This window comes from Quercus suber, unplaced genomic scaffold (assembly GCF_002906115.3).
Source record: "Quercus suber isolate HL8 unplaced genomic scaffold, Cork oak 2.0 scaffold_310, whole genome shotgun sequence".
NCBI classification, from domain to species: Eukaryota; Viridiplantae; Streptophyta; class Magnoliopsida; order Fagales; family Fagaceae; genus Quercus; species Quercus suber.
In genome coordinates this window covers 405,188-461,235 of record NW_027069766.1, presented here as the reverse complement: position 1 = coordinate 461,235, position 56,048 = coordinate 405,188, and the positions used below count along the sequence as shown (strand labels likewise).

Here is a 56,048-nt window from a genome sequence, read left to right as displayed (position 1 = left end):
GACTCGACCTGTGGTGGTTGCTGGTCACCTCGAGTCTTCACTTCTTCCACTTGACCTAGCGGGTCGAGTGGCAATTTGATCTCAAACTCAATCAGCTGACTAGTGGACAGCCCTAGTCCATATTATGACATTCCAAACAATGGGGTAGACAGGGAATTAGTTTCTTACATACCAATCACCTCTCCCAAATATCAACTTCAATACTTATTAATTTTTAGTTTTCTCCAATATTTCAAGTAAAGTTAATAGTAGAGGCAAAAAAAAGTACAATTTCTATTGCTAACTAATAAAGACATTATGAAAAAATCTTGTATACACAATGCCCCCTCATTTAATTGTTCACATAATTTGAAATGACACACAACTCATTCTTACCTAAACATAACATAAGAATTTTTCTCATTAGGTAAATTGTATTTCCTGACATGAGGTGAGTTGTTATTCTCCTCTTTGTTCTTTAATTATTATTAGCATTAATTTTGGGTAACTTTTAATTGGGAACATTATTTAAATTACTAAGACTCGTTTTGGTAAGATTTTGACAAATTATAACTTAGAAAAAAGATAAATTTCAAAAAGTTGTACATAAATAAGTTGGGCAAAATAAGCTAGCTAATAAGTGATTGGCCCGGTGTACTACATCTTTTCTTCTTTTTTAAATTTCATTTATGTAAAACTCTTTTACCAGAAAATTTCAAACTCTTTGTAGATCGTAAGCTTGGTTATTTTTTTACCATGATTGTTTTAAACTCAATTTTTTGATAGTGAGTTTACAATTTTTTTTTTTTTTTGGAGTTTGAATTTCTAATCAAGTGAAGGCCTAACAATTTGGATATTCTAACCATCTTCAATTAGATCAAATGACAACATTAGTTGAGTTGCATACCTCTAATAATAGTGAATTATGAAAGTTAGTAGAGATTTACAGTTGGTATTAAGAGAGTTAATTTCATAATGGATATTGTTTTGGTTTAGTTTTTAGTAGTGATTGATATTTGTGTATTGTTTTTGGCATTACCACTATTTATATACTTAATATACACATATGTGTTATTATTATTTATGTATATATATGTATTTATTTATTTTTATGTTGGGTATATTGCAAACTACATCTTTAAATTTAGGAGTGTTTAGATTTTACACTTTAAAGTTTTACAATTTGGATTTTCCCCTCTAAAGTTTGGAGGTGTTTGGATTTTATACCCTAATATTTCAAAATTTGGATTTTATACCTTAAAGTTTAGAGGTACTTGGATTTTTACAACCCTAAAATCTGAAATTTCAGGGGTAAAATTCAAACGCCCCTAAACTTTGGAGAGTAAATCCAAACACCCGTAAAACTTAGGGGTAAAATCTAAATTCTAAAATATCAGGGTATAAAATCCAAACACCTCAAAACTTCAAGGGTAAAATCCAAAATCTAAACACTTCCAAACTTTAGGAGTGTAATTTGCAATTTATCCTTTTATGTTTATTAACATATAATTCAAAATCCATATATTTTATAAGCACAAATATTTGCTAAAATACAATAGTCCAATATATTAGTTTAAATATAATGTAATATATATAGTTAAACTGTTGGTATTAGGTGCCTCCAATCAATAATTTTAAACTTAGCTGAAGTAGTTTTATTAGGAACATAACTACAGCAGAAAATCAAATATTTCTTCTTTTGGGCAAGATACAGAGATGTGACATGTAAGCTTAAATTTGATTGTATTATTACTCCTTTAAAAAAAGAACTACTTTGAATTGTATAATAGTCAAAGTACAGCAAGAAATCATGTGAGTTTCTCATTCGTCTCCTTAATTTTGTTAGAGAGCAAGACGTAAAAATCATCAAGGTAAAAAAGAAAAAGAAAGGACAATATCCCCATAAAAAAAAAAATAAAGAATAATAACAACCAAGCTTAGCCTCAAATTTTAGGATTGGTTATACATCCTCAACAAACTAGTTAAATTGGCTCCATTTATTCAAAAAAAAAAAAAAAAAAAAAAAAAAAAGTAAAAAAAAAAAAAAAAAAATTACAATACCAGCAAAACTGTGGAAATATTTAATTTTTTTATTTATTTTATCTTATGCTTTAATTTTTTTTTTTTTTTTGATTGCATCTTATGCTTTAATTAATTACTTATCCACGTAGCTGATTTAATATAAAAACTAACTCTATAAAAAAATATATAAAAAATTAATTTTCAAAATGATTATAAAAAAATAGCCGTTGGCTCACCGCCTTTGCGCCGACTATTATAAGGCATCATCGTCATTCTTTCCATCAAAATTCTCATTCTCACTCTCTCTCTCCTCTCTGAATTCACTCTCTCTCTCTCTCTCTCTCCCTCCCTCAGATACCAAGCATACTTGAAGATGAGTTTTCTCCGGCGGAGGCTACCTTTGCCTCTGCCGTTAGGGGCGAGGTTTGAGCCCTCCGATGCAGTGCTTATTTCGAGTTACCTTTCTCCGAAGATTCGAAAGGAGGTTTTGGCTTGGGACGTCATCGGCTTTTCTGATGAAGTATACGATAAACCCCCATGGGAATTCTGTACGGACTCGACGGCGGTGTTGGATGATGAGAAGCATTACTTCTTCACACTGTTAAAGAGGGGGAAGAATCGCGTGCTTCGTTCTGTTGGTTCCTATGGGACTTGGCATGAGAGTTCCACCAAGAAAATCTATGATTCTGGGTCTGGCTCTGGGAAGACGATTATTGGGTTCAACAAATTGTTGAATTTCAGGGTGAAGGGTGAGGGTAAGGAGATGATGAACACTGATTGGTTAATGCATGAGTTTAGTGTTGCTGAAAAGGGCTCCGACTTGGTTCTCTGTGTAATTTACAAAAAGATTAAGAAGAAGGAGGAGAGGAGTTTGGCTTTGGCTTTGGAAAGACCACCCTCTGTTGTTGTTGATTCTGGTATTTTGGGTTCTCCAAAGAGTGTTTTTGATCAGGTGGATTTCTTTGACAGAATTGATGACACGGACATTGGGGGTCAAGACCCATATGATGATCAAGACCCAGTTTTTTATTCTGGTATTTTGGGTTCTCCAAAGAGTGTTTTTGATCAGTTGGATTTCTTTGATGACACGGGCATGGGGGGTCAAGACCCGTATGATGATCAAGACCCATTTGATGAAAGTCCCAGATTTGCTGCCATTGATGGTCATTCACAATTCCAAGTCTTGGATTCACGAGAAGATGGGTTAACCAAGAACATGGGTTCTGAAGTTGAAGGATTTGATGGATTTGATGAAGCTGAGGTGGAGGCTCTTTTACTCGACCTTGCTGATGATACAGATCCTGATTTTGACCCCTTGAGTTTTCTGGATCTTCAGGATTTAGAAGAGGGTGCCCAGCCAAGCAAGAAGATGCGCTGTGACTTTTCGGATAGAGTACTTTTTTGATTTACTTACTTGTACTGGAGAGCAGAACTCCTGCCAACTCCAAGTCCAAGCATTAGAATAGGATAGTATCTTGTACTTACATTTTTTGTTCATTTTAATGCAATTCTCTTTATTTCTTTTATTTTGAAACAAAGTTACTGTTTACTGTTACTCTGATTGTGTATGTTATGATTTGAGTTTCAACAGAAAAACAAATACATTGTGCGACTACTTTGATTCTAAGTTTGTAACACTACACTGTTGACTGTACTGTGGCCATCTGTTATGTTATGATTTGAGCTCCCTTCTTCTTCTTCTTCAGTTTGAGTTTCAACAGAAAAACAAATACATCTTGCGACTACTTTGATTCTAAGTTTGTAACACTACACTGTTGACTGTACTGTGGCCATCTGTTAAGTGAAAGCACAAGCTTACGAGAGATAGAGGGGAAAATCTTTGGCCACTCTCTGACTGCTTGGCAAGAACAGAATTTCGTTATGTGGTGCCTTTGGCAAGAACAGAATTTTAGAAGTTTTCAGTGATGTAAACGGACTATCCTTGAAATTAAAGCCTTCTTCCTTCATACATTGCTGGATTGGAGTGCTGCTTTTCTTTCTCTGCCTTGTTTCTTGCTCTTAGAATTGTTTGAGCATTGTATTTTGAATTGATAGTACTTCTCCTCTAGTACACCGCCGGTGTACTGGGTTTGTTTTTCATTCTAATAAAATTTTGTGTTATAAAAAAAAAAGTTATCAATTCAAACTTTGGGGACTAACAATTGCTCATGAGTGAAACTTAAATTGTGATAGTTTACTGATTAGTTACGAACCTTGTTGTACTTCCTCTAATGTATATGGAATGCAACCAGTTATGACTTTTGCTTTGTCCTTTCAATCCTTAAATTCATAGTGGTACTCTACAGGCTCAAAAGAGAAAGTTGGGGTTACCAGAGGATGATGATAGCTCTAAATTGGCTACATCCGCTTCTCCTGGAGAACTGAATGTTAAAGATATTTCCACTGGAGTTGGGAAAAACCGGGGTATGTTGATTCTTTTTTTTATTATGTGTTGTTGGTGGAAGTTTTTTTTCATTGGATCTACTGTCTATGTCAACTTATCTTTGTGCTAATTTTAACATCTCTTATCTTCATTGGATCTACTGAAGAATACTTTTTATTTATACATCAGGTTTTAGATGCTAATTAATACAAGGCTTTAGTCTTTAATTAATACATCAGGTTTTACATCAGATTTGTGCCTAAAGTTAGGTTTAAAGCCACTATGATTTTCAATCCGTTTCTGCCTTTTCCTTTTTTTAGATTTAAGCATTTTAATTAGATTTTATATCCTAATGAATCCCCCCTTACCAAAAAAGAAGAAGAAGAAGCTTATTTCATGTAATTATAGGGTTGAAGTTGATATTCAATTTGAGTATAAACTCAATAAATAAACGTCTGTAGTCTATCTGTGGGGAAGGGAGGAGCAAAAAAAAGTTGGGTTGGGGGTTGTGCGTGAATTGATGACACGGACATTGGGGGTCAAGACCCATATGATGATCAAGACCCAGTTTTTTATTCTGGTATTTTGGGTTCTCCAAAGAGTGTTTTTGATCAGTTGGATTTCTTTGATGACACGGGCATGGGGGGTCAAGACCCGTATGATGATCAAGACCCATTTGATGAAAGTCCCAAATTTGCTGCCATTGTTGGTCATTCACAATTCCAAGTCTTGGATTCACGAGAAGATGGGTTAACCAAGAACATGGGTTCTGAAGTTGAACGATTTGATGGATTTGATGAAGCTGAGGTGGAGGCTCTTTTAGTCGACCTTGTTGATGATACAGATCCTGATTTTGACCCCTTGAGTTTTCTGGATCTTCAGGATTTAGAAGAGGATGCCCGGCCAAGCAAGAAGATGCGCTGTGACTTTTCGGATAGAGTACTTTTTTGATTTACTTACTTGTACTGGAGAGCAGAACTCCTGCCAACTCCAAGTCCAAGCATTAGAATAGGATAGTATCTTGTACTTGTATTGTTTGTTCATTTTAATGTAATTCTCTTTATTTCTTTTATTTTGAAACAAAGTTACTGTTTACTGTTACTCTGATTGTGTATGTTATGATTTGAGTTTCAACAGAAAAACAAATACATCTTGTACTGGGTTTGTTTTTCATTCTAATAAAACTTTGTGTTATAAAAAAAAAGTTATCAGTTCAAACTTTGGGGACTAACAATTGCTCATGAGTGAAACTTAAATTGTGATAGTTTACTGATTTATGTATATGGAATGCAACCAGTTATCACTTTTGCTTCGTCCTTTCAATCCTTAAATTCATAGTGGTACTCTACAGGCTCAAAAGAGAAAGTTGGGGTTACTAGAGGATGATGATAGCTCTAAATTGGCTACATCAGCTTCTCCTGGAGAACTGAATGTTAAAGATATTTCCACTGGAGTTGGGAAAAACCGGGGTATGTTGATTCTTTTTTTTATTATGTGTTCTTGGCAGAAGTTTTTTTCCATTGGATCTACTGTCTATGTCAACTTATCTTTGTGCTAATTTTAACATCTCTTATTTTCATACCGATAACTCAGATAGGGCTTTTTACAAGGAGTTGGTGAAGGTCATTGAAGCATCAGATGTCATTTTGGAAGTTCTTGATGCTCGTGATCCTCTAGGTACTCATTGTGTTGATATGGAGAATTTGGTGATGAAAGCAGGCCCTAATAAGTATCTAGTATTGCTTCTGAATAAAATTGGTAATCTTTTGCTCTCTCTCTCTCTCTCTCTCTCTCTCTCTCACATGCATGTTTAAGGTGTTTAGTTTTTGTGTAATGACTCTTATGTTCATATAAATTTGGATAAGTTAGAAAATGAAAACAGTTAAGAAGCACATTATGATTAGATTTGTAATGGAATGGCATGACCAAAATATCAGAGGACCATCATTCTATTAATAGACAGAAATAACTCTGAGTCTGCTCTGTATGTTCACAATCAAACAGCAATTAATCATATAATGGCTGCCATTTAAGTTCATAGACTATGCTACATGCAATGACTGAGAGTTGTCTTGCCTATTTTCCTTGTCCATATGCTTTCATCTTGTTTTATTTACCTTTGTCACTTGTGTCTCAGATCTTGTTCCTCGAAAAGCTGTTGAGAAGTGGCTTAAGTATCTTAGGGAAGAATTACCAGTTGTTGCATTTAAGTGCAGTACACAAGAGCAAAGATGAAACTTAGGGTGGAAATCAAGCTCAAAGGCAGCAAAACCAAGCAATCTTCTACAAACTAGTGATTGTCTAGGAGCTGAAACGCTTATTAAATTGTTGAAGAATTACTCAAGAAGCCATGATGTAAGTCTACCAAGCAATGACCATATTTTTAATTCACAATGACTTACATGTGTCCCATTGGTGATATAGCATTATGCTTTTTATTGTACATGTGCTTGTGTTGTCTTATCTGCATGCATACAACATTGAATTTTTTTGAACAAATTAGTTTATATGATAGCATGTGGAGTTTGCTTGACTTGCTATATCTCACTCTACTTGGTTGGATGTTAGTTATTGTTACAAAGAGTCTTTGTGCAGTTTTTTGGAAAGTAAATATTATGGATGGGGTGAAATAGGTTTGAAAAGTTGATGATTATTCAGTTGATATGAGTCAGTTAGATCATCGTTTATGCAATACTTATTTCTTTCGTTCTAGTGGACATCAGGCAAATATTTGCTTAGTTGACCAAAACCAAATGTTCTCTTTAGGGAAGTTTTGTTCTGAAAGTGGGTCTCAAAGTATGGCCTTCAAAACATGTGTTAATGGTGTTTTTATTCCACATATTAAAGCTTCTCAATTAGGAACCATGGTGAAGATTATTTTACCCTTTTTTTTTACTATTGAATGGTACTTGTTATGCTGTATTTTTGAATTTGGGTTTTAGAGTTTGAATAATAGTGCCAGCCATATTAACAATTGTGCTCTGTTATTTATGGCAGATCAAGAAATCAATTACAGTTGGTGTTATTGACCTGCCTAATGTTGGTAAGCGTAGTCTCATTAATAGCTTAAAGAGATCCCATGTTGTCACTTGTCAATGTTGGTTCTACTCCTGGCTTAACAAGATCTATGCAGGAGATTCAGTTAGACAAGAATGTAAAATTGTTAGACTGCCCTGGTGTTGTGATGATTAGATCTGGAGCAAATGATGCATCTAAAACTCTTCTTAATTGCAAAAGAATCGAGAAGTTGGATGACCCGACTGGTCCAGGTGAGTGAACTCATCCTTCGTCCTTGTGCTAATTTATTTTCTATTCTGCTAGAGTACCTTTTCATGTGGCAAAGGAAATACAGCATTCTATTCCTTTATTAATTCACATTCTCCCTCCAACTGCCTTTGTATGTAAGGAGATTGCATATATAGAATCAAGGACAATAAATGTTAATTAAAGGAGCTACAGTGACATCAAATTCTATTAATATGTATTCTCCACTATCTACTAAGCTCAATTGGCATCTCCTGGTGTTTCTAACATAGACACCCAGGTTCAAATACCCCCACCCCCAACTATTGAATTATCAAACAAAATTATTTACAAATCAATAAAAAAGAAAAATTATCTATTTAGAAATTCTGGTGCATATTTCTTTAGAAAGAAGTCCTTTGGATAGTAAAATTTTTGTGAATTCTGTGTTATTATATTAAGTCATATTAGCAGGCTTTGATATTATACTGTCCCTGCCCCATCTGTGCAGTGAAGGAGATTCTAAGGCGTTGCCCACCCAGCATGTTGGTAACTTTGTACAAGCTCCCTAGCTTTGACTCGGTCGATGACTTCCTTCAAAAAGTGGCTACTGTTAGGGGTAAGCTGAAAAAGGGTGGTGTTATGGATGTGGAAGCTGCTGAAAGAACTGGCTTGCATGACTGGAATCAGGGTATGTGTTAGGCATTTATGGTTTATGTGCACTGGGAATATGCAAACAAACAAAGGGATAACAAGAAAAGCAAATCGTATTATATAAAGATGCAAAGTGATGTTAATAATTTGGGTGTTAGAGGTGTTGAGTTTGATTATCAGAATGCCCCTAATTATCTATTGTTTTACTTATAAAAAAAAGTAAGTTAATAATTTGATCTTTTTGTAGGTAAGATTCCATATAACGCTATGCCCCCAATTAGGAATCAAGGAGAGCCTTTAGAGGCCAAGATTGTTTTTGAGCTTGGGAAAGAATTTGACATTGATGAGGTTTATGACGCTAAATCTTCGTTCATTCGAAGCCTCAAGTCTGTTGATGATCTCAACCCTATGGAAGTTCCTCCTGAGTTGCCCAATCAATTTTGATGAGGATTTACTAGAGGTTTGTGATCTCTCTTAGTTTTAAGCATTTATTTATGTTATTAGGCTGTGAAGTGACTTTGGGTGCTCCAAATCTCCATCCCCGAGAGGAGCACACCTCCTCATTATTTTCATTATACATTGTTTTCTAAATGAATAAAATTAATACGTTAATGTACAACTCTTTTTTGCATTTTCATGCATTAGAATGATGAACCAAAACATTCAATCCAAAGTGGTGAAGGCCCCAAAGACACGGATAATGATGGTGACGATGTGTCCATGGCATTTGAAGAAGATGAAGAAGGCAGGAACAAAGGAAAAACTGCTACTAGCAGGCAGAATGAGAAGTTATATGCGGTTGAAGGTATGCTTAATACAAAGACGAAGAAAGCAGAGAAGAAGAGAAGGAAAAAAAGCTGAAAAATCAATCCCAGAAGATGCCATGGACGATGACTATGACTTCAATGTAGATTATGTCAAAAAAAGATCTGCCATGGATGTTGGTGACGAGGATGATGGTAATCAAATAATTGGTAAGGTGCCTATGTCTGGTATTGAGTTCATTGATGAGTGATGGAAGACTAAAAATGGCATGCCTTATCTCTCTCTCTCTCTCTCTCTCTCTCAAATGCATTGGTACGTACACACAAACATGAGTGGCAAATTTTACATCTCCCTATTTTTTCAAGGAAATTTTAATTATACTTCTTTTCCCACAATTACCAAATGTAGAGTTCCCCTACCTTGTGATCAAAATGCCGGATTAACCAAAAAATGTTCGTCTAAATCCAAAATCCTAAATTTTGGATCTTTTAATCCACAATCTTTGGTGAACTGAGGCTTTTTGTTGATCCATTAAGTTTGAAATCGAAGTCATCTCTTCCATGATCCTAGTAACTCTTTGGGGGCTAAATTTTGGTTTAACATTTATACGTATTGTGTTCTTGAATAATTCTTTTGAAAATGAAAACAAATTATGAAATTAATTGTCAAAGACCAAGCCATAAATGAAAACAAAATTCAAATCTTAAAATTTATGACATGAGTTTTAAATATCTTATGACCAATTAGCTTTGACAGAATTATAAAAAAAGGATACATATTTTTTTTGGTAAAATAGGAATATGCATAGAAATTAAATAGTCACAAGTCTATTACAAGATCTGCCCTCTTCTCAGGGGTACCAAATTCTCCACCACAAGCAGTGGGTCATCGGATAAAACATAAGTACTAATTACAGAAATTCCAAGTTTAGTAAGAGCATCCACACAGTAGTTTGCTTTGCATAATGTGTGCTTAATTTGACTTTTTTTTACTAGCAACTTTGCATATCTCAACTCTTCATTGGCTGGTCTCACTTGTATATTCAACACAGACACAGGCATTAGCAGATTTAAGACGCCTTTTCCGGTAACACTCTGTGATTCCATTTCTTGGTTTAGTTTTTACAACTCTTAAAATGGTCAAAATTCCACCTGGCTGTCATGGTAGTCAATTTCATCAAAACAATCATAAGCATTAAAAAGTAAAAAAACAACTCACCATTTAAATCAAGATATCATGCAGTTCATGCATTGCACTAGTGATTGATATGAGGAGCTTAACATGAGCAATGTTAAGCTCAATGAATTATTAAAATCTTGTCATTTTCAGCTCCACAAAAATAAGGGAAGCTGCTCTTATAAGAATAGAGAGGAGCAGTATGTTGTGGATTCAAAATTCATTGGGTGATGGGTATGATGTAGCACAAATAACATCAAGACCCTTGGTCCAGACGTGGTAAGACCCTTAGAATGCATAACTTTAAGAAGGTTTTTGTGGAAAACAATTAGAAAATTAAAACAAAATTAGGAATCAGCACCTAGGGTTGCTTTGAGTTAACACCGAACAGGATTGAAAACCTAGGAATTAGCACCAAGTCATTGGAAAAATTCCAATAGAAAATGTATTCATCAATTGTAAACTTATCTTTGTTGGAATACAATAGTGCGCTTAAACTCTAATCCAAATTTACTTGGGGCCAAAGCCCAATTATTGAATTGTGAAAATAACCTTGACTCTAGGAAATTACATATTATAATTGACTTCTACTTATCCAAATATATAAAATTCACTTCTAAAATTAAATTAAACTAGATTAAAATATAACTATCTTCATGCTCCATACATTAGGGCAATGTATCAATCAAAAGAAAAAGAGGAAAGAGAAAAACCTAATGAGAAATTTAGATGAGTGAAAGTTCATTGCAAAATGGCAAAAACTTATGAGAAATTGTGGTTTTTATGAGTTTTGAGGTGAGTAAAGGGATAATTAATTTTGAAAATTCCTTAAGAAACATCCTTGTTTCTCTTAGACTAACCTTTTGATTTTTGTCCTTTTGCTTTCTTTGTTCCTTTGTGTTCATTATTGTGAACTCAATGTTTTAAATATTTTTAATCTATATAACTACTCTTATTACTTATCAAAAAAAAAAAAAATCATTAAGAAACAATTAGAGATATTGGTTCATTGAGTGATTCTTCCTGGTGTTGCTGATAGTGTAAGAATCATTGCAGTTTCTTAAATATCTGAGTTGACTTGTCCGAAATCCTATAAGTTCTATATTGCCTTTTTTCCCGTCACTGTGATAAGTAACTTCATAAGCATCCCTGGAGGTCAAGGAAAACACAAAATCAGTATATGGGACCTTCCTGAGAGTGGGGGAAAGGGGGAAATGATAATAAATAAATAAAAAAGAAAAAAGAAAAAGAAGAAGCAATGCAAAGAAGAATGAGAGATGGGAGCTAAAATACATGATAAGAAGGGCTTGGGCTATTCTTTTTGATTGGCCCATGGCTTGGGGTTCTTCACAATGTTCTGACATTTCTGAGTTTTTAGATTCTCTTAGATCTTGAATTTTATTTCTTTGTATTCTTATTATCCTTTGTGTTCATTATCTTGGGCACAAGGTTTTGTTTCTTGTTCAATAAAATTGAATTCTTGCCAATAAATATTAAAAAAAAAAAAAACATAATAAAGAGGAGAAAATAAGAGATATGTGTGTTTTTATATATGATTTTTTGGTAGATATGATTTGTCCTCGGCATGTTTAACTCTTTGTGTGGCCTTTTGGATTGCTAGATAATGGTCTTTGGATCAACTGAAAACTTCATCTTTTATGTGTTTTTGAACATCTGTTGCTATCGTTATCTATCTGTTTCAATTGAGTTCTGATTCATAGTTTCTCTCTAGGGTGATGTTGAAATGAATCTTAATATGTAAGATTTAGAATTCTTAACTTTAAATTCACTGCTTATGGACTTTGTAAACTTATACCCACCTTGTTGTTCTTTATCTGTTTCAATCAAGATATGAGAGGTCATGGTGATAATTGATTTCCTTCATTGATGTTGGTTCTGCTAATAATTAAAAAAAAAAATGATTTTGGTTCTTATCTGGTTGATGCTATTCTGAGTGCTTTTTTCTTCTGAAGGGTATCAATCCCTGAGCTAAAAGACATGTTAAATATGTTAGGATGCTAAAGAAGAGGAAAAAATGGGGATAAGAAATTAATTTCCATTTTACTTGTGAGCTTGTACATTGGTCAAACTTGCCTGTCTTTCTTCCATGATTCAATAATGCTTGTTACCCATTCATGTATTCTAAAATACCTTGAACATCTTTGATTGTTCACATTTTAACATGAGTGCTAATTTGAATTGGTAATATCCTCCCAAATTATGTAATTTTTGGTCCCCATATCACTTGAGTGGTTGGCAGACTGTGGATGTCCAGGTGCTCCTTAGAGATATGTGGCTCTAGTTGCTTTTGTGGCTAGGGCCCTTCTTTGCCATATTTCTGGAGAGATGCTTTTACCGTGATCTTTTAATGGAAGAACGATATTCTTATATCTTAGAAAGTTAAAAGTGTTACTTTTGAAGGACTAATTTTAAATTTTGGGAGGCTTCTTATGCAAAATAAGTTAGTTTTTTGTTGACATTTATGAAGAATTCCTCTTTATTTGGTTGATGAGAAATTCTATTCTCTAAAAGAGATCAGCTTGTGCACTTTGCTACATTCAATATTCTTTGCAAGACAGAACTTCAAGGTGTAAAATATCTTTTTCCTTCCTTCATTGATAATATCATGTCTTATTTCAGAGTTCATATCTTTTCTTTCCCTGTTTCAAGCTATTCATGTAATTGCTGATTCTTTGGCAGTGGTCGAAAATGGAATCCTATTCGTCAGAGATTAGATAGCTACGACTACACTGTGAAGCAACATGTCGTTGGATCTCTTCTGTTTACACCACTCTCACTTCTCCTACCAACTACTTCGATTTTCTATACCTTCTTTAGCATTGTGAACACAACCATTAGCCTTATATGTATACTGATTGAACTCGCTATCTCTGTTATTTGTAGTCATGATAAAACCTTATTCTCTACTTTTGGTAGTGGACTGAACAGTATACCTACAGATCTTCATATTTTTAGCAGATATCTCTGTGAGCATTCTCCTCGACACAACAACATCAACCCCAAGGGCCTGGTTGGTTGGTGTTCGTTTTTAAAAAAAAAAATTGTTCTGAGTTTCAAAAAGAAATAATGATAATAATAATAAAACAGTTAGTTTATCTTGACAGTTTTCTTTGACAAATTCCACCCTTTTCATTGATATAACAGTATAATTTCAATAAATATTGAATCTTATGCAAATGGGATTCAAAACTTGAGCTTATGTAGTTGATGTTAGATTAGTGAACCATCTCCCACTGACGAGCACTCAACCAACTGATCTAGCAAGACTTACTCAACCATACTATTCATCATGATAATTCAATTTCAAGTTGCAAGGAACTTCAGAAGTGAATTGTCTTGGATCAGCTCCATGACGCTATACTGCTTTTTGGTCGCAACCTTTGTCATTTTATGAAGAATGGCATTACAAAAACTAAAACTAACAATTGAAGATCCATCAACCAGTCAGTTATACAAGATTTCAAGTGATAACCAATAGAAGAAATGCTGCTTGCAATAGAGGAAAATTCTGTCTCCTGGGAATACATGTGGAAATTTTCCTGTATACCCCAGATCAAAGCTTGCTCAAAGGTGAACCAAAGCATTAAAATGGACTTACACTGTCCCTTTTTCACTCAAAGAAGGGGAATGTGATCTTAGGAAATCTTGTAACCTAAAGCATATGACAGCTGCAATCAAGATGCTCAAGGCTTCAAGCATACCAATTATACTAGTACTGATCGATGAATGAATCCTTTTTGCCTACTTGTAGAAACATTCTTATAATGTAACATTCATCTAATCAATCTCAATAATTCTAGTGTGGTCTGCAGGTATGATAACCATCAAAACCAATGAATACACAATTGAAATCTTAATCATAGATTATTCTGAAAAGCGGTTTTTAAATAAAACACATTAGTGCATAGGTAATGTAAAGAGATGGATTAAGAATTTATGAATGTAGCAAAAGGAAACTTGTTTAGTAGAAAAAGTGAAAACAGAATGGTTAGGTGCAATGCCCAAACTTTGGCCAAGAGATACATAATTAAAGTCAGTCAATAACATTAGAACTTGTAAAAACAAGATATAAGGGGAAAACTCTTATTCTACAAGCCCTAAATTATAGAAACACCTAACAAAAAAACTGCTTCTAGAGTCATATCACATACAAAAAATGAAGAAATAAAATATATGGCCAGAAAGATGAACCTGAAATCACAATTTGAACTCACAAAAGCAGTCAGGCAAAGCAGAACCTCTCCCCATGACATAATCATCTAGATGAGCCTTCCATAGGCCTTGCATCATATCTTTCCCACTAAAACCTTGTGAAGTGAACTCTGCAAAAGCTCTTCTGCTTAAGAAAAGGGTTTTGTACAAGCCCTTAAAAGCTCGCATTGCTGCAACCATCTTATCCATATTTCCAAAATATGTAGCCACATAAGAATCACTATTAATAGACACATAATAATCCAATGCAGCTTTTGTGTTCCCGTGCATACTTGTGAAATCCTCATCACTTAGGAGGCTAGACTTGGTAACTACATTGGTGTAGACAGATGTTAAGCCTTCAATTTCCATCAGACCATCCCCAGCTGCCAAATATATATTTGTGTCTGTTGGAATGGAAAGTGATTGGAGTATGAAGGCCGTCTCATTAGGGGTAAGAGGACATTTTCCCCGTTTTCTCCACACGTGGGCTAACTCTCCAGTCCATGGTTTTCTATCTCCTCGTGCTGCTTCAATGGCTTTGACAGAAGATGGAGAAAGACCTGAGTATTCACATTGGCTGTATGCTACCATGTCAGGTTCAAATCGAAGGTGAAGTGAGAGAAAGGGTTTGGGTATGGCTTTTAAGAGCTCAGAAGCCTTGTTCTCCAAGGATCTAGTGAGGCGCAACGCACTGTAACAAGCTTGACAAAGGGAAGCTTTTGCATACAGAGGATACCTACAAGAAAAAGAAAGTAGTCAGCAATAAACCATTAATATCAAAGATATGGTGGATTTTTTTTTAATTACTATTTTTTTTTTAAAGCACATAAATATGGAAGTTAAACCAATCTTGTTAGACATCAAAACTCATATGAGAATAAAAAAGATGTTCAGTCAACTTTCAATTTATCTTTTTTTTTTTAAGTGAATAATTAACAACGCAAATCAAGTACAAGGGTGCATATGGGAAAAAAAATCGAACAAACAACATAGGCTAAAACATAGAACAGCTATAAGCCCAGGGAGTCCATAAAATCTAGGAGCCCCTCAATTGAAGAGGACATTCGGCGCAATATCCACTCATATAAACTTCAAAAACACATACTTCAATTCATCTGAGCTTCTGGCCCTCAAAGCACCTTATCATTCTCAGCACTAAATGAAAGTTTCCTAAAATAAGAAACAGGTATATCCACAAGACCCAATCTTAAGATATGTGGCCAGCACCTCACATTAACATGTTGAAACCAGACCACATGTTGCATTTGACAGTTCAACTCTATATCAAAAAACTAATGGCCATTATACATCTCATTAATCATCTCCGAGTGGGATGAATTTCTCAGTCACAAGTCACAACAATACGGTTCCAATGCCATCACTAAGCGGGAAATATAGAACTACAAGGTAATACCTATCTCTTCTTTGGCTCATTGCTGGTGTAATTGAAATATAATGATGTTCCAGCAAGGATGGAAGAACACTTTCAATGTAATCAAATTGGACTTTGCGTTTGCTACAGTCTACTCGAAAAGGTTCTTTTGATGCAATTTCTGGTGGCAACTCTTTGACAACCTTAATAAACCCATTCATCTGTTGAATAAAGTATTCAACATCAAATACATCTGCAAAACCACTGAGGTGAAACCAAATGGTTATGAAAGGATACTGCCTTAGTAAAAAGAAGATAAATTTTAAAGGATTATGAAAAATGAAAGAAGAACAACATTACTGTTGTTGCTTGAGGAAACCTTTTAGCCATTGACACATAATATCATACAAATAGAAGCATTTTATAAGATCAAATCATAGATAAAAGAAGGCTTATTCTATACAGTTCATCAGACTAAACTGCTGAAATGAGAGAATGATCAGAATATAGATGAGAAAAACACTTATCAAACCATCTTGTTAGCCTTTGAGAGTTAATTAAAAATTAAAATTGAAGCCCAATTGATATGATTATGAAGGTCAAAGTAGAAGTAAAATTATTTAGGACCAAAATCCAAATAATTTTAAATGTAAAGCCCATCTCTTACTTCACTGTCCTATTACGTTTTAAAATTTTGAGTGACCAAAATCCAACTTAAGCCAAATTTTAAGAACCAAAAGTATAATTTACCCTAAATTCATTCTATCAACTGTACAAAACAAAACAAAAGGAAAACTATAAATTATTTATTATATAATTATATAAAACAATACATTTTATTCATATACAGTCAATTCACAGCGAACAAATTCTTGAAACGTAAATAATAATTCTATCAGATTTCATAGCTATCTCGTCAACCTTGATAAATATAACCATAAATTACCTTGATTCATTCCAATATGCAGCCACTTCAAACTTTGGCAAAACCAAGGTTGCATTTAACAAACGGGCAATACCAACACCATCACATAACTGCAGTCATTATAAATAATAAACATTCTTTTATCAAAGAAATAAAATTAAGAATTTTCAAATTAGATCTCAAAGTTGCAAATACGAAATTCTCTTAAGCACTCACATCTCTTCGCATCTGATTGAGCCCACCGTAGCAATCAACTCGGATATATCCATTATTCTCAAGTGGCAAAGCTGCAGCATTTCAACAAAAAACCAATGCAATTGTCTGCAATGAACGTCAATTAAGATTGACTCAGAATATCACAAACCAAATGGAAACCCTATACCAACCATAATTCTCTTTCCATCCCAAACATAATTAAAGAGTTCAAAATTCTTGATTTTGCAAATCATTCCTTGGTGACTTTCCAAACTCAAAGATATACATGACAAAACAATTATAGAAGGCCCAAGAACCCTTATTAAGTTCTCCATGTAAACTGCTTTCCTTCCTCTTCAATTTTAAATGACTACGCTCCATATTTGGCAAACAATTATTATACCCCAAAAAATTCATTTGTAGGCTATCTGCCAAATCCTTTATGTATCCCATAGATCCACAAATATTTGTCAAAGACACAGAAATTCAAACTTGAAGCTCCACTTACCACTTAGGCGTCCTTGTAGCCACCACTTGCAAGGCCTCCACTCCACCACCCTCCGGACACTCCATATGTCCAATTTCCCTCTACATCCATAAATTCATATATCAGATGAAAAAAAAAAAAAAAAAAAAAAAATCCAATTTCCCTCTGCATCCATAAATTCATATATCAGATGAAAAAAAAAAAAAAAAACCAATAACAATAAAACTGTGGAAATATTTAAATTTTTTTTATTTTATCTTATGCCCTACCCATGCTTATCAATTTCTAAACATTGACAACCTCCCTCGCCTAATAGGGAAATGTTAGGATCCTAGTACTCCGATTTCTTTTCTTTCCCCATATTTTCTCAAGAGATGAACCAAAAAAAAAAAAAAAAGGAAAAGGAATTGACAATATTCTGTTACTGACAAACAAGAGAAGAATTATGTCCATTCAATTAACTGACTTAGCATAAAGTTACTTATTAAACATTAAAAAATAAATAAATAACTGAAACTTAGACACAAAGTTGTGGAGTAATTATTTCCTAAACAACCCAAGCATAATAAAAAACGTTTACAACAAAAATTTATAAATCTGCGTTGAAAATCTTCTTTTCCTCCATTTTCCCTCACTTTCTAGCAAACCAATCACAGCAGAAAAAAAACCAAAAACAAAATAACATCCCCAAACCTGACACTTACACTGTTGAATTGGAAGAAAGCACGGTCTGGGAAAATGGAGAAGGAGGCAAAAGCAAAACTATGCCAAGGACGAGAGAGAGAGACACCACTAGGATGATAAACAAGGGTTTCACTGACAAAACCATCATTTGATTTTTCTTCCTGAATTTCGAACTTGCATTAGACCTGCATTAGATATAAAAAAAATATGGACTTACTATAAAGAAAAGACAGAAAATTAAATTGTCCCGGTGAACACAGAGAACATAGAGGCTATCAAGTGTGAAAGTTCCTACAAAATTATGCTGGTTGTAAACTTTGCTACAGAAGATAATGCTAGTTTTAAGCCTACCGATGCTTCATTCAATGAGACCACAATCAAATTGGCATGATACAAAGCATAACAAAACCAAATTGCACTAAAAACTAAAGTATCCATTTGGATTAGCTTTGTAGTTTATTTTCTTATGTCAAACTTTTTAAAGCCTTTTTTCTCTAAGTAAAACTGTACTTTTGCCCACTTTCAGAAATTAGCATAAAGCTAATCCGAACACACAAATAGTCCCTTCTATAGGGTCAGCTTATAAACAACACAATCCATACACAGGAAATTTATGCCCATCTCGTATTATTCCAATAACTTACCCGAAGACTTACTACTCCAACTCTTTTGCTTTTTTATTTTTGATAATGTAGGGAACCTTTCTAAATAAGAGCCCTTTGGACTTGCCTCTAGCTAGTAAAATTTACTGGCAACTGACCCCACCTGCCAAAACCAGTTGCCAGGTAATCCAATGGCATTAGCCCCTAACGGGCTATGCAATTTATGCACATGATCAGGAGCAAGGGCTAAGTAGTCCAACTCCAAATGATATTAAGTATTAATAACATTCATTAAATTTTCAGTACTACTTCAACTTAAGATAAATACCATCCATTAGAAGTTACCCCAAAAAAAAAAAATTGAAGATTAGTGCTTAAGTGAGGAGCACCATTGAATGTGTGAAATGGGTCTCTTTATATATTTTTTTAATTTCTAATACAGAATTCAGAATTTACTCTCTCTTTTTTCTTATACTAAATTCATTGGTTTTTGTTGAATTACTTACATCAGATCTGCACCAAAATCACTTGTGTGACCTTTGTGGAAATTCAAAAACATTAAAGAAAGAAATCAAAGATATATATCATTGAATTGATTTAGCTCTCAAATGCGAGTATATGAAATTGAAAGCACAGGAATTTCAATAGCTTAAATCTGATGAGAGATCTAATGAGTATCAAAATAATGTGGATTTCAAGTACCTTATGGAAGCAGATCTAAGTGAATCTCCAACGAATCTGAGAAAAGCTCCAATTTTTGCGATTGAATCGAAAGTTTCAGAAACCCTAACCCCCAAATTATAAGTCCCTCCCAAATGGAAGAGAAAGAAAACTTTTATGTTTGTTTTCAAAAGGTACCCGCGTTGGGTAAAACCCGGGTCAGTATCAACCCGTTTGGATCTGTGTCAAGTCAGACCCGATCCTAAACAGATTATTTATAATAATAATAAAAAAATATGACACAGCTTTATTTATTTTTTTGGTTTTTTCAAATATCTTTGGAATACTATATTATCGATGAAACACTTGAAGTACTTTACAGTTTACATAGAAAATTTGAACTATATAAATATATATATATATATATATAAATACTTATATTTTAAACATGATTTTTTACATAGAAGAATGTGCTTTTTATTTTTAAAAAAGCATTTAATATATTTATAGAAAATTTGAACTATATAAATATATATATATATATATATAAATACTTATATTTTAAACATGATTTTTTACATAGAAGAATGTGCTTTTTATTTTTAAAAAAGCATTTAATATATTTTTTTATAAAATAGTTTACACAGATTTTTTTTTCAAAATGATTTTTGTTAATTTAACTTTTTTTTTAAAAATAAAATACTTGAAATATTTGATATGAAATACCCAGTGCTTTAAACATATTTTTTCCCCCACTTTTAAGTATATTCTCTGACAATATCTTTTTTTAGATAGAGTATGGTATGATAATATTTAAGCATGTAATGTATTATACTAATACGTAGTATAAACTAGGACAACTTTAATCAAAGGATGGAAGTGGCATTCATTCATCTAAAACATGTATCTAAAGTTATGAAAAATCCATTCTATGATTAAAGTTGTAAATTTGTAATACTTATATTTAGTAATTATTTAGTATACATGTGGCTCTAAGAGCTTAAGCACAATAGTTAGAATTGATTTTGTTCGATTTTTAGTTTTAGAGTTTGAGTTCGGGCGAGGCTTCCCTCTTGTGGATAGGAGCACAAGACGGGACACAAGATTGACACATACTCATTTTAAGACATATCTCAGTATTGTCTCTCCTACAGTGCTCAAAACCTATTGAAGGGAAGTGAAGCTAAACCCCTTGAGTTATGTTATGCTCTTAGAGCTCACATGTATACTAAATAGTAGTACAACTTTCATCAAAAGGATGGAAACCAATCGGCATAGAAATAGCTTAGAAGTTAACTTGTTGAAGGATAAATCAAATGAACAAAAATGACTTAAGACTTGGAGATTATAGTATGTGCACTGCTATTGCTATTCAATCATAACTAGCTACAAATCTTGGAGCATAGAAATTGGTGTACTCTTAACATTGAATGTGTTCTTGCAAAACAGATCCTTGCTCGAATTTACCCGTTATCTGAAGCATGTATGGAAAGTTGAAGCATAATTGACGATTCACTCAATTATGATTTACAGTTTGGAACACTCAAAACTTCAAACACTATTTATGATCAATTCAACGTTTCTACTTTTTGCTAGGTCACATTTAAAAGCTTACCTGTTCAACCCTATACCAGACCAAGTGAGCCCAAGCTTAAGTACAGTATTCATATATATTACCACGTGAAATTTACAGGAAGACTGGGATGATTGCAAAATGAGTAGCAACACAAAAAACGAGGTTTCAGAACAAACCAGAAGCAACAACTATGCGCAAGGGAGCGCTAGCTTATCGCTACAGCAACATCTGAAATATATTTCTGACATAAGTTATAAATCTACTCTATCCTATCAGTAGTAGCCACAGATCTGTTCAAAGAGAGAACAAACCAAAGCCTATGGCAGAGAACCCAACAAGGGCTAGACCGCTAGAGCAGTGGATGGCACCCCACCTTCCAGAAACTCTCCAGTTGAAAACCATAAACAAGCAGCTTGAGGCAATTGAAAGAAATCATAGATTCATACTAGGGCAAAAGGTTTACTGGTCTAGTAGGAGATGGAAAAAGAAGGCTGTGGCTCAAATGAGGTCTCTGTTCAATTTGACAATAACTAACTGCACCAAAAGAGAAGGATGGATTTAAGCCTACCAACAAAGAGGGGCTTAAGGATCCCAGATGATCCCATATTTTTACCAACACTAAGGACTATAGAACTGAATATCAGTCTATCCTCCCGAAGAGGTAAATTTACGATAGAAGATAATACAATTCATAATGTAGATCAAATGTGCAAAACCCCAACTTCAACCATTCAAGCGAGAATCCATATAGTTGACCCTCAATCATCAAATAACCCACTGATGTAGAGCAAAAATAAATTCTAAAGAATTGCACATCTCTGCCAATGCAAAATTTAGAACAGAAGAATCTAAAGAAACTTTAAAAATCATACTCCATTGAGGAAATAACCAAGAGCGAGTTTATGTTATACAAGCATGATCAACGGTTTGGTGGTGGTGGGGTGGTTGGGGGGGTGGGGGGGTGAGGACGACCAACATCCATAGAAAGAAAAAAGGGCAAACATAACAGACACTAATTAGTAAGAGAAGGTGTTACATGGAATAAGTATCACTTAACCATTACTCTTCAAAATTAAAGATAAAATCTACACACAATTCCAAACCCTATATCTTATCAATATCTTCATCCTCAAACTCAATATAATCGTCACCTCCACCTTCCTCCTCGTCATCTATGATGCCTTCATTGAGACGTGTGTTCTCAGGAAGCTCTCCATATGCCTTGAGGAGCCTAGCTTCATCTGGCATGTACTTGAGGATCACATCAGCCTTGTCGTCCTGGTAGTCACGAAGACCAACGAGTATGATATCACCGGCTGCAATCCAGACCTTCTTGTGCATCTTCCCTCTGATATGGCAAAGGCGCTTGGAGCCATCAATGCACATTGCTTCACACCGGCCATTTCCCAACATGCGAAGCACTTGGGCATACTCCTGCCCATCTTCCTTGAACACAAGCTCACGCTTTTCATCATCTGCTTCATTCTTTCCCCTCTTTCTGTTTTTTCCTCCCTTTCCCTTATTCTTCGGCATGGCTAGTTGGCTACTGACTCTGTTACTGCACCAGAGCAAAACTAATTATTAGTCCAAACTCCCTAGTAAATGAAACAGGTTCATGAATTCAACCTTTGCGCATGAAATGATATATCAACACAAACACAGAAGAAAAAACTCAATAGTTCAGTGAAAATACATATATCAATAGGAGTTCATGAATAATTTGAATTTAGTGGTAAAAACTTATAATTAATCAAAACCCACATAATAAAATGGCTTCAGAAGGGGAAAAATACAAAATAAAAAAGTAAATAAATGTAAGAAATCATAGACTCCAGTTTTTTTAGCAAAACAACACATATATAGGGCCACAATTTTAAGGTTCAAGGAAAATATAATTCCACATAATAAGGAAAAAAAACAAATAAACAAACAAACCCCACCAACCAACCAACCTCAGAACCCATCACTGACAAAACAATTCAAACTCAACCAAAAATTTGTACACCAAAAGTTAACTTTTTAAAATTTAAAAAATTAAATATTCTTTTATATATATATATATATAAAATAAACCTGAAAATTTGTAAGGCATAATAACATATTAAAATCTAAAACCCAATAAATCCCAAAGCCCACATGAAGCATGAAAATTTCTGATAAGATAATAACAGAACAAACCCTAATCACATAGAAAAACAACAATAATCCCAACAACAAAACCCTAGAATATTTTTTCCCCAAAATTTCAACTTCAGGAAGAAAAATGACAAATTTTCAGAAAACCCAGCAATAGCAAACATAATCATCATCAACATAAGCTAAAAAATAAAATTTAAAAAAAAATTTAAAAAAAAAAAGCTTCGATCAACAACAACAACAACAACAACAAAACCCTAAAATTTTAACAAGAAAATCATATAAAATTAAAAAAAAAAATAAATAAATAGTAAAGAAACGAAGAGTACCTGGGTTTAGCTAAAGATTGCTCTGGGAGTTGTTTTTGATTTGATCGAAAATATCCGAATGGTGTGGGTTTGAGACCCTAGCTCCCTTTTTGTACCACAAAAAAGCTCGAGTTAGTCGGTGTAGGTTTCGGCCTCGACCTAGGGCATATTTTTGGGCTTTTAAGTTTAAGGTATCAATTCTCAAATTAAACCCCAGCCCATCTACAAAGATTGGCCTTTTTTTTAAAATTCGATATGTTATAAAATAAAAAGGGAGGGAGTAGTTGCAAGAAATAAAACTAAAGAGTTATTGGACTTTTGCATTTAAGTGGGCACCTACTTCCTTTTTTTTATTGCCAAAAGTACAATGAGTATTCTCTTGAAACGTTATATATATCATCTTCTTTACAACAATGCTCTTATTTATAGTCTTTTGCATGCGGTTGATTAACTTGATTTTAACAAATTTACTGAATCAAGTGGAATATCATTGGACCACTTTGGTGGCACTAAGGGCTGAAGTTTTACCACTAAAATTTTACGCAATACAAAGTTGAAATTGGCAGGTGTTCACAACAAAGACCACCTAGCACATGCAATAAAATCTAACGGACAATTATCTAAATTTCCAACGCGATACTTTTAACTTTTTAAAATTTAAAAAATTAAATATTCTTTTATATATATATATATATAAAATAAACCTGAAAATTTGTAAGGCATAATAACATATTAAAATCTAAAACCCAATAAATCCCAAAGCCCACATGAAGCATGAAAATTTCTGATAAGATAATAACAGAACAAACCCTAATCACATAGAAAAACAACAATAATCCCAACAACAAAACCCTAGAATATTTTTTCCCCAAAATTTCAACTTCAGGAAGAAAAATGACAAATTTTCAGAAAACCCAGCAATAGCAAACATAATCATCATCAACATAAGCTAAAAAATAAAATTTAAAAAAAAATTTAAAAAAAAAAAGCTTCGATCAACAACAACAACAACAACAACAAAACCCTAAAATTTTAACAAGAAAATCATATAAAATTAAAAAAAAAAATAAATAAATAGTAAAGAAACGAAGAGTACCTGGGTTTAGCTAAAGATTGCTCTGGGAGTTGTTTTTGATTTGATCGAAAATATCCGAATGGTGTGGGTTTGAGACCCTAGCTCCCTTTTTGTACCACAAAAGAGCTCGAGTTAGTCGGTGTAGGTTTGGGCCTCGACCTAGGGCATATTTTTGGGCTTTTAAGTTTAAGGATATCAATTCTCGAATTAAACCCCAGCCCATCTACAAAGATTGGCCTTTTTTTTTTAAATTCGATATGTTATAAAATAAAAAGGGAGGGAGTAGTTGCAAGAAATAAAACTAAAGAGTTATTGGACTTTTGCATTTAAGTGGTCACCTACTTCCTTTTTTTTATTGCCAAAAGTACAATGAGTATTCTCTTGAAACGTTATATATATCATCTTCTTTACAACAATGCTCTTATTTATAGTCTTTTGCATGCGGTTGATTAACTTGATTTTAACAAATTTACTGAATCAAGTGGAATATCATTGGACCACTTTGGTGGCACTAAGGGCTGAAGTTTTACCACTAAAATTTTACGCAATACAAAGTTGAAATTGGCAGGTGTTCACAACAAAGACCACCTAGCACATGCAATAAAATCTAACGGACAATTGTCTAAATTTCCAACGCGATACTTACAGTGTGGAGAACGTCTTATATGAGCCGGGCCTTTATGTCTTTTGTGAGACTGAGATGTGGGCTACACTATTTGTGGGCCGACATGCCAGTCTCACAAACGGTGGATGCACCTAGCTCACTAGATACTTTCTCCTATAATGTGAGAGTGAGCATTTAAATCTTAAATATTTTCATTTGAAACACAAAAAGTATTAGTTGAACTACAATACTCTTGACATAGCCCATCCTATTGAGTACTAGATTAAAATGAAAAAAATGAAAAAAAATAAATAAAAAACCTAAACACATGACATATTGTAATTTTTTACCCTCTTTTAAATGACATTGTAATTGATTAAGTACAAAGTGAAACGTTAATAGTGGAACATTGGCTTTTTATCTGGATTAATGTAAATTTCAAGCATTTCTTTTTATTGGCAAATAGTGGGAAAGGAGGAGATGGATTCAAACCACCAACATTAGACACAAAAAAGCACATTAGCAGGAGCTTATCACTTGAATACCTCACTTTTAAACAATATAGATACTTTTCAAAAACTATCATCTAATGTTCTCCTCAACCCGTCAGACAATACTGACGAAAAAGGGGTATCTAATGACATGATAGAGTCAAATTCTTCAAAAATGTATAATAAAAATTTAAATTTTCTATTAAAAGGTTGACAAAATTCCTAATGGCTAGGATGCAACGTGCTCTATGACAACAATTAAAGATATTATTTTGTTTAATATTCTAATTTAGGAGGAAATTACAATTACGCCATAATTAACAAGGGAAAATGTAATTTGTTATTTGAAAAAAAGTTTGAATGTCTTTACTGGATAATAAGAATGAATTGGATAGTTTTGTTTATGGTGTAATATAATTTAAAATTATTTATTAAATTGATAAAAGTTGTGTGGAGGATATTTTGTCATTTCATAATTGTTTTTGAAATTTAAAATTTTACCCTTAAAAAGAAAATGTGAGTTAAACTGTTAAAAGCATGTGGTTTAGGTTTTTGTAATTTCCATTGACTTGCAATTTGGAAAGATATAAAATAACAAATGTTATAAAATGAAACTTGTATTAGTGTTTGTTTGGGAATTGCTTATTTTTATTGGCTCATTTGATAGCGTATATCAAAAAATATAGTTTTTGGTAACTTTTCTCTTAAATGTGTTAAAAAAAAACTAAAAGTAAGTTTATCTAAATAAAATAAAATAAAAACTAAAAATTAGATTTTTTTTTTTTTTCTCTTAAATGTGTTAAAAAAAACTAAAAGTAAGTTTATTTAAATAAAATAAAATAAAATAAAAACTAAAAATTAGATTTTTTTTTTTTTTTTAAATAAAAAAGGACTAAGACAAAAGGCAAAAGAAAAGCAAAACTTTTTTCAACAATTTCCAAATGCACGCTTAGTCGTATAGATTGAAATCCAAATATAATGGACATGCAAGAATCATAAATACTTGGTGAAAATTATGATCTAAACTCACATAATATACACATCTAATTCAACAAGTTGAACTCTGATGTTATGCGTATAAATAAAGTCAATTATTTCTCTTTAAGTGCATCCGGTCCACAACTTACTACCAGTAATCCATCATGCTGGAAGGCTAGCCCATAGACACACCCTTTCTGTGAACTAGAATAGACTCTCTCGTCATTGTAAAAGCTATAACCTTTTTTTCTCCTGTATTATTTATAAACAATTGTTCTTAGTTTTTTGATTGATAAGTTACGCATACATCTCCCTTTTTTTCTCCTATATTATTTATAAACAATTGTTCTTAGTTTTTTGATTGATAAGTTACGCATACACCTCCGATAGAAGCTGACAACCTCATGCTTTACCTAACACATATAAAAGGAGGAGATGCCAATTGAGCTAAAAGCCTAAAACTCTTTGTTGGATGTATAAAGAATAAAATTTAATTCACTGCTTATATGTTCGTATAAATTTATAATTGTTGAATTCAATGTGTTAGATATTGTAAGTGTTTTGAACTTAGTCTACTTTGGAGCCAAATTCAGGCTTCGCCATTGCCAGTGACTAATAATGTTTGGAAGTTAAAGCAAAGCTAATTGAACAGTTTGTGATGGAGAGAAGTTTGAGTCTATTCTCATGTTATGGCTTCCCAGAGATTGAAATGGCAACTGAATTTATCAAATACCACTCTGAAGCCGAAGATTGACTACTTTGATCTGTATATAACAGAGTGACAACTCCAACAAGGCATCTCTAATGAAAAAAAAAAAAAAAACACCCAAGGAAACTCTAGATCTGTTACCAAGGGACTTGTAGCTAAATTAGTACCTTCCCATGGACAAAGTACTTGAAGGTTTAAGGGAAAATGGTTTAAGCTGTGGGTTAACAGCATATTGTAATTATCTTTAAAAAAAATAAAAAATAAAAATAAAAAAAGCCTGCTAAAAAGGCCTAGAATAAGTGTTCCAGAATTGGGTTCAAGTCAAGTTGAAATTTTTTGCTCTTCGTACTCTCTAGGTTAATTCTTATTCCTGAATAATCTAGTGCTGATCAAATCAGACTGCTTCTATCAGATACTGAGAGCCTCTGGTAGTTCTTGACTAATTCTTGCGCCAGTGGCATCTTCTCTGCTATTCTTCTCCCTGACATAAAAAACAGTTGGCCGTAGTTTCTGTAATGATCGGTATTAACAAAAGACTGAAAGTACAAGTAATCAACAATTATCAATGCGCAGACTCACAAAGGAAAACACAACACAGTTTTTCAACACTGCATAGACTCACTCCTGTTTTCTTGCTGGATGATTTCACAACTATCACTGTAAAGATTAGGTACACCAAGCATTTCGGTTAGTATGGTTCCTCTCAAAATCTCTTACAACAAATTATCTAAGTCTGATCAGAGTTTGAAAAAGAAAAATAACAAGGTAGATGAAACCTAAGTCAGGAAAATGCAGTATATAATGAAAGCTTCCATATACCCATAAACCATATCTCTCATAGTTAGAAGTGCAGCTCCACAATAGACATTTTGAACTTGAAGCAACCTGTGCTTTGTTATCCACTCATCCCTAAAGGATTTCTAGCCCAAAAAATCCAGGAAATAGGATCCACCAATATTTTATTATCTCCAGCATTTAGCAACCTAGTCCACATCCATAGCCTTCTCCTTGCTACTGCTGGACCAAAGCTTAATTTTCCGATCATGTGATACAGTTGCTATATAACGCCCATCTGTCATAGAAAGAAACATTTAGAAGTCAGAAGCAGAAAATAAGCCATCAAGCAAAAAGTTGCCACACATGATACAACTTCTAAGGTAGGACAATTCAAAAGTTTCAGAGCTGATGCATGCAGCATGTTTGATTGGTGCATGTGCATGCAGTTTGTACATTTTTGGGTGCATGCAGTTTGTACATTTTTGTGTGCATGCACACACGTGCACACAAACACAAACCTTTCGACGAACCATCAAGGGATTGTGGATAATTCACATTTTAACTTGATTACATTTATTGATTCCTAATAAAATTAGGGTTCTAGCAGTTTAGATTATAAATTGTGTTATTTTATATTTTTGACAAGGCCATAGATGATAGAACCCAGTCATGATTGCTACATGTAGTTCCACGTACCATGTTAGCTATATACCAACAACAGTTTTTTTTTTTTTTAATAAGTAATTGTAATCTATTTATTGATTCCTAATAAAATTAGGGTTCTAGCAGTTTAGATTATAAATTGTGTTATTTTATATTTTTGACAAGGCCATAGATGATAGAACCCAGTCATGATTGCTACATGTAGTTCCACATACCATGTTAGCTATATACCAACAACAGTTTTTTTTTTTAATAAGTAATTGTAATCTATTAAATTTGGAAAAGCGCATACAGGAAGTATACAGAGATTTAAAAAAAAAAAACAGAAAGAAACAAGAGAAAGAAAGGGAAGCTATAAGATTAGAGATACAAGTACAATGAGTCTAAAAACTCCATTAGACAAAAGGTTGAGAAAGTAAAAGAGTGTGTCGCCCATTCGAAGAGAGTTTTCAAGAAAAGAAATTTGAGATTCGGTATAAAAATCTCCTTCCCCTCAAACATCCACTGATTTCTTTCCCTCCCAATGCACCATAGAATACAGTATTCAATATAGCAAAGAAGTAACACTGGAATAAACCTAAAACCTAAAGTTTCTCTCAAAGTTGCTGACTAAATCAAAATTCAATAAAAGCATCCAAACAGCAATTTCTAAATTATTTTCTACCCCTATCTTCTTTTTCCTATTCCCCAATGGTGTTGCATGTCCCTAGAGCATTTATTTAAAGCAGTAAATGATACCATGACATTTTACAACATAGTGCATCTAAGCATCAGAAGCCACAAGTCAAAAGGATTGATGAGCTAGCGATAATAGAAACCACAAAACTGTTTCAAGGAGCTTTGAACTCACTTACTCGTTATTGATCTAGATTTTTGACACCAATTTATGTCAGCCTGTAGATTGCATGTCAATGTAAAAAAACCATGCAAGACCTAATGGTTGGCAATCTCGAAGGGGTGTCTGATATTTGCATTTTGCAAGCAATGTCATTAAAATTAAGGGGAAAAAAGGAGCACATTTAAGAATATAATTCAAAACATTAACCAAAAAGAATAAGGAAAGAGGAGAAGAAAACCACAACTGCATCTCCCAGGGGTGCAGGGACAGAAAATTAGAAAGGCTGATGTGGCAGGAAAATTATAAATAAATTTTCAGAATCAAAGGCAATGTTTCTCTCAAACATCGCTCATAGTGAGAGGAAAGAAAATGATAAGAGAGAGAGAAGAGAAAGAGAAGAAAGGCGATAGGTCACAGGAGAGCAAGGAGTGTCTATGGGCTAGACTTCCACCGTGATGGATCACTAGCTGCATCTTGTGGACTGGATGCACTTGCTCGTGTTTGGGACCTTCGAACTGGCAAAAGTATTCTTGCCTTGGAAGCCATGTCAAGCCTGTGAGACTCAAAACTCATCTGCTTTTCTTTTTCCTTTTTTGGTGTTGGGGGAATAAAGTCATGTTTATATATTATATATATGTACATGTGCATGTGCTTTTTGGTTGTATGTTTAACTGATACAATTATGTTTCANTTTCTTTTTCCTTTTTTGGTGTTGGGGGAATAAAGTCATGTTTATATATTATATATATGTACATGTGCATGTGTGCTTTTTGGTTGTATGTTTAACTGATACAATTATGTTCTTCCAATCTCTTTTTTTAGGTTTTGGGAATCAGCTTCTCTCCAATGGATATCATTTAGCCACGGGGGTGAAGACAATACCTGTCGAGTCTGGGATCTAAGAAAGAGAAAAACTTTGTATACAATACCAGCGCATTCTAACCTCATTTCAGAAGTAAAGTTTGAGCCTCAGGAAGGATATTTCTTGGTAACTGCTTCCTATGACATGACAGCTAAGGTGTGGGTCCTTTCTGAGCACCATGATTCCTACATAATAATTTGAAGTTTAACCTTCTGTTTTATTTCCTTTTCTGATTCCTATTTTGTTTACATATCATTCTTCTTGGGTGTATTTTCAGATTTGGTCTGCCCGAGATTTTAAGCCTGTGAAGACACTTGCTGGTCATGAAGCAAAAGTCACATCCTTAGATGTTGCAGGAGGTAAGTACCTGACTGTAGATATGTTGAGCATATGGCTAGATTCTGATTTATTTCCTGGTTTCTTCATTTAAGCTTCTTAATAAATTGATGCATGGAGGAAGTGGAGATACACTACTCCAATTACCTTATATCTTCTAGGATTTAGTAACTTCATTTTTTACGTAAATACATTTTACCCTTACATATTTATTTACATATGTTCTGTTACCTCTTTTATTCCTTTATAGGATCCAAAATTCTTATAATCATATTATATAATTTAAAAAACTAGAGCTTCCACTTTCATGAGCTTAAAGAGCATCAACGTTGGTGGTGCCAAAAATTTAGATTCTACAAACTGTAGGTTCTAAATAAATTAATACCATTTCAGCTTAATTTATTAGTCATTTCTCAGGTTTACCTGTTGCAAGTAGGTAGGACATTTGCACTTGCCTGGGTATTAGATCTCTTACAGATGATGATACCCATCTATTAAAGGGAAAAAAAAAATGCTCAAAGAGAGAGATTTCAGTTGATATTTGGTTTTACTTTGTAGTAGATTTTTTGCAGTTCACAGTAATTGATGGTTTCATTACTTCTTTCAGTCTCAATGAAAAATATTTAGACTGTCATCCTCTAAATCATATGGAACTTGTTTGTTAAAAAGAGGATAATAATAAGCAGCTAAATTTTATTAAATTAATCACTGCTGTCTCAAACTTAATTGGTTTTTAAATTTTATGTGAAATCTTGATACTGTGTGATATCGACTATTGAGTCCTCTACAAGTACAGTTTCTTGCTTGACCTTGAATACATTGTTACACAGTTGCATAAATAATTCTGCTTTCTGAGGTGGGAAGTGCTTTGATTTTACTGTAGTTATCATATTCATTTCTTTCCCCTAGTAAAAGAGTATTTGACTTTGTTTCATGCTCATAACGTTAGTGAGTGTATGTACACATTAGTTGAGCTTATCTATATGTGAATGCCTATTTATCTGAGTAGTTCATTGGAATGGTAAAATTACACTAATCATCATGAGCTGGTAGCAGTACTAAACTCATGGTTTTGTTACAGCACAGCATCAAGCTTTATTACCGTAGATAAGATTCTAAAGATGATTCCTTAAAGATGCCTCCCACCCCGACATTTTTTTAGTTCTCTTCCCTTCCACCAAGGGGTGGGAACCATGCCCCTCTACTGTGACCTTCCTGAAGAAGCAACTCCTCCCCATTTTCTACATCCCATAATCTCCAAGTCTTGTCAAAGCTAGTAGTGCCCAAGTACTTCCCTGAAGGATGGAAGGAAATGCGTGCAAGGCGGTCCAGATGGCCCTCAAATGTCCTCAACAAAGATCCTCTAGTGTCCCACAACCTTGCAGTACGGTCAGCAGAGGCAGTAGCTAGATGGTCATGCACAGGAGAAAATGCGACATCAGTAGCACGCTCTGTGTGTCCCTTCAGTGTAGATTCCTTTTCAACATTAGGCATTTTCCACAACTTAGTAACGCCACTTAAAGAACTGATAGAAGCAAACAATATCTGGTCAGTTTCATGTACCATTGCAATTTGGCAGCATATAAGTCTTTCAATACCATAATAAGAGCACAGCCATAGATCAGAGCCTCATTACCAATCATACACCTAGAAGTTTTTAAGTTGGGAAGCAGGGCAAACTCAATATTTACCTAAAATTCCTCTGTAAGTGTTTATTCCTTTACCCTAGGAAAAGGGAGGGGTGCAACAGCCAATTCAGAGGACTTGACATCATGTACTCTTTCAGACCATTGTAGGAAACCCATCATAATCAGTTAAATAGTGGGTGGGCAATAAAGTATAAACATTAAATCTGCACTTGAATGCTAATAAAAAGGATGTACTCTAGACTGTAAAATATAATTTTAGTTGGAAAATGAATGGAAGGAGGGGGCTTAGATCCTTTAACTTTTTTTGATAAGAAAAAAATTATCAAATTTTTTTAGATGATTAGAAATGCTTACACATTAAATATACTGCCCCACAGTTCAAACCCATACACTTCCCCTGCTCCCCCAAGCAAGGTCCTTTAAATTGAACTTGTTCACAGTAAATGGTAAGACATAATGGCTATTAACTCATATGAATAAAGTAACACGTATGTCTAGGCATGTGTGTGGGTGCAACGAGAGAGAGAGAGAGAGAGAGAGAGCAATACCAGGTAGCCAACTTTTCTCCATCTCGTGAGAAAGAACAACCAGAGAGTGGCCGGTCATCCCCAATCTCACTGCAATCAAGCACCAAATTCGCTGCCTGCCCCAGAGCCCAATCCAATTCTGCATCCATATCTTCATCCGGATCATCCCTTTTCCTTTGCTCACGTCTAATACGCAAAGCTGCCTGCACAAGAGAGTACCTTGCAATCTCAACTCTAGCATCCTTAAGAGTCTTTGTCCCTTCTGTATAAAAGGGATATTCAATAATTTCTTCCTCAACATCTGCTTTTGCAGCAGTAGCTGCAGCCTCTTCCTCCTCATGAGCTTTCATCAGTTTCTCCAACTGCCCTTCAGCATCCAGTTTTGCCATAATCATCCGCAGCCTCTCACGTCTTTCCATCTCTCTTTCTCCAAAAAGAGTCATAGGTTCACCAAGCTTGCGAAGACGAGTCCTGACAGCCATGTCATTAGTAGGCACAGCAAGAGCTTTAGCACGACGCTTCATCATAAGCTCCTGTATTGCTTTTTCCTGCCGCTCTCTCACCAGTCTGCTCTCCTCAGATATCTCATATTCCCCAGTTGTACCTGGAGCAGTACGGGTTGGACCCGAATCTTCATTGTCTGAATCCGAGTCACTCTCTCTCACCTCACCATTTTGCGAAATGGGCGGCCTTAAAACAGGAGGGCGGACAGGGAGAGGTGCCAATGGGCGAATAACCGGGGGAGGAAGAATTGAAGGAATTGGAGCAATAGGAGGAACAATAGGAACAGTAGGAGGCACAACAACTGGTGGAACTATAGGTTGGATTGGCTGAAGTGGAGTAGCATGAACACTGGAAACCAATGTTTGACTATCAGGACGCAAATCAGATGCCTCTGTAGGAGAAGTTGATGCCGGGTTTTCCTCGTCCACCTCCATGATAGCCTAACCAAGGAAAAATCAAAATCAAAATCAGACCAAAGCATTTATGTTAAATAAAAAGAGCTTATGCAGTGAAACCAAACTCTGCTTTACAGTTATTTGCCATGTACAATTACAAAGCACAGCACAAGATTTACTTATTGGCTAAAACAAAACCAAACCCAGATAAAGCCAAACATCTACTCAAGCTAAGCATTCAAAAATGTTTTCTGGGTAAGTGAAATTAACAAGCTGGGAGAAAAAATTAAAAATAAAACAACTTTTGTAATTTCTAACGGGCCCACTCTATCAAACCATTACAAAGAACCTAACTTAACAAAAGAAACAAGCCGAACTAGGCATATTTAGTACCAGAAACAAAAATGGGTTTGTGGAACAGAAGAGGGTTTTGAACAAACAGAACTGAAAGTTATGCATTTTCAGTCAGGCTATTCAACGAACAGGTGGTGTGCACTAGTGAAACGCAAATTCAGGGAGCAATCTCACACACCCACAAAAACAAACAAGACTTTACAAACAAAATATGCATATATGAAAGGAAAAACACGTTACCGGTGGCGATTAAGACAGTCAGACAGTGGCGAAAGATTTCCCCTCTCTCTAAGTCTAGTAAGATTGTGCTTTCACAAAACAGATGGGCACAGTAAACAGTTGTAGTGTTACGAACTTACAATCAAAAACTAGTCGCACGATGTATTTGTTTTTCTGTTGAAACTCAAACGAAGATGAAGAAGAAGAAGAATGGAGCTCAAGCAGGTTCGGCCGTTTGGGTATGTGATTTGGGCCGTGAGTCCACTAATGGAAGGCTGTTTTTACTAATGGAAGAAAACAACTAACCATAAATACCATAAATTTGAGGGGTGTATTTTGTAATTTACAATTTGAAAATGTTTTTAAATTTTGTAAGTTTTTTAATTAAAAATGCATTTTCCATTCTTGTATTATATGAGGTGAGATATTTTGTAAATAATGTATTATGTGATTTAAAATTTGTTTTAGTAATTTTTACAAACAATTTGTCCTCTATAAATGACTATACGTCTTAAATAACCTAAAGAAGGAAAAAAAATATATATATATATATATAAATCCATCACTTATAATAGAAAAAATATACAATATATTTTTAAGAACAATAAAAAAAAATACAATACTTTAATAAAATAAGTAAAGTTTAATTTTATTAAGAACTTACTAACATTATGCTGAGAATGTGACATAATTTTACCCTTTTAAATATTATTAGATATTAGATATTAACATAGATGAGTGCTTTGTTTTGTTTTAGTATACTTTATTACTTTTAAAATATAAAGTTTAAGAATTATATTGGGCCTTTATTTTATTTTTAGAATTTTAATAGAAAAAAGTCTAGTATTACAACAAATTTGCACAATATTTTTACAACAATATTCTTTATTTTGAGTTATGGTAAATCTTGGTATAATTTTTTTTTCTTCTATTCATTATATTTTGAGTTATGGCGGGTAGACATCTTGCTTGTTCTTGCCGTGACTTGTGAGGATTTATTGAGTCCATAGAGCTTCAAAGGTAATAAGTTTGATGAAAAAAATAATTATTTTAAAAATGTCTTATACTTGCAAATTCCATGTACAATGTTTTAACTTGGTTCTTAAAATTGGCATATCATCTGGTTAGATGTGCGTACCATATTGTATGTTTACACATATGTATTTTTTTTTAATTCTCTTTAATGAGCGAAACAAATTTTACTATTAGAAAGTTTTATGTATTATTAAAATAAAAATGAGAAAGTATTAAAAGAATAAGAAAAAAGCCCTGTCAGCCCTGGTTGTATGGTGTGCTGACTATCTTTTTTACGTTTTGTCATGCAATCATGCAAGGGGAGTTTTGCTTTTACCAACCCTCTAGCACTATTTCTAGTCCCCAACCACCCATTCTGCAAAATTTTTGTTGTTCGTCTCTTTCTTTCATGTAGTTTGTGGATAAGTACTAAAGTTGCTTCTTTTGTGGAATCAAAGAGAAAAGAGGAGAGGGTCAGAATAATGGAGCAAGAATGAAAGGGAGAGTGGGTTAGGGAAAGTCTTCGGAATTGGATGATCAGAAAGAATAACTCCTTGTAGAAACATTCTTTCCAAGTCCTCCAATTTCATTGGTTTCCTATTATTCCTCCCTTTCACTTGCTTTTCCTATACTTTGGTTAATGGGTTTCTAGGACATCTTAATTGGCCAGGTGCTCTTACTTTGTTGGTCACCCTTTCATGTCTATGTCACCATTTTTGTACTTATTAGTCCTACTAGCCTCTTCTCCATTAAAAGTTATCTGAGTGCTCATCAAATTGTAATTTTGACCCAGATTTGAACCTTGTGCAAACTTAGTTTGAGCCAAGTTTGAGTCTTTATCGTAAAGAATTGGTGTGATGGGTGAGTATCAGTGTATTGTTGTGAGTCTTGTGACTATGAAACACTCGGTGGTTCTGAGACTAAATAGTTTTGGTTTGGGTTTTCCTTAATGGTTGAGTCATAAGTGTATGCCAAAGTTTTAGTTCCAATTCGGTTTCTGATAGAACCGCCAAGGTGGCCTAGGAAATTGATCACAGAGGATACAAATTGTTTTCCTTCTTGGGGTCTGTTGGAGGTAAGATTGGAATTGTCCATTTTGTATTTTCTTTGAAATATAATTTAGTTCTTCTTAAGGCTATAAATGAACCAAGTCATTCATAAACAACTCGAACTTGGCTCGATAAAAAGCCCGTTCATGTTTGTTTGTTTATAAACCAGTCAAGCTTAAGCTTTAGTTTTAGACTTGTTTAATAAACAAGCCGAGCCAAGTAAAAAATATTGTTTGTGAACAAGCTTGTGAACACCAAGACTTGATACAAAAGTAACAAAACAAGTTGGCCTAGGCTTATTTATGAGTTTGGTAATAAAATTGATATGAGCTTAACAAATAAACTCATATTTTTCCAAGACTTTAATTAATTATAAGTTGAGATTACTCATCTATACCAAATAGGCTAGATAATAAACTTGATATAGGCTTAATAACATACTTGTGTTGGATCTCAAGCTCAAAAACATGATATTGAGTTTAAGTTTGAGCTTGATATTGTGCTTGAGCTTGGCTTGACCAGTGAATCAAACCAAACCAAGCCAAGCTCAATCTTTTATACTTTATAACAAGCTTAAACTTGAACATTATTTGTAAGCTCGTATCAAGCTCAAGCCAAGCTTGAACATTCTACTTTTGTTGTCAAGCCAAGCTTGAACATTCACGACTCGACAAAACTTGGCTCGTTTACAGCTCTAGTTCTTCTATACTAATAAGTAATGTGGAGCTTACTTGAATAACATATGTCATTCAAATAACATATGTTACTTGAATAACATATTCACGACTCAACAAAGCTTGGCTCATTTATAGCTCTAATTCTTCTGTACTAATAAGTAATGTGAAGCTTACTTGAATAACATATTCTCCTCATTGTTTCATGGGGATTTTTCTCCGTTCATGGAAGTGTGCAAACAAAAGTTTTCTCTTTTATTTTATTCATCATAATTTTAAAATTATGAATTTGGACTTCCAAAACAATTTCAAATTACTGCTTTTTATTTTCATTACTAATATTGAATTTCAGAATTCTCTTCTATTATAATTTATTTTCTTTTTTGAAGATGCACAATTTTGATATGCATAATTTTACATTTCCATTCTGCATTTATCTGATAATGTGAGTTCCCTCAAAATAAGCATTTTCCAAGTTCTTTTATGTCTTTCCTGTTGTCTATTCTGATATTAGCCCGTCTCTGTTTCTTGGTATCATTCTTGTTGATCATGCATCACCCCACGCTTTTGAAGCATTAACTTTGTCTATTGCAAATTACAGACTTTACAGTAGTAATATTTTTTGTGCTTTCTTCCATTGAAAGTTGATATTTAAATTCTAAACTCAGATATAGAGTTCTTGCAACCTAATTTTCTTGATTGCAACTTTTTCTTGGGCAGATTTTCAAGTATTTGAAGAAGTCCTCTGCTATAGCTCATATAATTTCTGAGATTGAAAATGGTCTCCAAGTGCCTCTAGTCTCATTTGATGCCACTGATCCAACTCTTTCTGCCCTCCAATTCCATTTTTTCTCCAATCACACAAAGTGATTCCTACCAAATGGCTGCTATGGCTGATTTTTAGTTGACTGTTATGGATCAAAAGCGATTGCCATCTTTGTTGATGATGATTATGCAAGGAATGGGATATAACTTTAGATGATGAACTCGAGAAGAGAACACGGAGATTGCTCAAAATTGCCTTTGCCAATCCAGTTTGATGTAGAAACATCACTGATATGCTTAATAAATCATTAAGTGTGCGTTTGGCATGATTAATTTTGCCAACTTATTTTATTATTTAGCTTTTTTGTTTTGCTACTATTCATGAATCCCCATGCACTTTTTGATACTATTAATAAGTCTCACTATACTATTTCAACTAACTTTTACCTTTATCTACAGTACTTTTAGTAAAAAGTTTTTAGTTTCAGCAAAATAAACGGATCCCACAAATCTAAATTGATCAGTCCTTGTGTCTATGGAACTAGTCTTTGATGGAACCTTCTCATCTCCTCTCTTTCCAGTGGGTCTTTGAAACTAGTCTTGAATTCACCTTTGTTTTTTACTTTCTATTTTGACAGATGTATTGCAAACGCTTTCCACAACATGAAAATGACAACTTTCACTCACCTTCATGACCATAAATATCAACGGCATGGGAGCAACACAATTCTTTGACACCCCACACAAGTGACCATTCTTTTTTGCAATGCTAAGGAAACTCAATTGTCAAGACAACAAATAGAAAATGGGGAGAAAAAAGTGAGCTACTTGACAATTGTAATCAATTTCTTTAACTGTGAGTACATCCAGTTAATCTAATGCACATTTGAAAATAACAACGAGACAACAAAAATCAAAGAAGTAAACAAAAACATCTCATTACTTCTTCTTTCCAGCTTTCCCTTCCTTTCGTCTAACAATTTCATCAGCATATTTCACACCCTTACCTTTATATGGTTCTGGGGGTCTCCATCTCCTAACAGAAGCAGCAAATTGACCGATAGCACTTTTGTCATATCCACTGACAGTAATTCGGGTGTTGTCTTCCACTTTCACTTTTATGCCATCTGGGATTGCCATCCTAACTGGATGAGAGAACCCAAGATTTAGTACCAAGTCATTTCCTTCTAACATTGCACGATACCCAACGCCAATCAGTTGAAGTTTCTTCTCGAAACCTTTCGAAACTCCCACCACCATATTGTCGGTAAGTGTCCTAACCAAATTGTTTTATAAGAATCAAAAGATTAATTAAGAATACTACAAGGAAACTGCAGGAGTAATGCCAACCCCAGTTTTGTCTACAAAGATTTAAAGGTAAAAATAAAAAAAAAAAAAAAAAAAGGAGGAAGGGGCAGAGGGGTGATGAATACTTAAACCAATTTACATTGATAGCAATGGTTAGTATGAATGGTCTGTCAAATTAATTTTCTCATGGATGGGCAAGCATCACGAGTGGGTATGCATCGAAGTGTGCAATTCATAGATGCTTATGCCCCCTACTTTAGATTTTATGGATTTGCTGAGTCTGAAACCTTGTTTGTGATGTTATACAACGATCGTCATGAGTTATACTGGACGTTTCTATGCAACGCCCATGAATAGTTCACTCATTCAAGAGAAACATTTATGAAACTAACATTCATTCCCACTATGTCTTTCTCTTCCTCTATTAACATGTCTATTGGATTTCTTTAGCAGGACATGCGAGACAAATCTATGACTACTCATGCATATTTTTGCTCGACAAAGAAGACTGTCCATGTAATATAAATAACTGAAATGGGGATATACAAATACATGAGCATTTATTCAAGCCAAAGAAAAAACCAGAATTTTCATTCCCCTAATATCTACACCAGCATATAAACTATAAAGCCACAACTCCAACCTCTCTTACTCATAGTGAGTTGGCTTCTATCCTATGAATGGTAATTTCACCAATTGAAACATATAAATCAGTTTTATCACATTAATTTTTGCCTTATAAATTCATCAAATTTCATAGTAATTCCTAGTGCTGATATGCAAGTAATTCATCAGATAAATGAATCATACCAGCTTCATGGAATAAACAACAAGCCACATCATAATTGGTTAAGTTTGTTCTCAAAGTGGAGAGATACACAAGTGCTTGAGTGTAGCTGCATGCATGTGTACAAAAGTCTGCTAGTGTGCATGCAGCATGCCTATGTGTATACTTCTTACTCTCCTTTTTTTATTGGCAATTATACGTGGGTCCAGAAAACACTACTTGATCCTCAACCAAGTGTGTACTTCTTACCTTATAGTCATATTCTTCAAACCAAAAGTTTTTTTTTTTTTTTTAAACTAATTAAATTTTAAACCTTGAGATAAAATATATATGATGGGACACTTTCCATAACAATTAACAATAGAAGGCCAAGTTCCTACACAATGAGACTAACAAAGTTAAGTGCCACAAACAACTCAAAAATACAAACTGCAACCAATGAGAGAGAGAGAGCATCGGATATTGAATGATGATCTCTAGATTCTCAAATTAAATAGTAGGGGAATAACCTTGATCAAATACTTTTCTAATGCAAAGTCTCTCCCCACCTTCCCTCTCTACACAAACACACAAATTTATAAAAGACCCATGAAGAATTTAAGAATAAAGCCAAGAAAATTAAAAAAATAAAAGCCTATTAGCATTAGGATTCAAGGGATAAACATAATCATATTATAAAATATCAAAAGAAAAGGGAAAGTGTTAATGCCAAAAGGATAGATGAATTTACCTGAAAAGCCCATGCATTTGGTTGGCCCTTCTAGTTTCCATTGCTTTTTTGACCTTGAGAGTGCCGGGCTCCTCCCTTTCAACATTCACTTCTCGTGGATAGGACTGTGAAAGTTCCCCTAAAGGACCCTTTACCTTTAAAAATTGACCTTCCAAAGTGATTGTCACATTGCTTGGCACTTGAATTGGTTGCTTTCCAATTCTTGATTCTTTACACACCACAGTTTTCCTCAAGAAACCAACACGATTTACAGGAACACTAGAAACAGATACTTCATTTTTCTTGCCCAAAAATACAGTCCTCAAATTGCTGAAACATGATAGTAAAGGAGTTGGCTCAAAATTTCAAATATTCCATGCTTGAGTAATAAGTTTACCATCAAGTGAACTAAGTCTAGTATTACAGAAATCATTATCAACTTTTTGTCCAGATATAATAAAGATTCCCCAAATACACTGTCTTGCTTATACATGACACATAATCCTCTGGTTGATTGTTGATAAAATGCAGGAAGGAAATGAATATAGACAAAGGAAAACCAATATCTGCACTCTGCTAAGCCTAAAGATTGCTATTGGCGAAGTTGAGTTCAATAAGTTTGGAAAACAAAACAACAAAAAAACATAAGGCTCATAGTGAAATTTCCCCTTTCCAATATTTTGTCCAGGAGTATCACAACCAGTAATTATACCGATAAATAAATCAACTATGCTTGTTTCCACTTATCCAAAAAAAAAAAAAAAACTATGCTTGCGTCTAAAACAATGTTGACAGGAAAATTTTAACATACCATAAAAAAAAAAATTTACATATTCTCTTATTATTAAGCCACTGAATCTATTCATACTAGTCTATACTACAAGCAACCTTAGAAGTTAAAAACCTGCTTCTAGAATTCTAAACCCTCAAAATCTTAAGCTATTGTACAAAGGAACTGATTTCTGGTACAAAAGCATGTCATATTTTACAGAAAGAAAAAAGAAAATCAAGAACTTCCAAAAACTAAACAAATTCTAGTTGGGAAATAACACATGAAACAATATAATATCCCAAAGTTAAAGAGTACATATTTTTAGTGGAAAATAGGTACAATTGTCTATGACCAAAAAAAAAAAATCCACTATAATGTATAAACAATCATACTATCAACAGACTAGAGCTACTATTATTGCGTATGAAAGGGATAGCTTTCTTCAACACAGGTAACTTAATGAGTTAAGGAGGAGCCATTTTCCAAAGACACAATGAGATACAAAATTCCATCAAATCAAGCATTCAGCTTTCTTTCAATCAAAGAAGACCCATCAAACTGACTCTAAATAAAAACAAGTTAACATCATATCAACATAAAAATTCAATGCCATTTTGGAAAAATTAATGCCATTATCCTAAGGTAGCTTAACTGAAACCCAATGTAATGACAAATAAAAAAAGGTTCAAAACTCAAAATTTCTCAAATTTCTTATAAAATTAAAGATACCCAGAAGCCAAAAATGGAATTTTAAGTGCACCTGCAACTACAAACAAATGTTATATACCTCCACACCTCACAAAAAGGAAAACCCATTAAAGCAACACAAGTATGTAAGAAGCTGAGCATTAAAAAAACAAATGGTATAAGATAGAAATAGAGAAGATTTGGGTATTGGGTACTGACCTGGTTTGAAAAGAGGAGTTGAGCGAGGAAGCCATTGTTAAGAGTTATAAAGAAAGCATCAGCTAAGGTTTTAAGTGTTATCTCATGAAGTAGAGAAGAAGACGAGGCTATCCGAATGAACTGTGTTTATGTTATCCACTGGTACCTGTTTTTTGTTTTTTGAAATGACGGAAATACCCTTTAAGAGAGGAGCGAAATGTCGAATTTACCCTTGTGTTTAGAGCTACTATATGTCACCGGTTTTTTTTTTTTTTTTGGGGTTATGGGATTTCATGTTGGTAGCTGGTTTTATTTTGTGGTTGATGAAGAGAGAAACAAACAAAGAGCTAGAGAGAGAAGAGAGTGAAATGAACAAAAAAGAAATTGAATAGTGTTGGATTTGAGGTGAAAAATAAGGAATGAGATGTTGGCTTGGGTGAATTGTAAAATGGTATTATAAAATAAATAAAGTAACTCTTTTTTTGTATTAAAATAGATATTTTTATACAAACTCGAATGTGAATACTCTAAGCAAGTTATTATTATAATTTTTTTATTAGGTCAAATTAACTAGTGTCCACTTAATGATTTATTTTAGAAAAATTTTAATACCACTTTCATAAAAAGTCTCTTAAAATATTTCATAAACCAAATATACTCGTTAATTTCTCCCTTAAATTATTATTATTATTATTATTATTATTATTATTAGCACTAGCATGGACTAAGTTTAAAATGACCGTTATAACCTTAACATTTCACAGTCAAGTCATTTTTTATTTTTTTTAAAGTCATCTTTGATAATTTACATCCAAAATAATAATTTTAATAGCCGAACTTTTATTTTTTTGAGAAGAAAGTTGGTAGAAGAACTTGAAGACTGTCTTCATACAACAATTTTTACAAGTTTTCCCAAATTTTTACATTTTAAAGAATGCACTTTATCAAAAAAAAAAAAAAAAAATCCAAATGGACCCAGGATTAGGCCTGGCCCAGCGCAGCCCAGTCAAAAAAAGCAGAGTTGGAATAGTATAGAACAAAAGGTGTTTTTTTTTTTTTTTTTTTTTGTGTCGAATTTACCCTTGTGTTTAGAGCTTATGTCACCGGTTTTTTTTTTTTTTTTTTGGGGTTATGGTATTTCATGGTGGTAGCTGGTTTTATTTTGTGGTTGATGAAGAGAGAAACAAACAAAGCTAGAGAGAGACGAGAGTGAAATGAACAAAAAAGAAATTGAATAGTGTTGGATTTGAGGTGAAAAATAAGAAATGGGATGTTGGCTTGGGTGAATTGTAAAATAGTATTGTAAAATAAATAAAGTAACTCTTTTTTTGTATTAAAATAGTTATTTTTATACAAACTCGAATGTGAATACTCTAAGCAAGCTATTATTATAATTTTTTTATTAGGTCAAATTAACTGGTGTCCACTTAATGATTTATTTTAGAAAAAAATTTAATACCACTTTCATAAAAAGTCTCTTAAAATATTTCATAAACCAAATATACTCGTTAATTTCTCCCTTAAATTATTATTATTATTATTATTATTATTAGCACTAGCATGGACTAAGTTTAAAATGACCGTTATAACCTTAACATTTCACAGTCAAGTCATTTTTTATTTTTTTAAAGTCATCTTTGATAATTTACATCCAAAATAATAATTTTAATAGCCGAACTTTTATTTTTTTGAGAAGAAAGTTGGTAGAAGAACTTGAAGACTGTTTTCATACAACAATTTTTACAAGTTTTCCCAAATTTTTACATTTTAAAGAATGCACTTTATCAAAAAAAAAAAATCCAAATGGACCCAGGATTAGGCCTGGCCCAGCGCAGCCCAGTCAAAAAAAGCAGAGTTGGAATAGTATAGAACAAAAAGTGTTTTTTTTTTTTTTTGGTTAAATTTGATAAAAGAATCCACAACGTGTAGTTTAAGAATTAAGAGTAACTTTTGATCAAAGCTTTACATTCTCAATGGACGGCACAAGTAATTTTCTGAATATTTCTTATTATCAATCAATGAATGAATGAAAAATAACTATTGGATGACTTGCATGTATCCAAGACCCCGTGTGCCTTGGGAAATTCTTTTTCCTCAAGCGGTTTGGACGTTATGGTTGCATAGGAATAAGGTTATCTTCCAAACTGGAAAAATTGAGGAGGGCACGAGTGCTTGTTGTGTTAAGAAAGGAGTGGAGTTCTATGCTATAGTTCCTAATGGCCCGAACAAACCAAGAAGAACACTTGTCCAAGTGAGATGGCTTAAACCCCTTCGGGGTTGGACAAAGCTTAATACTGACGGGTCTGTGATTGGTAATCCGTTGAAGGCTGGTGAGGGTGGCTTACTTAGGTGCAACAATGGTGAATGGTTGGCTGGCTTCACGCTCGGAAACATGTCAAGCACTATTGCCAAACTGTGGGCTTTGAAGGATGGTCTAAACATGGCCAAGCATATGGGGATTGATAGTATTTGTATTGAAATGGACGCTAAATTTATTGTACACCTTGTTTCGAGTCCCTATGTAGTCAATCTAATGCTTGAACCTCTCTTAACTGATTGCAGGAACTTAATATTGACATTTCCTAATCACACAGTGACACATGTGTTCAAAGAAATTAATGGCTATGCTGACTGCCTTGCTCGCATGGGAGCAGCTCTCAACCATGATTTTGATGTTTATCTTTTGTATAACCCACAGGATGTGGTGGTTGATTTACTGGCTACAGAGAAAGCCGAAATTGCTTTTTGTAACAAACTTATTGTTTCTTAATCTTATTTCAAGCGTCGTTACAAAAAAAAAAAAAAAAAAAAAAAAGGATAATATAAAGCAAAATCTTTTTTTCTCTTTTTTCTTAATCTTATTTCAAGCGTCGTTACAAAAAAAAAAAAAAAAAAAAAAAAGGATAATATAAAGCAAAATCTTTTTTTCTCTTTCCATTTAGAATCATACTTTATACCAAAGTGATGTGATCTTTCCACTTTTTAAAGCAACTCAGGTTGCCTAAATTCCTTGTCATGTCATATGCATCTCTATCAATTTAACCTTGCTCTCACTTTTGTGGACAACAATGTATTTTTAGGGACTATAATATTCAGATTAATTTGACTTCAACTTTTTCTTTTTTTGGATTAGTTCAAAAGCATTAGGTAAGACCAAATTTCAGAATAAGTATTAACCCTTTAACCAAGTAGTTAATTACTTAATTTAGAAGTGGTATTATAGTAAGTTGAACAGTGAACACAAATGGGTCAAAAACTTTGTGAGAATAGTGTTATTTTTCCATATCAAAACTACAAACACATGGGTGAAGACCAAAAGTGGGATCGTAAATTAGGAATTTATAAGCAATGGGAGGTACTCATCTAGGACACAACAATTAGATCTTCTTTTCTTTTTTTTCTTTTTCTTTTTTTTGCGGATGTAGCAGAAATTTAGGCACTAATTAGAGCACTAGCATTAAACATGTTAAAATTTAGTATATTAGCACATCAAATAGCAGAAAGTGAGCTTCATATATTTTATATGTTAAAATTTTTTTAGCATTAGTAAAAGTGTACAGTTATTATTTTTCTTTTCATTTTCTCCCTCCTTTCACATGTTAGGTATCTCATTTTGTGGTTTAGAATTTTTTATTTTTTTTTATTTTTTTAAGGTCAGGTGTTCTACTTTGTGGCTGAGTTGTTATTATTATTATTAAAAAATTATTTTTAATAGTGATGGGTTAAAAGTAAAAGATATGATGTGAAGTGTATTATCAAATGTTATGTTAAAATAGATAAAGTAATTTATTTTTGTATTAAAATATACTCTCTCTTTTTTCTTTTTTCTTTTTTCTTTTTTGGGAACAATTAATGTACTCTAAGGAATAGTTTGCATGTAGCATGATTTTTTTTCAAAATAACTACAAAAGCCAAACAATTTTATTAGCTAGCAACTTTTCCAAACTATTTAAGAAATTAACAACTCGAGTATGTGAGACTCGATTTTAATGTACCAAATCGAGTTTAAGGGACTCGATTTTTGTGTGCTGGCAGACCTAATGTCCACGGGGAAATTAAGTCTTAAAGACTCGATTTCCTGTTCACCATCTTCTTCCCTGTTCTTTTTCTTTTTCTTTTTCTTTTTTTCTTTTTTTTTTCTCCATCTGCCTTCCCACTTCCTTCTTCCAAGCCCCCAAAAACCCAAGACAGTGCTTCCTTCTTCATCTATATCTATTCCTCAAAATCCTAAACCCATTTCTTAAAATCCTAAACCCAAATCACGATCTGCAAAAATCCAAACCCAAAAATCATTCCCTATCTCACTTCCTTGTTTCACATTGCCCCACCACTGCGCCTCCCCTATTTCCACCGTCATCGCCGTCGTCAGTCTCTCTATCTCCTCACCACCGGTCGTGGATCTCAACGCCAGCCACCACCAATTCAAGCTCCGTTGCACAATCTCAATCTCCAAAACCCCCCCAGTTCTTTTTCCACTAGGTAAATTCAAAAAAACACACAACTCTTTTTGCTCTCTTTCGTAATTGCTAATACTTGATGACCTTGTTTTCATGGCCTCAAAAATCATCCAAATTGCTTCCTTTAAAGCTGAGAACCAAACCAAACTCTCTCTGAGGCAAGCCTTTGAGCTTTTGGAACCAAAACTTAGACCCCCATTTGACTTAACAATCCCAGAGCAACAGCAATATGCTTTATGGGTTTCTGGAGGGAACTCGAGTCTCTAAGACTCGAGTTCCACGTGAATTTTCTTCATCCATGTCGGCCACGCACCTTATGAAAATCGAGTATTTGAGACTCAATTTGCTACAGTGAAATTGAGTCTCTCAGACTCGAGTTGTTACTTTCCTAAATAGTTTTAAAATGTTGCTAACTGACAAAATTGTTTGGTTTTTGTAGTTATTTTAAAAGAAAAAAAAAATCCCATGTAGCAGCCTAGCTCAGGTTTTCCACACTTGAGATTGAGTTAAATGTGAAGAAAAAAAAAAAGGATAAATCAACCTGTTCTATCAAGTTATTGCATGTTTTTGTAATTTTTTTAATAATTTGATAATTGCAATAATGGAATAAAGAGGGTCAAACATAGTAGTATAAGAAATCATATTATAAGCAGCGTAGAGCCACTATTATTGGGTTTAAAATGGATGGTTTTCTTCAACACTAGGCCGGCTGCAAACCAATTGCAGGGAATAAACTTTCAAAGATTACCTTAACCGGTCAACGATCCATTTTCCAATGACTACAGAGGTACAAAATTCCATCAAATCAAGCAATCAGCATTCGATCAGCAATGAGGTAATACACCATGCATGTATGTTTTTTCCCACTCATATAGAGTTGAACTCCACATGTATGGGGTCCACTTACATGTGAAAGGGAGAAAACATGTATCTTATACATGATGTATTTTTTATCAAGAATTAGGAAGACCCATCAAACTAACTCAAATAGAACAAGTGCATTGTGCAATCATACAAATTGGATGTCATTTAAATAAATTAAAAAAAAAAAGTTTTACTAGCATATATCATAAAAAAAGTGACCAACTTTTTTTTACAATTTTTCATAAAATATTTTCTTATGGCATACATTAGTAAACTATTTTAAGAAAAATTTCATGAGAAAATGAAAAAGTAACTAACTTTTTTTTACAGTTTTTTTAATTTCTCATAAAAAGTTTCCTAAAACGAATAATTAATGTATGCCTTAATAAAATCTATAAGCTTCTAAGTCACGTTGATTTTCACAAAATAGTTTACAGCTATTAAGATGGCAAATTGTGAATGATAAACAATGAAATGATATCAATAGTAGACTTAGATGAGAAACAGTAAAAACATAGGAATAATTATACTTTACCCACCTGTGGTTTGCCTCTAATTCAATGTGCCTACCCGTGGTTTTAATTTTGACACTTTACCCACCTGTGATTTTCACCGTTACTGTGTCATAACCCACCTCTATTAAAAAAGAGGGGTAAATAAGTCTTTTTACACCCATTTTATGTCTCTTTCCTCTTAAAACAAGAAAAAAAAAAGATTAAAATATAGTATTGGTTTCTCATAATTCACAAACATGAAGAACATACACAAACATAAAGAACATACACCCAGAAAACTAATACAAATCAAATGAAGCAAAACCATGAGAGAGAGAGAGTTCTTCGTCTTCTTCCTTATACTTATTTTTTGTGCCTGAACTAAGAAATTTATTAAAATCAAAGCATAACACAATTTACAACATGACAACAGGGAGGATCATCAATTTCCAGCACTTAATTTCTAAAGTTTTGATTTTCAACATCCAAGTTCTCACTCACACAAAGCCAGTGTATATACATTAGCAGCACCCACGGGGAGGATCGGCAAAGCTTGACCAAGGGAATAGAGATATGAGAGAGGACGGTTTCAAAGCCAAACAACAAACCCACCAGAAAAAATCATAACATCGTGAACAGTAGAATAAAAATTACTTTATTTGCTGGGTATAATAGAAGTAAAGTGAAAATTTCAAAGCTAAACAACAACCCAAAACCCACGGAATCACCAGATTCACCACCAAATCAGTCAACAATTTCCTACAACGAGCCCAGGTTTAATTGTGTAGGGCCACCACACCACTGTGGTAGATCGAAGAGTGAGTTTGAGAGTTAGGTTCGAAAAGATCGGGTAGAGAAGTGGAGAGATGGTGGTGGCTGGGGTTTGCCGTGAAGGAGCTTGGAAGCTTCAATTCTTTTAGATTCCGAAAGATCGAAGAGAGAGGGAGGGGTTTAGGCTGAGATCGAGTTAAGATAGAGATTCTGGTGAAAGGGAGGTTCGAGCTTGAGAACCACCATCTGAGGTGGTGTTGGAGCGACGGAGATGAGCTATGAGTGGTCGGCCATGGCTGGGTTTGGGGTTTGGAGAGAGATTGTTGAAGAAGAACAGGTGTAAGTGGTCGGCCATTGATTTTTTTTTTCTTTGAACAAATTAGTAACCATTGTGGTGAAAGAAAGACAACAAGGCAAATATATATTTGTGGAGGTTGGTTTGAGTTTGATTTTTCTGGGTTTATGTTCTTCATGTTCAAGATTTGTGTGAATTGAGAGAGAGGTCAATACCACTTTTTGACCTTGTTTTTCTTGTGTTTTTAGTTGTATTTTGATAGATCTGTGGTTTGTACTTTGATGGTATTGCTTGATTTAATTTGTATTAGTTTTCTGGGTGTATGTTCTTCATATTAGTGAGTGAGTTTTGGGAGTGAGAGTGTTTTGATCCGTTTGAGGTTTTGCTTTTTACATATTCTGTGTTAGAGTAACGACTGAGGAAGAGGTGGGTTACGACACAATAACGGTGAGAATCACAAGTGGGTATAGTGTCAAAATTAAAACCACAAGTAAGCACATTGAATTAGAGACAAACCACAGGTGGGTAAAGTGTAATTATCTTAAAAACATATCAACTCAGCCGTGGTGAAAAATTCTTGTGTTTGTAGTGTTACTCTAAAAAAATTATAATGTCATCCTAAGATATCTAAAATCGTATTTTTTCAAAGTACAACTTTTAAAATCTTGTTTGGAAATTACTTATTTTTTTAAGGAACTTGGATTACATATAATGCATCAGTTGCACTGTACACATTAGGATGCGGATACGCGTTTATATCCCACTGTGTCTAGTGCACTAATGCTATGGACACAAGTCGTGTCCTTTTTTAGTTTTTTAAATACAACTTATTGCTTTATTTTTATTTTTATTTTTTCATTCACAGCTTTTTAAATCAACTAGTAATTTTCAAAAGTGAAAAAAATAAATTGTACCGAAAGGGCACTGTTCTTGATGATTTGGCTAAGAGAGGACAAACCTAACAAGGCAAAAGAAGACCTTATTTCATTTTGAGATCCTTGATGTGTTTAGTGAGCATTTCAAGCTGGAGTTTTTCCCTGTTCACATAGCCTTCATCAACATTGAATATTCCTAACCAAACCAGACCATTTGTAGCTCAAATCATAGTACTGATCAACTGGATCCATCTCAACTGTAGTTTAAAGGTGATCCCTCACATTAGAGCCTTTTTACTATATGACACTACTTAATTTCTCCTTTCCGACTTGTCGTAACTAGTAAGTAAAAAAAAAAAAAAAAGGTTTGGTGACAAAATTGAGCAAATAAAAAAAACCTAGGAGCAGAACAAACTGGATCCATTCACATTACTGGTTTTTAGATGGAAGATATAAACTTTCCTTCCCAGACCAAATAAGGAAACAAAAACAAACGGGAAAATTTTTCTATATGAACATTTAATTTCATAATTCGGATGAAAATCTTGATGAACTTTACATTCGAAACTAAAATTTATCTCAACCTAGCAATAGCATCCTCGACATTGACATTTAGATTGTCATAGACAGAACAAAGCATTTTATGACGGTAAAGTTTATAAAATAAACATACTAACAATGCACCCTACTATCCCATTGCCTTGAGCCATGTTCAGAATCTGCAATGAATCATCCCAAGCATTCTGCAAAAAATGCAGCATAAACTGAACATGGAGGACTCTGCTTCAATTACACTATTAACACTTATCCCTTCCGCAGAATAAAAGAATAGAACTCACTCAAGTAGACAACATATTATATACTCAAAAGCGTTCACAAAACTGATTTCTCCCAACTCACTGGAATTGCTGCTCTCCTGAATCCATAATGGCATAACCGCAAGAGTTCCACTGCCTTGAGGCAGGTTTATTATCTACCACATATGAATAATTTCCCTTCTTCCTTCCCCTACCATTTCTCCATTCATTACTACCCCTTTGATAGTCATTGCCTGCAAACCTTGAGGTTTTATACCTTGACATGTACCTAGGAGAGCCTTGTTTCTTCCTGCTATTGTCATCATATGTTCCCCAATTACCACCACTTCTATCATCCACATTCTCCGCCCCATTATAATTATTCTCCCACTCATAACAACTATTTTTCCACTTATTCCAAGCCTGTGAATCATTTGGATGACTTCCCCATCCATAATCTTTCATGGCTCCATTATTCTGATCATTACTATTTTCCCAAGGATTATTGTCATTATCCACTTTGCGGTCCCAATCCTCATTTCCAGGATGCCGGGACAAGTCAGCAGCTTTTTGTAATTCCTCTTCATCTTCTCCCCATCCAGTGCAAGAGAATGATTTATTCAAGAGCGAATCACCAAGAATCACAACCTTCTCATCTTTATCTACCTCATTAGGAGTCTCTTGCTCCTGTTCCAAGTCCAACAGCAACTCTGGATCTATGCTGGAGTTCCAATCTACTTTGTCAATATAGATATCAGGATCAGGCAATGATATGTTGCAGGGAAGGCCATTGATCCCTGCCCAATATCGTTTTTTTGCATTGCAAAATGCCTCCTCACCAGCAGAGTCATTCCATTGAACAACATTGTCATAAAGATACATACATTTCTTGGTTTCCAAGAGCTTTCGCCATGGAACTGAACCAATTAATAAGCAGAATTCCTTTTCCCAGGAAGGCACAGACGACTGCCAATTATCTGAAACCAAATGAGTAAAAACATAAATTGAATTACACATGCAAGGATCCACTATCATACTTAAAATCTATCTCTTAGAAGAAGGTAATAGCAGAGTTGACAGGAATAGAAAGTGACACAACAAATGGGGATAAGATCCCCTTCAATCATTGGAACCTTCTAGTGCCGTCACTATTATTCATTGCAGGTGGGCTCAGCCCCTTGGACCATGGTAATGCATCTTATAAGTTTAACTAAATCCAGAATACAGGTATATAACAAATCTACAAAAGAAACAAGCAGAGATTGACAATAGATAGGATAACTCCATCATGGATTCCATTCTTCATCAGCATCATTTTCCATTTCTGAAGAACTTCCCACATCATTAACTCACATTTTCAAGAACCAAATCCAACAAAAACATCAATATTTCCATATTTGTTTATCTTATGTTACCCACATTGTGTTAAACAACCAGAACTCAAACAAGGTACCAAGTAACGCATACAAATCTTAAGATCTCTTAGACTCACCTTAACTCATGATTCATCAGAAAGTCACAAACATCAGCAAGCACCCAAACCTACAACTCTCCAGTAAATTCAACCAGTAAAGTTCACAATACAGAGGAAGCCCCACATGAAACTACAGAATGTGAATTTTCTTCCCAAATCGTCGCATGAGTAACCAACACCAGAAACATGAACCAAACAAGACAAGCAAGACTACACCCTCTAGCATCCATCCCCCTCCTAACAAAATCTACTTGGAAAAAACTATAAAATAAAAAAATAAAAAAAAAAAAGTTAGAATTTTTTTTTTTGAGGGGTGGGGGGAGATGGTCTCAGCTAACGCCTCTCAGTCTTGAGCAGTTTGATTGAAAATTTCCAGAAGATTTACTCTCTTCCTCTTAAACAAAGTTGTACCATCTTAAATGGCCTCAGATCATTGTAAATAAAAACCATCAAACATAAATAAATACAGCCTCATAGCCAAAAACCTAAATAACATTCCAAATTTAGGTTGCTACATCACAACACTTTTAGGATGTAACAACCCCTCCAATCTCCAAAATCAAGAAACAAACACAAACCCTGCCTACAAGACAGATATGCTCTTTGTTCAAATACCTTAAGATCAAACAGAAACCGCGTCAAAACTGTTAAACAAACTCATTTTGTCATTACCTAAAACCCATAAACAACAAACATTTAAGAAGATCACAGATTATAACTAACCTTACAACTTAGAATAAGGACCAAAGATATAATAACAACAAATCCACACGCATACAGAAACGGCTATATCAAATTCCAAGAAAACCCCACTTTCTTGAAACAAGAACCCATTAAAGAAAAACTATTTACGCAGAAAAATCACAACCTGATTTTAATAATTTCTCGTGTAAAACTAGAATCTTGGAAAAAAACAAATAAGAACCCAGAAAAAGAAACATACCCAGAGGTGGTTTCCTGTTGTTTGATCTTGTCCCCTGAGGTTCCTTATGATGATTTCCAACTGATTGTCTTCTCCAACTACCCATTACTTTCAAAAAACAAAACAGTGAAACCCCAAAGACAACAAAAAACCAAAAGAACCCCAAGAAAAAAACAGTGTCAGAAAATGGGTTTTTGAGCAACAAACAAAATCTGCAAAAATCTCTAAAAAATAGAAGAGTGTTGGGTTTGTTTGGCAGATTTGTCAGAAGGGTCTGATAGGGTTAATCAATCAAAGAGTTTTTTTTTTTTTTTTTTTTTTTTGGGGGGTGTGGTGTTGGATAAAGAGTGATGATCTATATAAAAGATACGAGAACTGGTCCGAGGTTTTATTAGATACGTTATGAGCGTTGCTTGGAAGTAAAGCCCCAAGTTTTAAAAAGTGTGGTGTAGGTATTTATATTTATATTATTTTCAATATTCATTGCTTTTGGTCTGAAACTTTGAAGTTTGAATTACTATACTATTCATGAAAAATTTTATTAAAAAAAGACAAAGAAAAGAGAATTACTATACTGGTCTGGTCCATCCTTTGCTTTGTTTTTTTGATGAGGACTTCCACTGATTGGTGAAACACCACGCCGCCATAAGTGCGTGTTCCTTGTTCACCTCACACAAGGATCTCTTTAATGTGCCTAATTACTCACAACTAGGTAGATTTACCAAAGAAAAGCAAATGTCTATTTACTCTTTAACCATTTTTCATTTTACTTGTTTGGGTAATCTACTAAGTTGTTAAGTTTTATACTTACTAAAAAAAGAAGTTTCGGTCCAAACCCTATCTAAACATAAAGAAATTTTTAACCAAACAATATCATTTTTACCATAGTTATTATAGTAAAGTATATTATATGTATGAATATACATACCTATTTAAAAATAAGTAAAAAATAAAAACCCATGTTTATTGAACAATAAAACAATATCCTTTAAGTTGAGTGAATATATATGTGTGTGTATTTTATACAGTCTTATAAAATTATTTTTAAGATAACATAATGTGCTAATAATCTAATTATAATAAAAGAAATAAATTTACATATGTAACCATTTTTTAGTCTCGAATTTGTCTTTCAAATTCATTACATATTTACTCATCCGTTTATTTATTTATTTTTTTCTCATTTTTATTTTGTCGTAACCCATTTGCCAAACAGAGTCTCACAAAACCCTTTTTACCACAATTTTAAAATAGTGAACAAAACGAAACGCGTATTTATGTACCACATATATTCTATCCTATAAATTGATAACTACTATTTTTAGATGAAATCATTACTAGTATCATTTTTATGGCAAATGTTTACAAGAACTGGACAGTGTTTGTTAAGGTTAATGTAATTATAATGTATTGGTATTAATTGTGAAATTTTTTGTCTCACCATATTTATTAATTTACTTGGGAAGGCCTCTTGAACTAATGAAGTTTTCCAATAATTAGGGTGCAGATCTCATACTGGATAGAGTTTTTTTTTTTTTTTTTTTGGGAGAAAAATAAAGGATAGAATCTATTACAAATTACAATGGAAAGTAATCGAACAGGAGATCCGTAATCTGTTGATGAAGTAGGTAAAGTTTGGGTCCTTTGGGATATGCACTGTGCCAAAAGGAAAAAATTAATTCAAATAATCTTCTGGCCAAATATTCTATCTTCTTCTTTAGATTTTTCTTTAAATAAAACTAAAAAATTATGGTATATAATGATAAATAGTAATATATTTATGGACATAACATATTTTATAAATTACTAAGGTGATAAATTATAATTAGCGGATAAAAAAAGTGGTGATAATATCCTATTCAACTGGAACTAGTGTTAAAATTGTTCACCAAACACAATTTTTCTGGTGAGCAAATTGTGAAAAATATAAAATAATGTCATGCATTTTTAGAAACCTATTAATCGATTTTGTATAATAGAAATTTTTTTTATATGAGCATAAATTATTTGATGTAATAAAATGAGTAATACTAAGAATATTTTATTACATAGAGCTCACAAATTAATGTGTCACTAATCATTAAAAAATAATTCAAACATTCATTTATGAGGTAGTTGAAACTTGAAACCTAATCACATTCATTGTCGTATTAGTTTGTAAGGTTTATGTAGTAAAAGTTGTAGTACTTTTAACATTTACAAATAAAATATAAAGAATAAAGTTTCTTTCCAAACTAGTTTGAAAATAAACCCTACAAACTCATCATATATATTTATATTAAGTGTGAATTTTGAAAATCTAACCGTTAGATTGCATGTTCTTATTACATCCTTAATGCTTACAAAATTTCAAGAAAATTAAAGATCAGTTGCTATTTCATCAAATAAATGTTATAATTTCAAGTTTTGTAATCTAAAGTTGTATATAAAAAATAAGTTAATTGATCAAATAGTAAATAATATCCGATTTGAACAAAATTTGATATGCATGATAAGAACATAAGGAACATGAAATTCAACGGTTAGATTTTCAAAATTCATACAAAAAAAAATATATGTATGAGAAGTTTGAAGAGTTTCTCTCCAAATTAGTTTTGAGAGAAACTTTGTTCAAATATAAATAGAGTTTATATCTAAATTGGTTTGGAGGAAAATTCATCCATCTGTCTTGCTCACAATGTTGCAACTCTAACAACCATTCATGTGTACTTTTAATTACATAACATATTTAATGAGCTACATAATTTGTTTGAATAATTCAATGAATCCTGTA

At 33.6% G+C, this 56,048-nt stretch overlaps 5 protein-coding genes and 1 pseudogene across 8 annotated transcripts; 1 reads left to right on the top strand and 5 right to left on the bottom strand.

Annotated features, from left to right (window-relative positions):
* Positions 1-2,374: 2,374 nt before the first annotated feature.
* On the top strand, positions 2,375-9,296 carry LOC111997634 (uncharacterized; annotated as a pseudogene).
* Positions 9,297-14,176: 4,880 nt separating this feature from the next.
* Positions 14,177-19,530, bottom strand: LOC111992112 (O-fucosyltransferase 13). 4 transcript variants are annotated; one of them, XM_065782685.1, is made up of 8 exons: positions 19,405-19,530; positions 18,745-18,865; positions 18,121-18,285; positions 17,438-17,517; positions 16,951-17,021; positions 16,756-16,844; positions 15,852-16,073; positions 14,177-15,173 (listed from the first exon to the last, which is right to left on the bottom strand). In XM_065782685.1, the coding sequence occupies exons 3-8, from the start codon at positions 18,246-18,248 to the stop codon at positions 14,441-14,443; spliced, it is 1,323 nt and encodes a 440-aa protein (XP_065638757.1). In that variant the 5' UTR covers positions 18,249-18,285; positions 18,745-18,865; positions 19,405-19,530; the 3' UTR covers positions 14,177-14,440. The 4 variants fall into 4 exon arrangements, with proteins under 4 accessions (XP_065638757.1, XP_065638756.1, XP_065638758.1 ...); XM_065782684.1 differs by lacking the exon at positions 18,745-18,865; XM_065782686.1 differs by lacking the exon at positions 18,745-18,865 and having other exon boundaries at positions 18,121-18,261; positions 19,405-19,527.
* Positions 19,531-21,787: 2,257 nt separating this feature from the next.
* Positions 21,788-23,538, bottom strand: LOC111992222 (eukaryotic translation initiation factor 1A). Its single transcript, XM_024024088.2, has 2 exons — positions 23,404-23,538; positions 21,788-22,496 (listed from the first exon to the last, which is right to left on the bottom strand). Exon 2 carries the CDS (start codon positions 22,469-22,471, stop codon positions 22,043-22,045), a length of 429 nt encoding a protein of 142 aa, XP_023879856.1. The 5' UTR covers positions 22,472-22,496; positions 23,404-23,538; the 3' UTR covers positions 21,788-22,042.
* Positions 23,539-27,822: 4,284 nt separating this feature from the next.
* LOC112009920 (U4/U6 small nuclear ribonucleoprotein PRP4-like protein) lies at positions 27,823-34,650 on the bottom strand. The gene is made up of 4 exons (XM_065782697.1): positions 34,385-34,650; positions 32,913-33,835; positions 31,908-32,240; positions 27,823-28,319 (listed from the first exon to the last, which is right to left on the bottom strand). The coding sequence occupies exons 2-4, from the start codon at positions 33,827-33,829 to the stop codon at positions 28,223-28,225; spliced, it is 1,347 nt and encodes a 448-aa protein (XP_065638769.1). The 5' UTR covers positions 33,830-33,835; positions 34,385-34,650; the 3' UTR covers positions 27,823-28,222.
* Positions 34,651-38,671: 4,021 nt separating this feature from the next.
* On the bottom strand, positions 38,672-42,492 carry LOC111992214 (large ribosomal subunit protein uL6c). The gene is made up of 3 exons (XM_024024082.2): positions 42,348-42,492; positions 40,691-40,999; positions 38,672-39,141 (listed from the first exon to the last, which is right to left on the bottom strand). Exons 1-3 carry the CDS (start codon positions 42,380-42,382, stop codon positions 38,805-38,807), a joined length of 681 nt encoding a protein of 226 aa, XP_023879850.2. The 5' UTR covers positions 42,383-42,492; the 3' UTR covers positions 38,672-38,804.
* An 8,082-nt stretch (positions 42,493-50,574) lies between these two features.
* Positions 50,575-53,709, bottom strand: LOC111992206 (uncharacterized). Its single transcript, XM_065782683.1, has 2 exons — positions 53,297-53,709; positions 50,575-51,856 (listed from the first exon to the last, which is right to left on the bottom strand). The coding sequence occupies exons 1-2, from the start codon at positions 53,379-53,381 to the stop codon at positions 50,979-50,981; spliced, it is 963 nt and encodes a 320-aa protein (XP_065638755.1). The 5' UTR covers positions 53,382-53,709; the 3' UTR covers positions 50,575-50,978.
* Positions 53,710-56,048: the final 2,339 nt, after the last annotated feature.

Excerpts from the sequence above, each read along its gene's own strand:
- LOC111992214 (XM_024024082.2), bottom strand. The coding sequence starts at position 42,382 with ATGGCTTCCTCGCTCAACTCCTCTTTTCAAACCAG. Across the intron at positions 41,000-42,347 it reads AACTCCTCTTTTCAAACCAG|CAATTTGAGGACTGTATTTT; the intron begins GTCAGTACCCAA and ends ATCATGTTTCAG. Across the intron at positions 39,142-40,690 it reads CAAATGCATGGGCTTTTCAG|GACACTTACCGACAATATGG; the intron begins GTAAATTCATCT and ends CAATTTGGTTAG.
- LOC111992112 (XM_065782685.1), bottom strand. The coding sequence starts at position 18,248 with ATGATGGTTTTGTCAGTGAAACCCTTGTTTATCATCCTAGTGGTGTCT. Across the intron at positions 17,518-18,120 it reads CTTTCTTCCAATTCAACAGT|AGGGAAATTGGACATATGGA; the intron begins GTAAGTGTCAGG and ends TTATGGATGTAG. Across the intron at positions 17,022-17,437 it reads GCTACAAGGACGCCTAAGTG|CTTTGCCACTTGAGAATAAT; the intron begins GTAAGTGGAGCT and ends GAAATGCTGCAG.
- LOC111992222 (XM_024024088.2), bottom strand. The coding sequence starts at position 22,471 with ATGCCGAAGAATAAGGGAAAGGGAGGAAAAAACAGAAAGAGGGGAAAG.
- LOC112009920 (XM_065782697.1), bottom strand. The coding sequence starts at position 33,829 with ATGGAGGTGGACGAGGAAAACCCGGCATCAACTTCTCCTACAGAGGCA. Across the intron at positions 32,241-32,912 it reads GGAGAAAAGTTGGCTACCTG|TTCTTTAAGTGGCGTTACTA; the intron begins GTATTGCTCTCT and ends TGCTTCTATCAG. Across the intron at positions 28,320-31,907 it reads GGTCACAGTAGAGGGGCATG|TATGACAGATGGGCGTTATA; the intron begins GTTCCCACCCCT and ends AATGTTTCTTTC.
- LOC111992206 (XM_065782683.1), bottom strand. The coding sequence starts at position 53,381 with ATGGGTAGTTGGAGAAGACAATCAGTTGGAAATCATCATAAGGAACCT. Across the intron at positions 51,857-53,296 it reads CAACAGGAAACCACCTCTGG|ATAATTGGCAGTCGTCTGTG; the intron begins GTATGTTTCTTT and ends ATTTGGTTTCAG.